The sequence below is a fragment of the Mus musculus genome, chromosome Y, assembly GCF_000001635.26.
Source record: "Mus musculus strain C57BL/6J chromosome Y, GRCm38.p6 C57BL/6J".
Taxonomy (NCBI): Eukaryota; Metazoa; Chordata; class Mammalia; order Rodentia; family Muridae; genus Mus; species Mus musculus.
The window spans coordinates 27,479,534-27,551,622 of NC_000087.7; the positions used below are offsets into that span (position 1 = coordinate 27,479,534).

Below are 72,089 nucleotides of genomic sequence, written 5' to 3' on the forward strand. Positions count from 1 at the left end.
TGTTCAAATAAAATGACTTTTATTCATTGTAAATGTAATAATGAAAATAACTGAATAGGTTTGTAGCATTTAACACAGTAATTAATATTCTTTAATAAAGCTTTTAAAATCTATTCCTTTTCTTAAGTTTATTCTCTTACATGAACAAACAACTGAATGACCAGGAAAGACATAAGACCAAGTCTTTTTGTAAACTAAATTAATATCTTTTGACATTTGGCATGTTAAAAGCTTGACACTGAAAGTCAGTCAAACAAAATGTTGGTTTGGATATTTAATAGGGCCTTGGTGTACTTTCTTTTTCATGACTGGAGCTGTATTGATGACACCATTGTGCTTTTATGCTATTTCTCCTATCAGAGTTTTGTGGGAACAGTAAGACACTCTTGTTTGTCCTGTCTTAATGTTTTCTTACAATTTATCTTCTTATGACTCCTCCTCATCCCTTCTCTCTTTCTCTCAGTCTCTGTCTTTCTGTTTTTCTGTGTCTCTGTCTATCTTTCTCTGTCTCTCTGTCTCTGTCTCTGTCTCTCTCTCTCTCTTTCTCTCTCTCTCTCTGTGTGTGTGTGTGTGTGTGTGTGTGTGAGTGTTTGTGTGTGTGTAGAGTGGATGAGGGAGAATGGAGGTGGATCTTAATGGCATGTATATATAATGTTTTTTCATGTATGAAGCTGTACATATATGTAAGTGTATATGTTCATGTGTGTGCATGTGCATGTACAGACCACATGTTAAAGCTGTGTAATTTGATGACTTTCACTCTGTTTACTGAGCAGGGTTTGGGTTGTCTAGCAAGGCAGCTTGACCCAGGATTTCCAGTCTTCCTCTGCTCAGAGTATAGGTGAGCAGACACACTCACTCACCACTGGGTACTGGGTTATCTGAACTCTTTTCCTCACATTTGTGTGGCAAGCACAATATCCCCTTAACTATTTCCCAGCTCCTATTATTTTTAAAAAAATGTTATTAGGAATTGGCTTTTACTTCCTTTATTTCTTTCTCAGCAAGTTCATTGATGGCATATATAAATATGTTGATTTTTTAATGTGACTTTGTATCACTCCAATTTGCTGAAACTGTTTGTATATAAGTTTTCTGTTGAAACTATTAAGGACAGGATTGCATTTTCTACAAATGGGGATCAATTGACTACTTCCTCTCCCATATGTATCCATGGTGGTATGTAAACATGGGCAGCACTGTGTAAATTAGTACACTGGTTTTCAAAACTAGACTTATGAGATAGTCTAGCTGTCACACACCAAGACAAATACTTAAAGATCCCACGTCCTACATCTGATATATGTTCAATGCATGTTTATTGCAATATTCACAATAGCTAGGAAATGGAACCGTTTCTTTTCCATTATGAACTTAATAGATGAAATGTGGTATATAGGGCCGGTGAGATGGCTCAGTGGTTGAGCGCTCTGACTGCTTTTCTGAAGGTCCAGATTTCAAATCCCAGTAACTACTAGGTGGCTCACAACCATCCATAATGAGATCTAATGCCTTCTCCTGGGGTACCTGAATAGAGCTGGAGTGTATATATATATATATATATATATATATATATATATATATATATATATATATATATATATATATATATATCATATATATATATATGATATAATTTTAGTCAACTGAAAGGTAGCTTGCCACAGACAAACCTCACTTGGGTCCTTGCTCCATGGGCATATCTTGGATTCTGAGTAAAGGTGGGCAAGGATTTAACAAGAAGAGAGGCTGAGAAACAGACAAGACACAAAGGAGTGTGGATCTGAATGTAATTTGTCTCAAAGGGAGCAATAGTCTTATAAGTGACTTTTACACAAAATAGAGGAATGCCTACAAAGGACTGGCAGGGACCAATTGGGATAAAATTCAATGTTAAAAACTGGGATCAAAAGTAGCCTTCCCTAAGGTTTGCTTAATCTTAGAAGTCATAGGCAATGGTTTTGTGCCCTTGCAATAGTTCCTCTTCTAGTCTATCATATAATACCTCGGGCCCCTAGGTCATTGCAAATTCCTGTGTATGTTTGAAGCTCAAATATCTATAGTTCTAATTATCTATTCTGGTTTCTTCTTATAACACAACCTTTCTTATTCCTAGATAATAGTAAATTCTTGCATATGGTAGTAGTTTGCCCTGAGAATTCTAACTCTGTGGAACAGATAGTAATGCCTGATTTCTTTCATTATCTCTCTTACAGTACTAGAGGTAAATCTGAATGTCACTGAATAGGCAGCATCCTTGGTGAATTCAAAGACCATAGTTTGCTCAAGGAATGCCTAGGACAGGAATTCCTAGGTGAGGTATCTAACTTAGCAATATGTCAAAATCAATCCTTAGAGGCACTTACAAAAAAGCAATATTAAGGGAAAGCACACAGATCCATTTACCGACTAAAGCAAGGACATTGGAACATTCATTATACAGGTTACCATGAATACAGGAGACTAAGTTTCCGTGAAGTTTTCGCCTCGGGACCATGTCTAGGCTTTTCGGCCTGTCAGGTGGGTCACTACTGGTGTGTTTGTAGCAGTAGCTGAAATCAAGGCATTTGGAGGAAAATGGATGGAAGGAGAGTGTTTTGTTAGGTGAGTTAACACAGATTTGGAATAAGGTAATTAACATAGTTTTGCTCTCATACGGGTTTGAGGCCATTTTTATATAATTTCGTGCATGTGTGAGGTTGAGTGATAGTATTCTCTTGCAGAAAGATAGAAAACCTAATATATTACTTATCATAATGAACATAAAGGGGAGTTAGCAATTGCTGTATTATTGCTGTGATCAACCACTATTACCAAGGCAACTAGTAGAAGGAAAGCTTTTTTTGTCTTATCATTCCAGAGGGATAAGACTTTATCATGATGCCACAACTCTTCCCTGCAGCAGAGCTGGTGCTCCAGAACTCCTCCCACATACAGAGATATCTTGACTACTAGGAGGTCTGTCATAGCCAAGCTCACAGATGAGATACCGCTTGCCACAATACTGTGCCTACCTGGGACCTCAAGGGGCCCAGTGAAAGCAAACCATATCTGTCTTGCCCTGGTAGAGATACATTTTCCTTCTGGCCGAAAACTCGGCCTGGGCCAGAGCCACTGCTCCAGATCCAGTCCCACAACCATCGACAACTTTGATTCCCGGAAGCTCCACCACAACCAGTTCACAATCAGCTCGTTGGAGGAACAGGATCCAGTCAGAAACAATAAGGCCAGTAAAAATCTGAGATAAACAAATGGTGAGAGGCAAATATAAAAATTGCAAAAGACCCAAAAAACACTGAAAGTTTAAAAAAATCAGGAAAACCAAAAAAAGAAAAATATATATATATATATATATGACCCTAAAGCCCTAACAAAATATACCAAATTTCTAAAAAATAAAATAAAATAAACAATGACAAACAAACAAACAAAACAAAAGCCTTAAAAAAATAGAAATTAAAAAAAAATCCTAAAATCCTTTAAAAGCCCTAAAAGACCCTAATACCCTAAAATACTTTAAAATTCAAAAGAAATCAAGAAACATCCATCCCTCTCCAAATATAGACCTCAAGAAAACCCTAAAATCCCAAAAAATCCAGAAATATTTTTAAATCATAAAAAACTAAAACCCTACATAAAATCCTTGTCATTCAAGCCCCCCATCCTAAAAACTCTAAAATACTTAAAACTCCCTAAAAGACTCCTAAAATCTTAAAAAAGAAAACCCTAAAACACTTTAGAATCTTTAACCAAACACTAAAAGAGACCTAAAAAGCTTTTAAAATAACCTAAAATACTTTATATTTATCTATCTACCTATCTACCTTTCTAACTATCATCTACCTACCTACCTACCTAACTACCTACCTACCTACCTATCTTATCTATGTATCTTATCTTATCTATCTATATCTATCTATCTATCTGTCTATCTATCTATCTATCTATCTATCTATCTATCTATCTATCTATCTATCTACCTATCTACCTACCTACCTATCTATCTATCTATATACTTTTTACGGTTTTTCAAGACAGTGTTTCTCTGTGTAATTCTGCCTGTCCTGGAAATCACTTTTTAGACAAGGCTGGCCTTGAAATCAGAAATCTGCCTGCCTCTGCCTGCCATATGCTGGGATTAAAGCCATTGGACATCACAGAAAGGAGACCCGAAAATACTTAAACAAACAAACAAAACAAAAAATAAAACAAAAATACAAAAAAAACAAAACAAAACAAACAAACAAACAAAAAAACAGGAACTCTAAAAAGACCATTAAAAATTCTAAAAACACTTTAAAAATGCCCTAAAATTCCCCAAAATCTCAAGAACCCTAAAAAGACCTTAAAAATTTTAAAAGCAAAAAAAAAAAAAACAAAAAACAAAACAGAAGAACAAAACAAACAACAACAACAACAACAACAACAACAACAACATGTCTTTAAAAAGTTGCCTGAAACACTGAGGAAACCCTAAAATTATTTTTTATATGAAAGAACTTTAAAAAAAATCCTAAAAGACATAATTAAAACTTTACAAACCCTAAAGAAAAATCTAAAATTCTAAAGAGAACTCAAGAAGTCTTACTAAAAAAACAAATGAAACAAAGAAACAAAATATAAAACAAACTAATGAAAAAAAAAAAACCCTAAAACTCTAAAATAACCTTAAAAAAATAGAACCCCAAAAAAGACACTAAAAACCGCAATGCCCAAAAACCCTGTGTACTGTGGCATGAGAATAGGCACACACGAATATATTAAATGAACAAATGAATTTGAATAAATAAATACAAATATTTTGACTTTAGGCCATGTTTCTGCTATAAGCATTAAAGTTGGCAAAGTCAGAGCTGGCAAGAAGGCTCAGCAAGTCAAATTTCTTTTTTTGCTCCCTGGCATCTGGATTTCAAGGACTGAATCCATATGGGAGAAAGGTAGAATTTCACTGAGTTATTCTTAAACACAATAAACAAGCAAAAATAATCAATCTGTAATAATTAAGGCCAAATGTTAGCTATTGCATTAACTGTGGTGGAATTAGAACTGGTTATGCTATACATGTTGCTGAATTCCAAATTGGTTGATGAATGAGTTTTACTGGGATTCCTTACAGGAATAAGTGTGAGGGGTTACTTACAGGAGCAGAAATGACTCAGGGACAGCTGCACCACCAAACCCACCCCACTGTGGTCCACAAAAACGGGAACCTGGAGAATAGAGCAGACAGCTCAACAGGTTGGAGAGAATCCTTTCAATGTAGCTCAGTGGATCTAAACCTCTTCCAGGCAAGGTAGCTCCAGCTCCCTCTTGTTTCTGCTTCTTTCAGACAACTAGTCTCAACTTCACCAAGACTCTGTAAGACCCCCAAAGCTGGGCCTCCACTCAAGTCCCAGGATGAGCTGCCCAGCACCCCAAAGACTCAAGAGAAAACCACACCTAATGCAAACTGCAAGAGGTTTTATTATCAGGTAGCTGAGGAGGAACTCCTTCTGCCATGCAGGGCAGGGGAGTTTGACCCTGAGCAGTAACATTACAGGACTTTAACAGCTAGCTGAGGAATTGGAAGAAGTTGGAAGGAGAGTTGGCTATAGGTGGGGGTATAGTGGGGGAGTAGTCTGCACCTCCTCTCTATATCCATATCTTTGTAGGTCTTCCTACAATTATCGCATCTCTGGCTGTAAGGCACAGAAACAAAAAGCCTTTTGCTGGCAATAGAATACAAAGAGCTTCTTTCTGATGTTTATTTAGAGATCAAGGGAAAAAAAAAGGTTGGGAAATGTCCAGGGGCTCTTCCTTCCAGGGATAAATGCTATAAGACAGGGTCTCACATACCCTACTCCTTCTAGTAAATAGTTCTAATATTAGAACTAGGAAAATTAAACCTCTGGCCCAGCTGTCAAATAAAGCCAACATGAGGTCACATCTTCAGAATTTGTTACATTGAGAGCCCCAGAAGCGCTTTAATGAGACTAAAGAGTTTCTCACCAGAGGTGGGATGGAGGGAGGAGGTTCAGTTCCTGAGCCAAGGCCAGTTAGTGCAAGCAGGGCTGGGTCAGTGGGCCTCGGTGGGGCCAATAGGAGGAGCCAGACACAGGCTGGAGGAGCAGCAGCAGAGCTTGTCACAAGCACCAGTTAGGGTCCTTTTCGTCTGGGTTTATGGTTGTTAGAAAGGTGGTGTCAGGCCAGGATAGGATGCTCTATTTGAAATTGATGTGGTCCCATTGTGGTTCCTGGTACCTATGTATTGTTTGTTTGTTTGTTTGTGTGTGTGTGTCTGTGTGTGTGTCTGTGTGTCTGTGTGTCTTTGTTTGATTTTTTTTCAGCAATTCCCAGGAATCATTTTTGATCAGTTATAGGGCCTTCAAGTGAGCTGGCAGGGGTTGGGAAAAAGGAACACCAGGTCAAACATTCTCCCTGCTTCATTAGGTCTCCCATGGAGGAGTTCAAAGGGTGTAAGTATAAATTTCCCTGGGAACAAGGCGAAGGTTAGGAGTGTTGTCCAAACTTTTCTGCTGGTCTCTAAAGCCAATCTAGTTAAGGTTTACTTTAATGTTCTCTTTATCTGCTCTACCTGTCCTGAAATCTGGGGTCTATAAGCAATTGTCTTATCTGAGCAACGAAGGAGGGGATGTTGTCTGATGAAATTACCTTAGGGATGTCAAATATTGGGAAAATTTCCTCTAATATCTTCTTTACCATGACATTGGTGGTCTCCTTCTTAGTGTGGAAGGCTTCCATTCACCCTGAAAAAGTGTCTAAAAAAACTAATAAATATTTATTACTGTACTTGGCTGGATTAACGTCAGTAAAATTTATTGCCCAGTATGCCCCTAGCGGGTCACCTCTTAGCTGCTTTCCCGGGGCGAAGCCTGAATTTTAACTGCTAGCAACAGAGTATTCCCAGAAGACTGACAAGGGAATAAAACACCCAGTTCTAAGAGCCTTTTGAGGTGAGGTCTGATGCCCTTGAAGGCCTCTTTGTTCATGGGGTATTATCATACCCCAATAGGAGTCGCACCAGCTTTGAGCATCACAACGATGGGGGCACCCTTTTTGTCATTTTTATACCTGCAGTCTCTGGCCAGGCTTGAGGATATCTCTCTAACCAGTTCCCTTCTAGAACTTTTCTCTAACAGGTTTGAGGCTCACTTTATCTATATTAGTTTTCTGATTTTCAAGCTAAAATTATAGAGATGGTGGAATCCAAGAGACTGAAGTTCCTTCTGAAAAGAAACTTATGTGGGCTTTTATTTTGATAGTAAGTCTCTCCCCAACAATGGGGTGGAGCATTCAGGAATGATGAGAAAGTAATGAGTTACTTGGCTTCTTCTTAAATCAACTTTATTATCAGTGGTCCAAGAGTATGGATTCTGACAAGTAGCCACTATTACTACAGTTTTCTTGTTCTTCAATTTCCCCAGTGGCTCTTTCAGGACTAAAAATTCTGCTCTGGTATCAACAAGGAAATATGTTGTGGTCGCCTCCACAGTTAGGATTACCCTAGGCTCGGGGAGGGGGGCCTGAGGCCCATCTGCCCTAGGCATTGTCATCTGGGTTAAGGACCTTGGGAGGACTGATATCTATTTTTTTTTTGGGGGGGGCAGTCTTTTGCCCAGTGTCCATTTTTTTTTTTATTGGTCCTTATCTAGAGGTGGTTGCAAAGGTCCTCTGGAGTTTTGACATCTTCTTGGTGCTGTGTTACCCAGGTACACTGTCTGCCTACATCCTCCTCCCTTTCTATAATATTCCTTATCACCTGGAATTATGTCTAAAACCCTAGTTAAATTTCTTACAGCCTTCTATCTCGTATAATTTATCTTTTTTCAGACTCTCTCTTTACTCTTTCTCTTTTTTCTTCTCCAGTCTCTCTCTTATAGTACACTTTCTCTGTCTCCTTAACCAGATCTTTCAAAGATAATATTTGCAGACTCTATAGACACTGTAACCTTTTAATGTCAGAAGCAGACTGGCCAATGAAAGCCATGGCCATCGCTGCCTGCTGGCCCTCTGATGTAGGGTCAAAGTGAGTGTAAGGCCTGTATGGTTCTAAGAGGTGCTCAAAAAAAACACTGCTGGGTGCTACTTTTCCTCTTGTAGGATCCCTCTTACCTTGGCCAAATTAGTGGGGCACCTGCCAGCTCCTTTCAGCCCTGTTACTAGAGCCCAGAGGAAAACTGTCAACTGCCCCCTACTGTGAGGACTTTCAGGGTCCCAGTCAGGACTTGTCAGAGGCAAGCCTGCATCTATTTCATTCAGAAGATGTGACAGCCATTCATTGACCCCTAGCATGTTCTTTCTGGCCTCCAGCAGTATCTTTTTTTTTCTCCTCTGTGGTGAAAAGAATGCTCAAATTCTGTTGACAGTTATCCCTAGTGGGCTGATGAGAGAACATGAGAGATTACATTAGATGAGTATGGCTAGAGGGATTTCCAGAAAAGGGGGCATGATATGCCTTCAAATTATAGGATCAGTAGAGGAAAATGGCCAGTACTAAAGGGACTGCAGTTGTCTGGGTTCTGATGGAGGAGGGCCGTAAGTATATAAAGGCAGCACTGTGCAGTCTGTTTCCTCTAGGTTCCGAGCTCAACAGCCTCAGGTTCCAGCTGCTGGTCCCACCCCCACATCTCCAGCGGCACCTCAGACATGTTGAGAGGTCTGGGAGGGGACGAGTTGGGGATATGGTGGTAGGGTGTTATGCCATTGTGGAGGTTCTTCTAACTCTGGATATATCTTTGTGGGAGCCAGGGTTGCAGTTCAGACTCCACTATTTTTATCTCAGTTTTTTTTTTCTCTGAGTGGCAGAGTTAGGTCTCAGGAGTCTGGCTTTTTCCACTGAACTCAAGGTTTCAACAAGGATGGGGGGGATCCTTGGCTAAATTTTTTTAGATGAGATTCTATGGCACTTGATTTGGTTGAGACCCTGGTCCCCTCTGCCTAAACAACATTTTTAAGGGCAGAAATCACAATCAAATCAAGAGTGTCCTCTGGTGTTAAACCAACACCAAAAGCGTGCCATTCCCTAGAGCAGAAAGTTCTTCAAAATCTCTTTCTGACATCTACAGACGGGTTGTGAATCCTAGTCTTAATTTCAGTCCAAATCACAAGACTCATACGAGGGGAGTGCTAAGAGTCTGTCTCATTGTCAGAGTCACATTCAGGGAGACAAACAAGATATACACACAATAAATTACGATAACTGCAACCAGTACCCAATCAGACAGCCGAGTAAGCACACTCTTAACTTTGCACCCAGTAACAGAAACAGATGACTGAGTGAGCACACTCTCACTTGGCACCCAGTAACAGAAATGGATTGCTGAGTGAGCACCTTTCAATTGGCACACAGTAACAGAAACAGATGGTTGAGTGAGCACCACTCAATTAGCACCTAGTAACAGAAACAGACGGGTGAGTGAGCACAGTCTCAATTGGCTCCCCGATGGGAAATACCCAGGCATCCCTGGAGCTCCCTCAGACCTTCTGGGATGTCTCCCAGGTTGGCAGACAGTTACTCCTGACACGTCTGTCAGTAACACTCCCCTCCATCCCAGACAGGGAATTTGTTGCTCTCATGTGCACAGGCTACTGTAAACTAAGAATACAAAATTCAAAAAAAGCCTGCAGACAAAGACATAGACAAAGACATAGACAAAGGCAGGATCTTACCTCTCAGCGGGGATTTCTGAGAACTGGGGTAGGCCACAAATCTCAGCAAATGAGCACCCACATGTAAGACCACCAAAAGCTGGGCCTCCACTCAAGTCCTAGGATGAGCTGGCCAGCACCCCAAAGACTCAAGAGAAAACCCCCCCTGATGCCAAATTCAAGAGTTTTTACTAAATCTAGCTGAGGACAAACTCCTTCTGCCTTGCAAGGCAGGGGAGTTTGACCCTGAGCAGTAAGAACAGGGGGTTTTAACAGCTAGATGAAGAATTGGGAGGAGTTGGGAGGAGAGTTCGGAGGAGATGGGGAGAGTTGGGAGGAGTTGGGAGTAAACTTGGCTATGGGTGGGGAGTAGTCTGCATATCCTCTCTATCTCCATATCCCTATAGGTCTTCCTACAATTATCAAATCTCTGGCTGTAAGGCACAGAAACAAAAAGGCTTTTTGCTGCCTATAGAGAACAAAGAGCTTCTTTCTGAATGTATTTTAGAGATTAGGGAAAACAAGGTTGGGGATTGTCCAGGGTTTTACCTTCCAGGGAGAAATGCTCTAAGCCTTGGCCTCATATTTCTCTTTTGTACCTCATCTTTCTGCATATGAGAGGGACTCTCAGCTTTTATTCCTTTCTCTGGCAGGGAGAAGCCTACTGACTTTTGTCAGTTTGAGGGACTCCTTGAAGCTCTTTGAAGGTGTTTGCCTTCCTGCTTAAAGAGCTTCCTGGATTTCTTTTGAGTTGTTTATCTCTCTGCTTAAGGAGCTTCCTGTAGGGTGGAAGGTTTCAATCCTCTGAGGATACTATTATACAAATGTATATTAAGGGCTTTTGGAGTTATAGTAGTAATAAATTCAATGTTTCTTGTATTGTACAGTTAATAATTTTATGTCACAAAATAATATTATACTAATAATTATTTAAACTGTGTCTTATACTGCTAATATGGTTTCACATATACATGGGAGTTTGGTAGCCTCAGGACTCTGTCCAGGTAGCTGGATCATGTTAATGAATTTTACACTCAGATTGCCATTCATTTTATTTTTAGTTGCCAATTTCAAGGGCACACCATTTACTTTGCGACTACCAGTACTTTAGATTTTTTTTTTTATTTTCATGACAGGGTTTCTGTGTATACCCCCAGCTGTCCTGAAACACACTTTGAACAGCAGCCTGGCCTTGAACTCAAAAATCTGCCTGCCTCTGCCTCCAAAGTGCTGGGATTAAAGTCGAGTGCCACCACCACCTGGCTAGTACTTTAGATTTCTAAATGGTCCCCTCTGGTAAGTTGGAACAGGAAGAAAATTGTACAGCTAGTCCCCAAAACACACAATCCTGACTAGGTGAGAAAAAGTATAATCGAGGCTGTGTACCCAACATATCCAGTATAGCCCACAAAGGGCATGGTACCTGATACCTGCATTGACATTTTTTTTCGGTCCTGTCAGAGATTAGAGAAACTAGACAAGGAATAGATGTTTTGTTCAAAGTGGTTTGGGAATCCACACCATTGAATTTCCCAAGTGACTGCATTAAAGAATGTTTGGCCCAGGCATGTGGGGCTTCCAGCTGAAGTTTAAATCACCCTTCCATTAGGTAGGTCAGTTTTCCCCAACAACTTAAGTATTAGTTCAATTTTGGTTTTGGTTTTGTCCAGGATCTCATTATGTAGGTCAGAGTAATCTGGAACACACTGTGTAAACCAGGCTAGCCTCAAAATCACAGAGGATTCTGACTCTGGAGTGCTTAGGTTTAAACACATGTGCTATTACCACTCCTAGTCCCAATAATTGAAGTTTTAGTGAGTCAAGATTTGTAGCAGGACCGGGGAACCTTGTCTCATACAAAGGATTACAGGAATCCAGTTCTTTTTTTTTTTTTTTTTTTATCTATCCAGGCCATAGTTCTTCCATGTTAGTTTTTTCACATGCATGGCCAAAATACACCCTTAGCTACTGGACTCTAGTGTCTACCAGGATGCCGCACATGCACACTGTAGTGAAGTCTGCTTGGCAGTCCAAGAGCCCTGGAAGCACTCATGAGTCAAAGAGTTTCAAAATGAACTCAACTCCTGGAGCTTTGGCATTCTCATAACCCACATATTCATACCCTATCCCCTTGTTAGTCTGGTGTACAGATCCATGTGCTCTCTTTTAGTAATATCTTATTATAAGTGCCTTTTAAGATTGATTTCTGACATAGCTAAGCCTTTGCCAGTGTTCCAATGTCCTAGAAAGTCCTTGAGCTGACCATGGGTTTGGAATTCAATGTTGCCTATTCAGTGACATTCAGAATTGCCTTTGGTATTACACTATCACTTAGAATAAAAGCCAAATCACTCCCACATACAGGAATTTACAATGGTTTAGGCAGTAGATCTGGCTGTGGTTTTAGGGTAATGAGATGGTTAGCTAGAGCCAAACTCCCTAATTAGAAATATGTCTTGGTTGTGAAAGCCATTGCCCTAGGAGTGTAAGACCTCACACCTGGCTTCTAAGACTTTAGGTGACCTTAGATAGGGCTGACTTTGTCTCAGTTGTTTTATTGACCAGTTCCTGCCTGTCTTTGTGTTTACATTCCTCTGTTTTGTGTAAGAGCCATTAAGCACCCAGTAACCTCATTTGTACTTTGCCAATGTGTCACCTAACTTCCCTATTTTCTTGTGTATAAAAAGTTTGATGCTCAATTTGACAAATGACATTCAGATAGTACACAATCTCACGTGTTCATCTTTCTGTCATTCGCAGGCTCTTTGCCCATCTCGGACTAGTGACTCTTTCCATGCAGAAAGAGGGACCCAGAGGGTCTGTGGCAACAGGACCAAAAACAGATTTCTTGCTATGGGAGCAATGAGAAATGGGCTAATTTTTATTTCCTCATGAAAAGAATGGAAGATCTGGATGTCACTTAATGCATGATAGAAACTCTCTTGACATTTAACACAGATCCTGTGATCGTGCCCTTTCCAATCTGCCAGCCAGTATTCTGTCAGGGGTTTCTTAAGTTAGTGATATTGAAATTAGAATGTTTCAAGGTCCCTAGTTGACAGTCTGATGCAGAAGGCTCCTTTTGAAGGAGCACCATTTTTGCACTTGTAGTGCCAGGTTGTTCATAAGATGTGCTTCCAGTAGGAAATGTAAAAATGGGCTTTAGGGGTACATCTGGCCAGAGTTGAAGGATGTTCACATATATAGTTATCATTTAGCCTGTATGCCCACTCTGAGTGCTACCACTGACTCAATGAAGTTGATCAGCCATAATCTAGGTTTGCAGAGACATATAAAATTATTGACACTGGTTGTCCTAGGTTAGAGAATAGTAACTTTTGGATCATTTGTCCCTGTCCTAAGGGATGGCTCTGGTCGTCTTGTCATTCCACTGTTGGGGAAAACTACATATCAAAAAATAATGTCTCCCATGTTGGTAGATGGAGTATGTGATTTTTTTTATACTTGAAAAGTGGATGTGACAAATGAAGCTGGGTCCAAGTAAATCCTTATCCCAAATGAGTCAGACAAATACAGTAGATAACAGAATTAGCAGGCTGGGCCCACAAAGCAGGGGAAGATCAGTCCAAGCAAGTAGTTAAAAAAAAAAATCTGTTCATGCTGTAGGCAGCCAGCACCTAAAAGATGGTGCTGGTCTCCGGTACACCATCGCAGTAAACAACACCACTGAGCAGGTGCTAGACCAAATCTGGCACCAACCCCTCCTGAGTGGGTGCATGCAAATTAACATGTCTGCAGACTGACCAACCCTAGCAGGACGCATAGCCCTCCCCAGTGCTGGGGTGTATTTAAGCAGTCCTCCCTGGGTTCCTGGGGTTCCTGTAGCATTGAGGCATTCCTGCTCTTAAGCTGTTGAAAAGAATTCAACTGTGTTGAATTCTCTTTACCAGGAAGAGGTAGGCGAAACATCACCCCAGCAATTGTGTTCCTCTTTTCTTGCCTTTGGGAGGGCCTCAGCAAACCTAGCCCTTTCTGAGCTTCCTAAAACTTGGAAGTTTTATTTGCTTCTGAGTTGTAGGATCCTCCATCCTCCTTATAGGAAAAAATGTATGAGAATTTTGCTTCCTATAAAAACCCAGCAATGTTATATGTGTAGTTTTTTTTTATTTTGTTTTGTTTTAATCTCATGTCTGTCCCCAGCTGCAGATAGTTTTTGTTTGAAATTCTAGTGATTCTTGAGAGTGAATAAAAGAAAGAGCTCCTGAGAGGACCTAGGGCAGATGCTGCTCCTGCTGCACCTGCTTTTGTTATCACAGGATTAAATGAGCAATGCTCTTGTCAATGGAGCAAGTTTGTGGATTTATTTGTGTCAAAGGGCACTGATGGACATACATTGTTGCAAGGAGAAAAACAAGTGCATAATTTAGCATTCTTAGTGATTAGGTAAGGTTAGGTTATCTGAATTTATCTGAAGGCCAAGCCAAATGAAATGTTGTTTTGATTCCTTTTTGGGAATACAAAAATCCATGTCTCAAACTAATATTTATAGATTTTGTCAGTTGCTTTTAATGTGTTAGTGTTATGAAATATTACATGGCAAGGGAATACATTTGCTGGACCCATGCATGTTGTGACCTTCAGAAATTACACCACGGAACAGACCTGGTATAAAGGGAATGATTGGGAGAGGGTAGAGGAGTGAGGAAATGGGGGAGGTATAGAGGCATAGAGGCAGAAACAAAACCATTAGGTCAGAAAAATGTGGGGCAAAGAACAGATAGAGGGCTAGCTGAAAACAAAGAGAGAGACAGAGCTATAGAAACAAGAACAATGGGAACAGAGAGGTTGGGCCTAGAACAGAGAGAGGGGGCTAATCAGTCCTTTTATCCTGCCTTGAAGTTAGCAGTTTAGTTTCTTTCAAGAAAGAAATATATTTTCTATGAATTTTGTAAGTTAACAGGAAATATTTTCATCTCTGAGAGCAATGTTAATTTTAAAGTGTTTATAGGAAATTTTTGTGGGACTACTTTCTTAAGAACAATATAAGCCAGGTATGTTGTCACATACCTGTAATAATACCTACATGGAATGCTGAGATCACCTGGAACCTAAACATTCTAGAACTTCTTGGACAATACACAACATACTATGTGCCTATTTCAAAAATGAAATGAAGTGAAATAAAATCAACCCAATGTACCTTCTTTATTTGTATCTCTTACCTTTGGAAACTAATAAGATAATGAATCAAAAAATAAATAAATTTCAATTATCTGTATGAATGAAAACAATTTTAAATGTTAAGAAGGTTAAAAAAATCACTAAAGTGATGGGGAGGAAAGAGCCTGGGTGGGAAATGGGACAAGAAGGTGAACATGATCAGGTATTATGTGTGTGGGGAACATAACTGAAGTGCTGAGGAAAAGCAAAAAGAATGGAAACAGGCAACTTTTTGAGGTAGGAGGTGAGAAAACCCTCGGTTATATCAGAGACCTGGGAGGTGAGAGACCCTAAGGACTCAAAGGGAGGGACCTTAGAAGAAATGCCCTACAGTGGGGAGAGGGAACTTGTAGAGTCCTCCTCCAGTGGAGGGACAGGACATCAAGTGGAAAGATTGAGTTACTATCCCACAGTAAAAAGCTCTAACCCAGAATTGTTCCTGTCTGAAAGAACTGCAAGGAAAAATCATGGAGAAAAGCCTAAAGAAAAGGAGATCCAGTGACAAGACCAAATTGTGATAAAGCTCAAGGAGAGGCATCAAGGCCTGACACTATTACTGATGTTATTCTGTGCTCACCAAAAATGGGCTTATCGTGACTGCTTTCTGAAAGACCAAACCAGCAGGTGAAAGAGTCAGATGCTCAAATTTATATGCAACAAATAGACAGAAGCTGGGAACCCCTGTGGATGAATTGGGGAAAAGCTGGAAGAAGCTGAGGAAGAGGTCTACCCGGTAGGAGGACCAACAATCTCAAATAACCTGGACCTCCCAGGATGTCTCAGACACTGAGCCAGCAACCAGGCTTCATACACCAGATGATATAAAGCCACCAACACATATACAGAAAAGGACTGCCAGGTCTGGACTCAGTCAGATGAGGTCCATCTAATCCTCAAGGGACTTCAGGCCCCAGGGAGCAGGGAGGTCTGGTGGAGAGGGGACAGGATGGTGGGGACATACTCTTGGAGATGGGGATTGTGGGCTTGGGGCCCTGGGAGCATGGGGGCATATAGGCAGGAGATATGGGGTGTGGAACAGTAAGAGGGGGAACTAGGAGAAGAATAAAATCTCGACTTTAAAAAAAGTATAAGAATAAATTTTAAATAATTCAACTATATTAGTGTGTGGAATTTCAGTCCACGGGACTATATACCATTCACATATTCATTTAGATTTCCTTTGGAAGTTAATATAAAGATGCACTTACACTTAAACAAGAAAATGATTAAAGATATTTAAAAATAAAGAAGTTCTATTTTAACTCTAAAGGTATAACTGCTAGTTAACTTTGTAATCACATCACTGGGATTAACTTCCTTCTCAGAATCATCAGAATAACAAGGATTAAAGAAACTTTAAAACTCTGTTTCATAGGAAACAAAAAAGTTAGAGATTTTTTTTATTTGTTTTATATATATACCAGCAAGTGAAAATTTTTCATGCTTCATTTTTCTGAAGATGGGAAAGTAGAAGAGTACTTCAGATTATTCTCCATGATGGCTCTTTCAAACATAGACATTTTTTTTCTCAGTTCACCATCTACACCAAAAAGCATATCTTAGTTCTTGGTCCCCAAGTTCATCAAAACCTAAAACAGAAAAGTACCTCTTATTAAATAAATTCCCAAGGATACAAATATGAAAGATTCTGTGCAGATGATGTATAGGGTAAAGGTTAAGGTCAGGATTAGGATTAGGGTTAGTGTTAGGGTTATGTTTAATAAAGCAGGATAATTATAGTGTTATTAAAGTATGAGGTACATCTGAGGTCAAATTCCCATTTTATCATTTTATATCTTTAATAATTCATACAAAGCCATTAGGATTTTATGGATAATAGCAGTCATTTCAGTAAGAAATAATTCAAAATAATAAGTAGTTAAAACTTTATGATTATTAAAACATATTTAGATTCCTAAGGTCATTTTATGGACCATGTGCAACATACCTCCATGGACTTCTCATGCATTTCTTTAACTGCTTCCAGGGTCTGGTTCTGACTACATTTGGACAGTTTCAATGCTTGTTGTTCTTTTTGACAACTATTCTACAAATGTAAAAGGAAAACATTAGTATAACAATTCTGTTTATTTTTGTTGTTACTGCCATGCAACATGCATGGCAGTCTAACAATAAAACACTAAATGTATATCTAATACTAAAACATTTATGTGAGCAAAAATAATTCTATATGAAAGTTAAAAGGAATAGTTTTCCAACTGATTTAAAATTTTAACAACTATTTTGACTAAATATATATATATATATTTACAATAATATGAAATAACATTATGCTACCAATTGTGGGGTAGGAATTTTTTTTAATGTGAAAGAGTTTTTCATAATGCACAGACTGGCCTTAGCCTCCCAAGTTCTTATGTTTATAGGCATGCACCATGTATACATGAACTCGGTAAAATCCTAGTCTTGGAAGCTTAGATTGGTTTTCTCTAGATTCCAATCTCAAGCAACATATAGAAGTAGTAACATAAAGTTCTCATTGAATTCTTTAGGGTTGCGCACAACCTTGATAATTTGCATTTAAAAAAATTAAGACAAGCCCTTTACACCTTTTCACCTTGGGCTACTACAATCCTGTTTTGCCCTTTATTCACTGTGATCAATTTTTTACCTCACATTTGCACTCAAATCATCATAATTAAGTAAAATTACCTCTAATTTGCAATGCTTATCTTTAAAAAAAGTGCACCTGCATACATTTGTAGACAAAGGGTTAATATTGGGTGTCATCTTTGATTTCACAGTACTGTTTCAGAGACAGAATCTCACTAAACCTAGAGCTCATCATTTATGCTACACCTGGTGGCTACAAAGATCTGGAGATCTTCTTTTCTCTGAACTAAATCTGAGATTGGTTGTTTTAAAATGCTCACAACCACACCAACTTTTTTTTGTTGTGGTGGTGGTGGTTTGTTTTTAGTGTTGCTAGTTTGTTGTTGTTTATTTTGTTGTTGTTGGTGGTGGTGTGGGCATTCATCCCAATGCAGGGAATATAAGCTGGGGTCTCCATGCCTACACGGGAGAAAGATTACCAATTAAACCATCTTCCAGCCCTGTAAATCAATCTTATTGGGCCCACATGCAGCATATGACACATTTAGGGATCTTTTCTTCTTTAAAACTTTCCTTCACTCATGGTAGTTTTCTTTCTACCAGTGGTTCTCTTCCTTTACTGGCTCCCTCTCACCAGCTGCCATATGCAGAATTACAAATTTTGAAGTACCCTGCTGTTCTGTCTTTAGACTCCTTATTTACAGGGATGATCACTTTCCCTTGAAATGTCATCCAGAGTCCAATGTTTAAAAACTGTCTTCAATTGGAGTATTTATTATTTATCTTTAGTTCCTATCTCTTTCCAGAACTGACTCATAATGGCAGGTTCCTCAATGCCTTCTGAGGCAAGAATGAATTTGCTGTTCCTTTCAAATTGAATACTTTCCAAACTATTAACCAGTAAATAAAATAAAATAGTTAATATGATTATCGTTGTCTCAGATCTTACTTGGAAACCAGGTGATGACTCTACAGGTAGAGTAATGGAGACGTGATCTAAAATTGTTTGCTGATATTCTTCCACAGGAAAATTCTTCCAGGGCTGTTGAGATTGTTTGTTTCCATCCTCTGTTGTTACTAAATCTTTACTAAATTTAGGACTGTAAGAACTGATTTACCAAATTGAGTTGGTTTTTTAATATAAACAACAGAGTCCAGGTGAAACCAATAAATAAGCTTTCTCTCTTCTTTGAACTCTGATATATTGTGGTTTTTTTGTTTTTTTGTTTTTTTGTTTTTTTTTTTTTTTGTAGTCACTGGTAATCATCTCTTGATCTTTCTGCAAATGTCTGCCTCTTGAAAATTTATGATCTGGTATACCATAAAATGCCTAGTCGTTTTCATTGATATAGTATGCAATCAATAGTTTATATCTCAGTAAGACTAGAACAGAAGCAAGGATAGATAGATAATGGAACTTAATTTAGTTTCATATGCTCAACTCAAGGCTAGTTGTTCCATTCCTACTTAGTAATACTAGGTTAAATATTAAGTTTTTTTTATGGTACCAACCACTGATTTTTCTTTTTCTTCATTGAATTTCTGTACATCCATATCAGACTTCTGAAATGTAGTTATATACTGCTCACAAAATTTGTTGTTGATGTTCTTCCTGTAAAGCACAGTAACAAAAGCAGGCACATTTCATACCAATATGAAAATGAACACTCAGAACAAATTCAATTGAACATTTCATACTATAAAAAGAAAAATAGCAGTATAAAATATCTAATGGGAAATCATTATAGATTTTTCCGCTAACATATTATCAGAGAGGTTTTCATTTACGTTTTAGCTTTTCAAAATTAAAGAAATATAAACACACACAACACACACGTAACACACACACATACACACACACACACACACACACACACACATATATATATATATATACATGTACAAAATTTAATTATATTTCAATGTGTTTTTTTTTCATTATTTTCTACCAAATATAAGTTCTAATTTATTTTTCATACATTGCCTTAGTAAAGACAGTGCAAAACATGTCAACTAAAATATACAAATTGTCTGCATATGTAATTGTAGTTGTTCCTTTTGAATATTGTTAAACATAATAATCCATAAATTACATTCCTAAGACTATGTGCAAGACTTCTGTATTTCCACAATGAATGTAAATTAAAATTTAAATCTCATTAACATTGACTTAAAGCAGAAAATAAAATTTTCATAGATTTCTATGAATTAGATTTAGTTTGCTTGAAGGCATCATGTTATAGGGTTAACTGTTTAGACAAAATCAAAGCCACACATTTTTACTAAAGAATCAGACATGATATAATTTTTTTTAAACTTCAGCCACATATAATTTTTAAAATGATACACATTTGACCCTACAAATATAACAACTCTACCTCTCTCGTTCGTTCGTTTTGCAAAATCTTTCTAATTTCTGGTTGCTGCCTTTGAAAGATTCTTTGACATAAGTTTCCATCCATTTTCTCTTTATGTGAAGCGTCTTATAAATGTCATCTATATTAAAAATAAAGAGTCATTTTGAAGAAAAATTAGATGATTCCATGTATTCAAGTAAAAATAGATATAGATAAATTTCATTCAATAATGCTATGGAAACTTAAAATTAAATGATAGATATCACAAACATGCTTCATACTTTAGAATACTTAGGGTTTGGTATGTTCAGATGAAGGATGTTCAACCTGTAAAGTCTACAGAAATGTTCCACAACATAGAAAAAAACAGTCCATGTATTTTGGATAAGAAATATCTAATCTTATCTGAATTTTAATTTCTGTAAGGAAAATAATTTTGAGCTTCAAGAACAGTTTTCAAAAGAACAAATGCACAAAACAAAGGATCAAAAGTATACTTAATTCTTCATAAGGAAACACTTTTAATAAAGGCTAATTCTTTTCCAAATCTAAAAAAGATGATGCAACTGAAAGAACAAACTTGACTGTGGAACTGTTAGACCCATTGTTTAAAATATTCAATTAAAATAAGAGGGCAACCGGTCATATTGGTTCCCATGTTAATCCTAGTATTCTGGAGGAAAAGGCAGAGAGATATTTGTGTGTTCCAGGTTAACCTGGTCAACATACTGAGTTCCAGGACAGACAGAGCTACAAATGAGACCCTGTCAGAATCAAACCTGCGTTTGATTCCTAGCACCTACATAATGTGCACAAATATCTCCAACTCCAGTTCCAGGGGATGTGATGCCCTGTTCTAAATTCTGCATGCACCAGGTACATATGTATATGACTCACAGACATACTTATAGGCAAAATACCTATATAAATAAAAATAGATAAAAATGTTAAAATCTATGTTTAAAACAATGATCTCCAAGTTTTTTTTTAATCAAAATAAAATTATTTCTAAAGTGAATTGGTAATTATATTTCAGAACATATCCTTTAAAAAAACACTTGAAGAAAATTATGGTAGGAACTTTTGATCAGTAACTGCTGCAGTTCATGAAAATTGTAATGCTTCAGAAAATGTTTAGTACCTTTCTAGCATGCACAGTTAGCTTTCAGTAACTAGGATGAAGCTATATTTCGGTGTACATGTTTAATATTCTCACCATACATAGTACTAGACAAAATCAGATTATTAAATGATTATTCTGCCTCCTCTAAATAGAGCAAATCCTTCAGTTGAAAAAAATAATTTGGTAAAATGGGTAACTTGAAAGAAGCAAAATATTATTTTTTAAAAATATAATATTGTTTCATGGGGGTAGAGATATGGCTCAGCAGTTAAGAGTACTTCCTGTTCTTTGCAAAGGACATAGGTTTGGTGTCTAGCACTCATATGGTGGCTCACAACTATCTGACTCCAGTTCCAGGTATCTGAAATAATCAACTGATATCTGAACAACAGGTACACATGTGGTGCACATATATAACTGTAAGCAAAACACTAATACACATAAATAAGTCCAAAAATAGGTATTAGGAGCATTGTTTAGTAAGCCATGTAAGATGTTTTTTTTTGTGTGTATGATCCTAGTATTGGAAGCTTAAGCAGGAGATTTCCAGTGTAAAGACTGCATAGGTTAAATAGGAAAATGCAGGCCAGCCTGAACTACATAATGACACCATATCTCAAAGACAAGTTACTGTCTTCTGAGAAAGCTCACTTAGCATTCAGTTACATATAATTTAAAACAGATACTTTAGAATCTGAGTATCATTCTCTCATTGTTTAGTAAGTTGTCTTCCACTTACAGTTACATAATTCATTTCATAAAAAGAAAAAAAAAAAAACAATGAAGGGATTGGAGAGATGATTCAGCAGTTAAGAGCACTGGTTCCCTTCCAGCTTTCTGAGATTGGAGTACCAAAACCCACAAGGTGGCTCACTACCTATAACTTCAGTTTCAGGGGATTCAAGGCCTTCATCTGGCTTCCTCAGGTACAAGACACACTAGTTGTGCACATACACACGTGAAAGAAAAAAAAAACAATAACCATAACATAATATTTAAAAATAAGTTATAAGGGTTACATTAAAGAATTCAGTTTTGCATTGTGCCATATAAAGAAGGAAGCACAGAAGACTCCTAGAAAAGAAACTGACTTAATATAAAATTAGCACTGGATCAATGAAAATATGTTTCATGTACAGAATTTTGTATACATATCACTTAGCTATGAGTACATGGAACTGTGAAATTGTTTACATCTATTTTTTTTCCTTTTAAAATTCCTTCAAAGCTGTTACAAAAAAGCCTCAGTAGTCAAGAGGGCCTACTGTGAAAAGAGGAGTTTCACAAAGTACTTTTTTTTTGTTTTTTAAGGTAAGTAATGTTACTTCATGCTTATCAAAGGATAATTCATCAAAGATGAACTCACAATTCTGAATATCTATGCTCCAAATACAAGGGCAACCAAATTCATAAAGAAATTTTACTAGAACTCAAAGTACATATTGTACCCCATATAATAATAGTGAGAAACTTCAACACCCCACTCTGAGCAACGCAGAGGTCCTGGAAAAAAGAAATGAAAAAGAGACACTGTGAAACTAATGAGAAGTTATGAAACAATCGGATTCATCAGATACATATATATGTATCTGTCACACACACACAGACACACACATCCAAACATGCACACATATATTGAAGCAAATTCACACACAGTTCTCACTAGATGAAGAGAAATTATTTGAAAAAAAATCAACAAACCTTCATGATAATAGTCTTGGATAGATTAAGAATTTTAAGCACATACCTAAATATAGAAGCAAACCAGAAGCCAACATCAAATTAAATGGAAAGAAACTTGATGCAATCCCACTAAAATAAGACAAGACAGGACTAGACAAGGCTTCTTACTCTTTCCCTACCAATTCACTATAGTACTACAAGTTCTAGACAGAGCAACTAGAAAACAAAAATTGGTCAAAGGAATAAAAATTGGAAAGGAATAAATCAAAATATCACTATTAGCAGATAATAAAATAGTATACTTAAGTGACCACAAAAATTCCATCAGAGAACCCATAAACCTGAAAAACAACTTCAGCAACGTGGCTAGATATACAATTAACTCAAACAAAACAGTACCTTTCTTCTACTCAAAAGATAAACAGGATTAAAGGCAATTATGGAAACAACACCTTTCAAAAGTCACAAATTATAGTTCCTTGATGTGACTCAAACCAAGCAGGTGAAAGATTTCTATGACAAGAACTTCAAGTCTCTGAAGAAAGAAACTGAAAAATCTCAGAAGATGGAAAGGTCTCCCATGGTCATAGATTAAGTTAGTAAAAATGGCTGTCTTCCCAAAAGCAATCTACAGATTCCATGCACTCTCCATCAAAATTTAAACTCAATTCTTCGTAGAGACAGAAAGAGCAATATGCAAAACCATTCGGAATATCAAAACTCCAGAATATCCCAAAACTATTCTCAACAATAAAAGAACTTCAGGGGGAATCATCCCTGACCATAAGCTGTATTATGCAGAAATAGTGATACAAAAATGTATGGTAATGGTACAGAGACAATGCCTTCATGAAATGGAGAGATCTAAAATATATCATCCTGTGTGATCTCAAAGGAAAAAAAGCATGGTATGCACTCACTGATAAGTGGATATTATCCTAAAAGCTCAGAATACCCAAAATGTAATTCACAGACCACATGAAGCTGAAGAAGAATGAAGACAAAAGTGTAGGTGTTTCAGTCCTTCTTAGAATGGGGAACATAATATTCCTGATAGGAAATGTGGAGATCAGGGCAGAGACTTAAGGAATGACCATCCAGATTCTGTCCAACCTTTGGATCCATCCCATATACAGAAACCAGGCACAGTCACTATTGTGGATACCAACAAGTGCTTGCTGATAGGAGCATAATATGACTGTCTCCTGAGAGGCTCTGCCAGGGCTTGGCAAGAACAGAGGCTGATGCTCACAGCCAACAATCAGACTGATCATGGGGTCCCCAGGGGAGCAGTTAGAGGAAGAACTGAAGGAGCTGAAGGGGTTTGCAACCTTACAGGAAGAACAACAATATGAACCGAGCAGACAGACCAGAGCACTCAGGGACTAAGCCACCAAACAAAGAGGGGCACCCATGACTCTAGCGGCATATAGAGCAGAGGATGGTATTGTCAGACATCAGTGGGAGGAGAGGTCCTTGGTCCTGTGAAAGCTCCATGCCCCAGTGTAGGCAAATGCCAGGGTAGGGAGGTGGAGTATGTGGGTGAGGGAACAGGCTCATAGAAACAAAGCAAGTGTCAAATGGAATAGGGATTTCCTGGGATTAAACCAGGAAATGGCTGATATTTGAAATGTAAATAAATACACACACACTCACACACACACACACACACACACACACACACACACACACACACACACAGATGGCTTTAACTGTGTCTTCAGGTGGGTTTACATCTAATCACAGGATGATCTAAATTTTTCCCATTCCTGCTAGTTTTTTGATAAATTAGAGTAAATGTGTCTGCATCTCAATCTCCAAATAAAATCATAGTTGCTCTTATCACAACCAAGCTCCTCAACCTTTTTCATCACAATACAAATCTAAGACAAATCTTAAATATAAAATTCTTCCTGGCTGGACAAATATTTTACTGCTACAGCAAGAAGCTCTGGTTTCAATCTTCAGGAATGAAAAATAAAAACCCCCAAAATTTAGATATAAAAAATAAAGAAGGCATGATTCCTCGGGCCCCATTACATTTCTGAGGCTGAGGACTTCAGGTACAAGGCCAGTCCAGGCTGCAATTGAGGTTTCTGACAATCCTGAGATATAGAGCTAGAGGTTACTTTCCTAAACCAAAACAACAAATAAATAAAGACAGCCTGGTCTGAATTATGTCTGAATTCCCAGCACTTCTGAGGCTGAGAGAAGCCTCTAGTATTTGAGGCAGTTTGGAACCTATATATAGAAATTTCGGCAATGTGGCATTTTCACAACACGTTAAAATGTAGACTGGTCTTCAGTTTCTTTTTAATAAATTCCTGGTGGGAAGCAGTTGCACAGAAGAGGGTTTTGTCTGTTTCATCCACTAAGTGAAGTCCAGTTTACTCACACCTCACATCCCCAGTCCCCAAGAATACTTTCAGGGTCTCCATTTCCTTGGCCTTCCTGATTTCGCTAGGAGCTAGTCTGTTCAAACTCTTGCACTTACAGTGAAGTTCTCAGTTTTTCTCAGCAGAGGCCTAAGTGGGAAAGGTCGATTGTGAACCTGGAAGTAGCAACTTCCTGAGTCCAGTGAGGGTCACCTAATCTCATTACTCCTGAAGAAACACCTCCAAAACTCCACCTTCATCCCCACCCAGACCCCTAGCTGAACCAGGATTAACCAACAGACAATTGACTACCTCCACTGAGACTTCATCCTACCATGATTCCTCAAGAATTTTGCTTCCTCAAGAACTCTTTGTAGCCACCATACTGGGTAACAGGGTTTGAACAGCAGGAAAATAATCTCAGCCAAGCCCATTGCTGATTGGCTGTGTTTGCACATGAGTACTAAGTGTAAGAGAGGCTCTTTCAGTCATCTGTGATTAAAGCTTCAAAAAGCGGGTAGTATTTTAACTTCCACTACTACCCAGAGGCTTTCCATTTTCTAAGTTTGCAATACTAACTTGAAAGTTAAAATAAAATGAACTCCAAAGACGACTCTCCTACTTTGTTTCAGATGAAGGGACTGTTCTGTGTAACTCTAAATTGTTTTTTTTTTGTTTGTTTGTTTGTTTGTTTTGTTTTTTTGTTTCTTTTTTTTTTTTGGTTTTTTTTTTAAAACTAAAGTGTTTTTGCATGTTTGTATTTATATAACATGTATGACTAGTTCCCCTAGAAACTAGAATAGGATGCCAAAATCCCTGGATCTAGAATTAAAAATGATTTTGAGAATTATGTGGGTTCTAGGAACTAAACCTTGGTTCTGTACAAAAGCAACAAGTGTTCTTAATTTCTAAGCCATCTTTCCATTCCTATCCTGTGTGTGTTTTAAGGTGTGCTGGACCATTTCTCACGATAGATGTTTAATTTTACTATATAATGGAGAGTATAAAAAATGACTTTGTTAATGTTGTCTATTTCCAGAAACAGAAAAACAAACAAACAAACAAAACAGCAACAAAAAAACCATAATTTTAATGGATTGTGTAAATCATAAATAGTTTCAGGATAAAAATGGAGTGTATACATTTCAGTATATGGGTGCATAAGGAGGCCAGATATAGACATCTGTTTTATTCTCAATTATATTCCAAATTTCTTTTTCATTTTCAGTTTTTTTTTTCAAGTCAGGGTTTATCTGTATAGCTCTGGTTAACCAGGAACTCACCCTGTATACCAGGGTGGCATCAAAATCAAAAATCTCCCTGCCTCTGCCTCCCAACGTCTGGGATTAAGGCATGTGCCACCACTGACTGACCCAACTTAAAACTTGAGATAGGTTCTCTCTGAATATGCAGCTAACCAATGCCACTACCTCGGCTAGCCAGCAAGCTGTCTCCACCTACTCAGCACTGGTTGGCAGCCTGCATTTTAGAAGTGGATTCTAGGCCCCCACTTTTATTTTCAAGAAAAACATTTTACTAAAACAGCCATCTCTCTAGCCACTCTTCAAGGTTTGTTCTATTGCTATAGACACTGCAATTTTTTGTTTGTTTGTTTTTTTGTTTGTTTGGTTTCTTTTTCTATTTCTCTAATCATGCCTAAGTTTAGGCTCCTAAAATGCTTAGTGGTGGTTTTGCTTGTTTCCTTACAACAGCAAATTGGTTTTCTTGCTCACTTTACAATTTGCAGCTAATTTGGCACACTGGACGAACTGACATTTCATTTACTAGTCTTATTGCTGTGTTTTGTTTCTTTGGTGCTTTTTTTTTTTTTTTTTTTTTTTTTTAATTTGCTGGGTTTGTTTTTTTTTTGCTGGTTTTTTGTTTTTGTTTTTGTTTTCACCACTGAAGAAGAAATTTATAACTTTTAATGGTGCTTTACCACTGAGCTACATCTTTAGTTAATCTTTAGTTTTGAATGTTGGATGAGAAGTTATCTGTGTGTATTTTTTAACGAAAACTATAATTTCTGTGAAGCCTACAATTATCCCCCTATGCTATAGGTTCTATAGAGATCTGTTTCCCTCGTTTGGCCTCTTCAAGAAGCAGGGAAATATTTCTAAAACACATACCTCCAGATTTATCCAACATACTGCCTACTTCATGTCTGTGAAGACAGAACAATAAAAAATTAAAGCAAGAAATATAGTAGACTGGTAGGCCATTTTTTTTTACCACACACAAAACTTTACACAGAACATTCTTTAATTTTTTATAATAAATATATAATGTTTGGTTTGGAACAAAAGTCATATGCATATAAAATATATGGTGGACTACCAACTTGAACTTGAATTATTTACTTTTAACAATTCATAAGTTTACACCCCACAAGGAGTTTATTCATAACTCTCCCACAATTGCCAAGACCCTTTTTTCCCCCAGATAGTCCCCTACTTATTTTTATGATGTTTCTCCTTTTCTTTGAGTGTGTCAAAGATCACATGCAGGTGGTCCTATTGTATGAGTTCCTATGTGTTTGTGATCACAAAGTCTAAAGGATCCCAAGCTGGGCTTGAACTTAACATATATCAGCATCTGACATTGAAATGCTGATCTTCCTGAATCTAGTTTTCCAGTGAAGGTAACACAAACACTACTTTTGAAGTACTCTATTGAACTGGCAAAAAAAAAAAAGAAAGAAAAAAAAAGAGAAAAAAAGAAAAAGAATTGAAAATATTACCCCATGTCTTCATCTCCTTTTACTTGAGGCGATATATTTTCATCTTTACCAATTGCTGGATTATTTACTGTATTGACAATAGAAAATGTAAACATTTGAAAGTATGCAATATTAGTAATAGTTAATAAAGTACTATCAATTTGAATTTCTTTGGAAAAACTGCCCATTTTGAGTTTTTGAAACAGATTTTAAAAATTAAGTAAAATTAAGTACATCCAGGAAATCTAGGACACAAGGAGAAGAAAAAAATAAGGATAACAGGTATAGATGAGAAGTAAGATTTCCAAATTATAGGGCCAGTGAATATCTTCAACAAAACTATAAAAGAAACCTTTCCTAACCTAATGAAAGAGATGTCCATGAACATACAAGAAGCATGCAGAACTCCAAATAGTTTGGACCAGAAAAACAACAACAAAAACAAAAATCCCTGCCATCATATATTAATCAAAGCACCAAATGAACAAAAGAAAGAAAGAATATTACAAGCAGTAAGGTAAAATGGTCAAGTAACATATACAGGAATTCCTATCAGAATTACACCTAACTTCTCCCCAGAGACTATGAAAGCCATAAGATCCACGGTAGATATCATACAGACACTAAGAGAGCAGAAATAAGAGCCAAAGCTATAATATGCAGTAAAACTATTTTACCATAGATTGAGAAAACAAGGTATTCCGTGAAAAAACAATATTTACACAATATCTTTGAACAAACCAAACCCTTCAAGGGATAATAAAGGGAAAACTCCAATATAAGGAGGGAAATCACATGCTAGCAAAAGCAAGATATTAATCTTGAAGTAAACCTAAAAGAAGATAGCTACATGAACAAAATTCCAACAAAAATAACAGGAAGAAACAAAGACTTTGTCTTAGTATCTCTTAATATCACCATATTCTATTCACCAATTAGAAAGAAATAGACAAACAGACTGGATGTGTAAGCAAGACCCAGCATACCAGAAACAAACCTCAGGGACAAAGACAGACATTTCCTCACAGTAAAAGGCTGGAAAACAATTTTCTAAGCAAATGTTCCAAAGAAACAAATTTGGAGTAGCCATTCTAATATCAAATAAATTTGACTTTCAACCCAATGTTATCAAAAAAGACAAGGAGTGGCACTTCATATTCATCAAAGTTAAAATTTACCAAGATGAATTTTCAATTCTAAACATTTATAGTCCAAATGCAATGGCATCCATATTCATATAAGAAACTTTAGTACAGCTCAAAATGCACATTGCACCACACACAATAATAGCAGAAGACTTCAACAACCCTCCTCATCAATGGAAAGATCCTGGAAAGAAAAATTAAAAAAAGACACAGTTAAACTAACAGAAGTTATGAAACAAATACATTAGTTGATATCTATAGAACATTTTATTCTAGAACAAAAATTGTCCATTCTGCTCAGCACCTCATGACGCCTTCTCCAAAATTAACAATATAATCAGTCACAAAACATGCCTCAACAGATATAAAAATATCCAAATAATCTCATACATCCTATCTAATCACCAAGGACTAAGGCTGATCTGAAATAATAATATAAATAATTGAAAACCCATGTACACGTAGAAGGTGAACAAAAATCCAGTCAGTGATAAATCAGGTAGGGAAGAAATAAAAAAAAAATAAATGTAAGACTTTTTAGAGTTTAAAAAAAAATGAAGTTACTACATACCGAAAGTTGTGGAACACAACTAAAGCAGTGTTAAAGGGAATCTCATAGCTCTGAATGCCTCTAAATAGAAACTGGAGAGAAGATACAGTAGTAGGTTGACAGCACACCTAAAACCCCTTGAATAACAGGAAGGAAATTCACCCAAGAGGAGTTGAAGGCAGGAACTAATCACACTCAGGGCTGAAATCAAACAAGTGGAAACAAAGGAACTATAACATAAAATCAAACAAACTAGGAGCTGGACCTTTGAGAAAGTCAAAAAGATAGATAAAACATAAGCCAGACTAATTACAGGGCACAGGGAAAATATCAACATTAACAAAACCAGTAATGAAAAGGGAGACATAACAACAGATACTTAGTAAATCCAAAAAAATCATCAGATCCTACTATATAAGCCTGTAACTTAGCAAAAGTGGAAAATCTGGATGAATTGGACAATTATCTAGACAGATGTCAGGTACTAAATTTCAATCAGGTTGAGATAAACCCTGTAAACTCTCCCATAATCCACAAAGAAATAGAAGCAGTCATTAAGAGCTCCCCCCTCAAAAAAAAAAAAAAAAAAAAAAAAAGCCCCGTATCTGATGGGTTTAGTACAGATTTCTATCAGGCTTTCAATGAAACACCAATACCAACAATCTTCAATCTATTATGCAAAAACAAAAGAAAATGAACACTACTTAATTTGTTCTATGAAGCCACATTTACTCTTATACCCAAACCATACAAAAACCCAATGAAGACAGGATACTTCAGACCAATTTAACTTATAAATATTGATGCAAAAGTACTCAATAACATCCTGTTAAACACAATCCAAGAACACATCAAAATGATCATCCTTCATGATCAAGCGGCTTCATCCCAGGGATACAGGAATGGTTCAATATATGGGAATCCATCAATGTAATCCAATATGTAAAGAATCTCAAGGAAAAAAACACAGTATTATCTCATTAGACGCTGAGGAATCATTTAAAAAAAATCAACACACCTTCATGATGAAGTCTTGGATAGATTCAGAAAGCAAGGCCCATAACTAAACATAGTAGCAAACCAGGATCCAACATCAAAATAAATGGAGAGAAACTCGATGCAATCCCACTAATATATGACAAGGCTTCCCACTCTCTCCCTACCTATTCACTATAGTACTAGAAGTTCTAGCCAGATTAAATAGACAACAAAAAGAGGTCAAAAAGTTAAAAATTGGAAAAGAACAAATGAAAATATCACTATTAATAGGTAATAAGATAGTATATTTAGTGACCCCAAAAAAATCCTCTAAAGAACCCTTAAGCCTGAGAAACAACTTTAGCAAAGTGATTGGATATACAATTAACTCAAATAGATCAGTAGCCTTCCTCTACTCAAAGGATAAACAGGCTGAAAAGGAAGTTATGGAAGCAACACTCTTCACAATAGTCTCATATTTTAATAACTTGGTGTGACACGAAAAAAGCAAGTCAAAGTTCTGTAGGACAAGAACTTCATGTCTCTGAAGATAGAATTGAAATTCTCAGAAGATGGAAAGATCTCCCATGGCCATAGATTGGTGTCCCAAATAATTTAGTAAAAATGTCTATCTTGCCATAAGTAAGCTCTGATTCCATGCCCTCTCCATCAATATTCAAACTTAATTCTTTATAAAGATAGAAAGAGCAATATGCAAAATCATTTAGAATAACGAAAATCCAGGATATTGTAAAACTATTCACAACAATAAAAGAACTTCAGGGGGAATCATCCCTGACCTCAAGCTGTATTATAGAGAAATAGTGATAAAAATGTATAGTGACCATAAAGAAAAAATGACTTCAGGAAGTTCACACGCAAACGGATAGGTCTAAAGTATATCATCCTGTATGAGGTAACACAATCCCAAAGGAAAAAATATGGTATGCACTCACTGATAAGTGGATATTATCCTAAAAGTTCAGAATACCCAAAATGTAATTCACAGACCACATAAACCTTAAGAAGGAAGAAAAAAGTGTGCATGTTTCCGTCCTTCTCAGAATGGGGAACAAAATACTACTGGGAGGAAATATGGAGACAAAGTGCAGGCCAGAGACTGAAGGAACGACCATTCAGAATCTGCCCCACCTGTGGATCCATCCCGTATATAAACACCAGACCCTGTCACTATTGTGGATACCAACAAATGATTGCTGAAAGGAGCCTAATAAGGCTGTGCCCTTAGGGGCTCTGCCAGAGGTTGGCAAAAACAGAGGCTCATGCTCACAGCCAACAATCAGACTGATTATGGGGTCCACAGTGGAGGAGTTAGAGGAAGGACTGAAGGAGCTGAAGGGGTTTGTAATCTTACAGGAAGAACAATAATATGAACCAAGCAGACCGCCCCCCTCCCCCTAGAGCACTCAGGGACGAAGCCAGCAAACAAAGAGGGGGACCATGGCTCCAGCTAAATACATAGCAGAGGATGTCCTTGTCAAACATCAGTGAGAGGAGAGGTCCTTGGTCATGTGAAGTTTGGTGTCCCAGTGTAGGCAAATACCAGAGCAGGGACATGGGTGTTGGTGGGTGGGGGAACATGCTCATAGAAGCAGAGGGAGGGTGGAATGGTAAAGGGAATTTCTGGGGTGAAACCAGGAAATGACTAATATTTGAAATGTAAATAAACACACACACACACACACACACACACACACACACACACACACACCTAATATGATGGCTTTAACTGTGACTTCAAGTGGGTTTATATGCAATCACAGGATGATCTAAATTTTGGTCCCATTGTTGCTAGGGTTTTGATAAATTAGAGTAAATGTGTTTGCATCTCAATCTCCAAATGAAATCATGGTTGCTTTTATCATAACCAAGCTCCTCAATTTTTTTCATCATAATACAAATCTAAAGCAGATCTAAAATATAAAGTTTTTCTGGCTGGACAAATATTTTACTGCTACAGCAAGAAGCTCTGGTTTCAATCTTCAACAAGGAAAAAAGGAATAAAAAACAAACAAACAAACAAACAAACAAACAAAAATTTAAATATAAAAAATAAAGAACACATATTTCCTCAGGCCCAGGTACATTTGTAAGGCTGGGGACTTCAGTTTCAAGGCCAGTCAAAGCTGCAGGTGAGGTTTCAGACAATCCTGAGATATAGAGTTAGAGCTTACTGTCCTAAACCAAAACAACAAATAAATAACAACAACCTGGCCTGAATTATGTCTGAAGTCCCAGCACTTCTGAGGCTGAGAGGAGCCTCTGTATTTTGAGGCAATTGGAGCCTATACATAGAAATTTCGGGAATCTGCCATTTTAACAACAGGTAGAGGTAAATGAAGACTGGTTTTCAGTTCGTTTTTAATGAATTCCTGGCAGGCAGCAGCAGCTAAAAGAAGGTTTTAGTCTGTTGGCTCCACTAACTGACTTCCAATTTACTCACTCCTCACCTCCCCAAGCCCCAAGAAGACTTCCAGGGTCTCCAATTCCCTGGCCTTCCTGCTTTCTGTTAGAAGATAATTCTGTTCAAACCCCTGCCCTTAGCGAAGTTCTCTGTTTTTCTCAGCAGAGAACTAAGTGGGAAAAGTTGATTGTGAGCCTGGAAGCAGTACCTTCCTGAGTCCAGTGAGGGTCACCTCCTCTCCTTACTCCTAAAGTAACACCTCCACCCCTCCACCTTCTTCCCCACACAGGCCCCCAGCTCAAACAGTATTAATCATCTTTCAACAGACAATTGACTACCTCTACTGAGACTTCTCCCTACCATGCTTCCACAAGAACTCGGCTTGATGACTACCACAAAGCATACTGGGTAACAGGGTTTGGATAGCGGGAAAACAATCTCAGCCAAGGCCCTTGCTGATTGGCAGTGTTTGCACATGTGTACTAAGGGTGAGAAAGGCTCAATCAGTCGTCTGTCATTGAAGAGCAAAAAGGAGGTAGTATTTTAGCTGCCACTACTACCCAGAGGCTTTCCATTTTCCAAGTTTACAATACTAACTTGAAAGCTAAAATAAAACGGACCCCAAACAAGACTCTCCTACTTTGTTTCAGATGAAGGTGCTGTTGTTTGTAATTTTCAATTGTTTTATTTATTTAAGTAATTTGTTTTTGCATGTTTGTGTTTATAAACATGCATGTGTGGTGCACATAGAAACTAGAAGAGAATTCCAAAACCCATGGATATAGAATTAAAAATGGTTTTGAGCCATTGTGTGGGTCCTAGGAACTAAAACTTGGTTCTGTCCAAGAACAACAAGTGCTCTTAATTTCTAAGCCATCTTTCCATCCCTGTCCTTTGTGTCTTTTAAGGTGTGCTGATCATTTTTCTTGAAAGATGTTTATTTGTACTATACAGTGGAGATTACAAAATTATAACACTTTCTTAATATTGACAATTTGCTCATAGAGAAAAAACAAAAAGACAAAAACCATCATTTTAATGGATTGTGTAAATCAGATAAAGAGTATTGTAAAAAACTGATGTATATACATTCCAGTATAAGTATGCATAAGAGGGCGACAAATAGACATTTGCTGCATTCTCAATCACATTCCAACTTCCTTTTTTTTTTTTTTCAAGGCAGGGTTGTAGTCCTGGACCTCACCCTGGTTACCAACTGCTGGGATTATGGCATGAACCACCTCTGACTGCCCAAATTTAAAACATGAGACAGGTTCTCTCTGAATCTGCAGCTCACCAATGCCACTAGCCTGGCTAGCCAGCAAGCTGTCTCCAACTACTTTTCACTGGGTCGCAGCCTGCATTTTTAAAGCCGATTTAAGACCCCCTCCTTAATTTATATACTTTCAAATAAAGCACATTACCAAAACAGCCATCTCTCTAGCCCCTCTGAGAGGTTTGTTCTCTTGTGGTAGCCACTGTATATTTTTTTTTTATTCTCTAATCATGCCTAAGTTTAGGCTCCTAAAATGCTTATTGCTGGTTTTGCTTGTTTCCTTACAAGAGCAAACTGGGTTTCTTGCTCATTTTACAATTTGCAGTTAATTTGGCAAACTGGACAACCTAACATTTCATTTGCAAGACTTATAACTGTGTTTTGCTTGTTTGGTAGGATTTTTGTTAATTTGGTGCAATTGTTGGTTTGTTTGGGGTTTTTATTGTTATTGTTTTGTTTTGTTTCTTTGTTTGTTTTTGTTTGTTTATTTTTGCCACTGAAGATGAAACTCATCACTTTTAAATGGTGATTTACCACTGAGCTACATCTTCAGCTAATCTTGCATTCTGAATGTTTGCTGAGAAGTTATCTCATATGTGTTTTAAAGGAAACTACAATTACTGTGAACCCAAAATTATCCCCTTTTGCTATACAGTCTAGAAATCTGATGCCCTCTTCTGACCTCTTTAAAAAACAGGCAAATACCTCCAAAAACACATACCTTCAGATATATCCAACATACTGTCTACTTCATCTCTGTGAAGAAAGGAAAATAAAAACATTAATGCAAGAAATATAGTGGACTGGTAGGCATTTTTCTTACCCACACAAAACTTTAAAAAGAACTTTCTTAAAATTATTTATAATAAATATATAATGTTTGGTTAAGAACAAATGTCATATATATATATACATATATATATACATATGTATATGTATGTGTATATATATATATGTATATATATACATATGTATATGTATGTGTATATATATATATGTATGTATGTATGTATGTATATATATATGTATATATTACATGGTGGAGTATCAAAGTGATCTTGTATCCTTTACTTTTACCAATTCATACATTTACACCCACAGTAGTTTATTCATTACTCTCCCACTCTTGCTGAGACCCTTCTTCTTGCCAGATGGTCCCCCTCTTATTTTCATGATTTTTCTCCTTTTCTTTGTGTGTATATCTTGGAAGATCTCAGGCAGGTGGTCATATTATACTAGTTGCTATGTGTTTGTTATCACAAGGTCTGAAGGACCTCAAGCTGGGCTTGAACTCAACATATAGCAGTGTCTGATTTGTATTGCTATCTTCCTGAATCTACTTCTCCAGTGAAGGTAATACAAACACTACTTATGAAGTAATCTATTGAGCTGGCAAAAAATATTGAAAATGTTACCCCATATCTTCATCTGCTTCTGCTTGAGGCGATATATTCTCATTTTTATCAAATGCTGGGCTCTTTACTGTATTAACAATAGAAAACAGAAACATTTGAAAGGATTCTATATAAGTAATAGTTAATAAAGTACTATCGATTTGAATTTATCTGGAAAAACTCTCCATGTAAATTTTTGGAAGAGATTTTAGAAAGGAAATATTTACACCGAGAAAATCCAGGACACAAGGAGATGACAAAACTTAAGGATAATAGGTATCAATGACAAGTAAGTTTTTCAAATTTAGGGACAGTGAATACATTCAACAAAATTATAGAAGAAAACTTCCCTAACCTAAAGAAAGAGTTGCCTATGAATATACAAGTAGCCTACAAAACTCCAAATAGTTTGGACCACAAGAGAAATTTCTTCCATCATATAGAAATCAAAACTCCAAATGCATAATAAAAAAAAAAGAAAAGAAAAAGAAGAATATTAAAAGCACTAAGGGAAAATGGTCAAGTGACTTATAAAGGAAATCCTATCAAAACTATACCTAACTTATCCCCAGAGATTATGAAAGCCATAATATCCAGGGCAGATGTCATACAGACCCTAAGGGAAAAGAAATGCCAGACAAGGCTACTAGATGCATCAAAAAATTTTACAATAGATTGAGAAAACAAGGTATTCTGTGAAAAAAAATGATATCTACACAATATGCTCGAACAAATCCAGCCCATCAAGTGGGTAATAATGGGAAAACTCCAACATAAGGAGGGAAATTACACTCTAGAAAAACCAAGAAATTGATCTTGAAGCAAACCTAAAAGAAGAAAGCTACATGAATCACATTCCAACTCTAACAACAAAAATAACAGGAAGCAACAACTACTTTTCCTTAATATCTTATAATATCAGCGGACACAGTTCACCAATAAAAATACATAGAATAACAGACAGGATGTTTAAGCAAGACCAAGCATACTAGATACAAATCTCAGGGACAAATACAGATATTACCTTAGAGTAAAAGGCTGGAAAACAATTATCCAAGGAAATGTTACAAAGAAACAAGTTGGAGTAGCCATTCTAATATCAAATAAATTCGACTTTCAACCCAAAGTTATCAAAAAAAAAAAAGAGGAGGGACACTTCATATTCATCAATGTTAAAATTTGCCAAAATGAATTCCCAATTCTGAACATTTATACGCCAAATGCAATGTCATCCACACTCATAAAAGAAACTTTAGTAAAGCTCAAAAACACACATGAATAGAGCATTAAAAGAAACCTTGACTAAATTGGTTTTAGAGACCTGCAGAAAAGATTATGCAGCTCTTTTTCCCTTCACCTTGTTCTGAGTATGGAACACCACAGGGAAATTTAAACTTACACCATTCGAACTCCTCAACTGGGGACCCCCCCCCCTTTAACAGAAGCAGGTGGAATGTTTGACCCTCATGTTTCTTTTTCAGAACTCCCACTAGCTCACTTGAAGGACCTACAACTGGTCAGAAAAGATGCCTTGGAAATGTTGAAACACTATAAAAAACTTAAACAAAAACAAAAAAACAAAAAACATACGAACCAGAAACCATCTTGGTGCCACATAAATTTCAAACAGGAGTACCTGTCCTGGTCTGGTGCCACCATTCTGGCAAACTTGAACTCAGATCAAAAGGACTTTCCCTGATGATTCTCACAAGCCCTGCTGCCACACCTCCAGCATGTACCCAGTTCTGGCATCCAGCCTGCCATGGCCCACTGGCCTGGCACTGCTCACACACAGTGGGCACTGCACAGGAACCTCCCTCCCTCCCTCCTCCCAATGGCAAGAGGCTCTTTTGTCTCATTCAATGGGCTTCTGAGGTTCTCAATCTTACATATCCTAAAGCTGTGACCTCATGTTGGCTTTGTTTGGCAGCTGGGCCAGAGGTTTAATTTTCTAACTTATAAGATCAGAACTATGTACTAGAAGGAGTGGGAAATGTGAGACCACAACTTAGAGCGTTTCTCCCTGGAAGGTAAAGCACCTGGACATTCTCCAAGATTGTTTTCCCTGATTTATAAAAATACAGCCAGAAAGAGACTCTATGTTCTCTACAGCCACCAAAAATCCTTTTGGTTTCTGAGCCTTACAGCTAGAGATTCAAAATTGGAGTTTTGACAAGGACATCTGGGCAGAGAAGAACACTCCTCCCATCTCTTCCCAACTCCTCCAAACTCTCCTCCCAACTCATCCCAATTCCTCAGCTAGCTAATAAAAACCTTCTTCTGTCACATCTCAGAGTCATACGCCCCTGCCCTGCACAGTGGAAGGAGTTTGTCCTTAGCTAGCTGATAATAAAAACTCTTGCAGTTTGCATCAGGTGTGGATTTCTCTCAAGTCATTGGGGTGCTGGCCAGCTCATCCCGGGACTTTACTGGACTTGAGAGGAGGTCCATCTTCGGGGTCTTACACATGGAGACCTAAGACCAAAATTCTTCAAACTAATATGCAAAATCAAAAGAGAAGGAACACTATTGAATTTGTTCTATGAAGCCAGATTACAATTATATTCAAACCATACAAAAACACAATGAAGAAAGGAAACTTCAGACCATTTTCCCTTATGAATTTCGAAGCAAAAATACTCAATAAAATCACTGCAAACCAAATAAAAGAATACATCAACACGATCATCCATCATGGTCAAGTAGACTTCATCCCTGTAATGCAGGGATGGTTTAATATATGGAAATTTGTCAACTTAATCCACTATAGAAACAAACTCAAAGACGAAAACAACATGATCACCTCATTAGATGCTGAGAAAGCATTTGACAAAACACAACACCCATTCATAATAAAAGTCCAGGAAAGGTCAGGAATTCAAGGCCCATATCTAAACATAAAAAAAAATACAATAGACAGCAAACGAGTAGGAAACATTAAACTAAATGAAACATTCTCATTAAAATCAGGGACTATACAAGGCTGCCCACTTTCTTCATACCTATTGAATATAGTAGTTGAAGTCCTAACCAGAGCAATTAGACAACAAAAGGAAAACAAATGAATACAAATTGGAAAGGAAGAAGTCAAAATATCACTATTTCCAGAATATATGATAGCATGTATCAGTGACCCAAAAATGCACCAGAGAAATCGTAACCATATATATGACTTCAGTGCAGTAGGTGAATATAAAATTAACTCAAACATATCAGTGGCCTTTCTCTACTCAAAGGAAAAAGAGGATGAGAAAGAAATTTGGGAAAACTCACCCTTCACAATACTCACAAATAATATAAAATAGCTTGGTGTGACTCTAACTTAGAAAGTGAAAGATATATATGATAAAAACTTCATGTCTCTGAAGAAAGAAATGAAACAAGATCTCAGAACATGGAAAGAACTCCCATGCTCATGGATTGGAAGGATTAATATAGTAAAAATGGCTGTTCTGCCAAAAGTAGTTTATAGATTCAATATAATCCCCATCAAAATTCCAACTCAATTCTTTACTGAGTTAGAAAGGGCAATTTACAAATTCTCCTGGAATTTGAAAAAAACAAACAAGCAACAACAACAACAACAACAAAAAACCAACAACAACAACAACAACAAAAAACAAAAACCTGGTATAGGAAAAACTATTCCCAACAATAAAAGAACCTCTTGTGGAATCACCATGCCTGACCTCAAAGTGCACTACAAAGCAATTGTGATAAACACTACATGGTACAGGTATAGTGGTAGACAGGTAGATAAATGAAATAGAACTGAAGTCAGAGAAATAAACCTTTAGTCACTTGATCTTTGACAAAGGAGCTAAAACCATCTAGTGGAAAGGAGACAGCATTTTCAACAAATGGTGTTGGCTCAATTGGCAGTTAGCATGTAGGAGAATGTAAATTGATCTATTCTCATCCCCTGTGCAATGCTCAAGTCTAAGTCGATCAAGGGACTGCACATAAAACCAGAGACACTGAAACTTATAGAGGAGAAAGTGGGGAATAGCCTGGAATACATGGGCAAAGGGGGGATATTCTTGAAAAAAAAATACTACCAATGTCTTGTGCTATAAGATTAAAAATGGACAAATGGGACCTCATAAAACTGATAAGGTTATACCCAGAAGTTCAAACTTGTAATAAGGAAACATGCTTCACTTTGTCCATAGCAGCCTTTTGTATAATAACAAGAAGCTGAAATGAACCCAGATGACTCTCTTTAGAGGAATGTATATAGAAATTATGGCACATTTACTTAATGAATTACTACACAGCTATTAAAAACAATGAATTCATGAAATTTTTATACAAATGGATGGATCTGGATGATATCTTCCTAAGAGAGTTAACGCAATCACAAAAAACACACATGATATTCACACATTGATGAGTGGATATTATCCCTGAAGCTCAGAATAACCAAGGTAAAATGTGCAAAACCCATGAAACTGAAGAAGGAAGACCAAAGTGTGGATATGCCGTTCCTTCTTAGAATGGGGAACCAAATAATCATGGAGGGAGTTACAGAGACAAAGATTGGAGCTGAGAATAAAAGAATACAGAGACTGCCTCACTTGGGGATCCATCCCATATACAACCACCAAATCTACTGAAGATGCCAACAAGGGATTGGGTGCAGGAGAATGATATAGTTGTCTCCTGAGAGGATCTGCTAATGCCTGACAAATAAAAAAGTGGATGTTCACAGACATCCTTTGGACTTAGCACAGGGTCCCCAATTATGGAGCTGGAGAAAATACCTAAGGAGCTTAAGGAGTTTGCAGGCCCCTAGAAGAAAAAACAACATGAACTAACAAGTACCCCACAATTCCATGGGATTAAACCACCAATCAATGAAAACAAATAATGGGATATATGATTCCAGCTTCTTATGTAGCAGAGGATGGACTAGTCAGGCATCAATGGGAGGAGAGACACTTGTTCCTGTAAAGATCCTATGCCCCAGTATGGGGGAATACCTGGGTTAGGAATTGGTAGATGATGTGTTGGGGAGATGGGGGAGAGGGGAGAGGACAGGAGATTTTTTGGAGTGGAAACTAGAAACGGGGATAATATTTGAAATGTAAATAAGGAAAAGTTATAATAGAAAAAGAAAGGAAATAATTTATTTGCAAGTTTTATGAAATAAATTCATGTTTGGCAAACATATTATATGAACAATGTTCATGTCTTTTCTTGAGGTGAAATCAAGAAAGTTCTTCTCTCTCAACATATGCTGATATAGTTCCAAGAGTAGGTTTATGTGCTGCAAAACCTTGTATATAGGAATAGAGAGATATAGGTAAAATTAGAAATGAAGTATATGTAAACTCTTAACAAAGACTTCTTCCATTTCAGGTGACTAGGTAAAGTCTAATGAACTGCAGGACACAATTAATACTGGAAATGCGATACCTTCCGAAAGAGCCTCCTCTGAAACTTTTATGTCATCGTCCTCATCATCAAAGTCCAAAAGTAATAAGTAACCTTCCTTTGGTATCACCTTCAATTTCTTAAGAGCCATTCTTCTCATAAGAACTCAGTAGTCTTCTTAGTTTAAAAAAAAAAAACAATAAAAATAAAAAGGAAAAAAAAGAACTTAGTTACCTGATTAAAAATTATCATTTAAATAATTAAAAATAACAAAAAATCAAATAATTATTTTAGCTCAATGAAAGATCATTTCTTTTTTTACTTAACATGTATATTTTTAATCAATTGCCTTTATCAGAGAGTTCTGTGTACATATTCAATATGGTGATGCATATATATATACACTTACCCGTACCATTTCCTCCGTGTATCCCATTTATCATGTCCCTCTCCCTCACAACTTGTTTTAAAAACTTCTTTAACTCACTTCTTTAAAAACCTCCTTTAGAACCTAAATTATTAGTCTGCCATTTCTCAGTTTAAAAAGAGACAAAAACTGGCCAACCTTCAACATATGAGTCCTCCCCTCCTCCCAAAAAACGATGAGCAACATCCTTTAACCTTTGAGGTATCTGAATTTTGGTCCTATCTCCCACAGAATATTTTTAAACAAAACATCAGCAATTCTGTTTACCAGTTTATCTCAGTCTAAAGTAAACTCACAGTTCTATCCAGAAAGATAAAGAACATGGTAACTGTATATTCATATCAAAAAGATCCACCACTAAGTCTACAAAAAAACATGAACTACCACCACCACCCACACAGAAAGACCTTATATTGGAGAAATTAGGGATTTGGGGAAGCCGAGGATTTCAAACATCTGAAGATTGTAAGTTCAAGGCCAGGCCAAGCCGGGCCAGCTGAAACTACAAAGATAGATCCCATCCTACAGAAACTAAACTGAGAGAAAAAGCTGAACTTGGTGGTGCAAGTCTTTAATCCCAATACATGGGAGACTGAGACAGAAAGATCTGTGGTCAGAATCCATCCCCAATGACTTATGAATCTCTTACAATTATCTCCTCTTCTTCTTTTCATTCATCTTCCTATGCCATTCTACTGTCTGCAATGTTCATACAGTCTATACTAAAGGAACACACCATAGAGAAGACAATGAGGAGGGAGGAATCCTCAGTGTGTTTCTAAGGGATCCTGAATATCACACAGGACAATCGCCAAGGCATCTCACCAATGGCTCCCTGTTCCCTGACCCACAGTCCTGCAGCTGGTTCTCTGATCCTATCCCCAGGCCCCAAGCTTTTCTCTTCCAAGGGTTCCCAATTCTCTATGGCCCTGACCTGTTCGATCCTCTTCCATGAATATGGTCCTCCACCTTCCATTCACCCTCAGATTCCACAGAAAATGGCGATCAGGAGGCTTTTCCTCACATAGTGGGCTCCTGGGCCTGAGATTCCCCACCCTGTCACACCTCGATTAACTGTCCAACAACCCTGATCAGGGCAGACTATCACTTACAGCTCATCTAAGAGGAGAACACCTTCCAAACCGCACCCTTCTGTGCTTAGCTCCTCAATGGCAAAAAAAAAAAAAAAAAAAAAAAAAAAAAACATTGTCAGGGGCCACACCCAGACAGAAGACTCAGAGGATCCTTTGTGATGCCAGCTGGAGCAAATAGGTCTCACCAAAGGACTGTGCTGATTGGCTGAATACACCCTGCGCATGCGTTCACGGAATACCAAGTACTTTGAAGGGAGATTTTAGAAGGTGGGAGTAATCTACTGGCTTTAAGACAAATGATTTCCAGTTTGTTGGTTGACAAGTGCTTACAAACTTGAAAATCCAGAACAAATATGTAACATATGAAATACAGCAAATGGCTCTACTTAATTTCAGCTGTAGAGGCTCTTGTAAGCATTTTTGGTTTTTTATTTATTTATGTGCATAAACATTTAATAATGTGGACTTCTGCATGTACACACGCACACCAGAAGAGTCTATGCTGTCCTAAGAGTTCAGAAGGGAACATGCAGATTTCCTACAACCCCTGGTACTCTCCTTTCTCTACTTTCCTAATCCTCAGCTTGATAGAAGAGTGTGCTAGGCAGTGCAGGCCCTCTCTCTCTCACTTATGTGCTTGGCCACTCAGGCCCACTCTCTCACTTAGGAGTTAGGCTGGGCAGGTCCTCTCTCTCTCTCTCTCTCTCTCTCTCTCTCTCTCTCTCTCTCTCTCTCTCTCTCTCTCTCTCTCTCTCTCTTAGGTGCTAGGCTTCACATGTCCTCTCTCTCTCTTATGTGCTAGACTGCCCAGGGCCCTTCTCTCTCTTATGTGCTAGGCTTCCCAGGACCTCCCTCTCACTTAGATGTTAGTCCTTGCAGGCCCTCTTTTTCACTTATGTGCTAGGCTGGGCAGGGCCTCTCTCTCACTTATATGCTGGGCTGCCCAGGTCCCCTCTCTCACTTATGTGCTAGGCTGAGCAGCCCCTCTCTCTCACTTATGCCTCTGTTGCCTACAGACGCTGCAAGAGAGCACTGTTTCTCTGAAACTGTGATTGTGCATATGTTATGAGCCACAATGTGGGTGCTTTGTGCCTGGTCCTCTGCATAGAATAGGTGCTTTTATTATTATTATTATTATTATTATTATTATTATTATTATTATTATTATTATTATTATTATTATTAAATTTCAAGACAGGGTTTTTCAGTGTAGCACTGTCTGTCCTGGAACTTACACCAGGCTGATTTTGAACTCAAAAATCCTTGTCCTCTGCCTCCCAAGTGCTGTGATTGAAGGCATGAACCACCACTGCCTAACCAAAAGTTGCCCTTAACAGCTAGTTTTTCCATTTTTTCAACTAGTCTAGTGTGTATTTCATGTACCCAAGAGCATTCCGCCCATTAACTTGCAGTGTTTTCCTACTTGTGCATTAGATTTCCAAGGCTGGTTTGGTGGAAAGAAATGAAAGGAAGTAGTTAGACACTATAATTAATAATAATAATAATAATAATAATAATAATAATAATAATAGAAACATTTTAATGTGTTTAAGTCTATCATTTTTAAAATGTATGAGTCCTCTTTTTATGGGTTCACCTTCATGAAAGAAGGGGTCATCAGATCACTTTATATATGGTAGTAAGCCACCATGTTGTTGCTGGGAATTGAACTCAGGAACTGTAAAATAATAGCCGGTTCTCATAACTGCTGAGCAATCCCACCAGTTCTAGAAATATATTTTGATTTAATTTTTATTGCATTATGATAAGAAAATATACATAATTTCAATTTATCTGAATTTGTTAACATCTAAAAACATATTTTGAGTAAACAGACTTACATCACATTCTTCTTTTTATTTTGTACCCCAACTCTTCCAGCTGATGCCCACTCAAAACCTATCAACCTTCCATTTTTTATCATGTTCCTTAATATTTATAAAATATTGTAACAATAAAAATGAATATTAAAAATGTTGTTTGATAGAAACAACAATCAATTTATATATTTGTCTGCAGCAATACTGAAAATTCTTTTTTCTCATAAATTTTAAATAACTGCAAATATATTAACTGTATGATATATTAAAATAATATATCACTATTAGTTTTTTTGGTGAACATAAATAGTCTTTTGGTTTGTTTGTTGTTTGTTTGTTTGTTTGTTTGTTGTGTTTTTAGGAGATCTTAAAATTCTTGACTTACAGATTATGCTAACAGGACCCTGAAGTTGTCTTGTGTGAGGATAGTCCAGTGACTGGCAAATACAGAAGTGGATGCTCACAATCATCTATTGGATGGAACACAGGACTCCCAATGGAGGAGCTAGAGAAAGTACCCAAGGAACTGAGATGGTTTGAAACCCTAAATAAGAACAACAATATTAACTAACCAGTACCTCCAGAGCTCATGTCTCTAGTTGAATGTGTAGCAGGAGATGGCCTGGTAGGCCATCTGTGCGGAGAGAGGCCTATGGTTTTGTGAAGGTTATATGCCTCAGCTCAGGGTACTGCTAGGGAATGTAGGTGGGAGTAGGTATGTTGGGGATCAAGGAGAGGTAAGGGGGGAGGCGGGAGGGGACTTTTGGAATGTAAACGAAGAAAGTATATAATAATTGTAAAATTAAAAAAAAAAATCTTGGCTTACTGTGATACAAAAAAAAAAAAAAGAAAAGAAAAAAAGAAGAACAATTTATGGACACTGGATTTCATTGTAATAAGGCTGTACTTGAATGTCCCTCACATCACCAAAGTATTTTACCTCCATAGTACTAAGGGTAGAGTTGATATATCTGCTGTGGCAAGGAATGAACTGTAGGCATGATTTTTGGATACTAATTTCCTGCTATGTTCAAAGCTATTTGATTTGAGTGATTGTTGTCATTCTCAGGCCACATGTAACAGGGTACATTCACTTATGGAATGGGTGTTTATTAAGATGGTCTATCCATGAAGTCATTGATCAACTGTTTCAATGAAGAATTGTTCTGCTTGGAGAGTGTCACAGAAGTTAGTTGATGATAGAATTCAGTTTTATTGGATGTGATGTTTTTTCAAAAGCATTCACCTTAGAATAATAGTAACTTATAAAGTCCTCTTCAGAATTTATACAATAATAATAAATATCAAGCAAAGCCTTTAGTCTCACTCTTTGCTGTTCTCTTATAAGCCACCTCCCAAATTAATTGTCTACATTTATTTTGGTTTATAAAGAGTTTTGAAAAATTTAAGCTGTTCTGAAAACCATAGTATAGTGTAAAAATATCTAATAAACAATCCTACTAATACAGAGGCTGAGATAGGGGAACCATGTTTTCAAGACCATTATGTGGCACACAGCAATACAGTGTTATGTATAAACAAGAAGAAAGAATATATGGAATATACAATATTGGACTTATTAATCCTATTTACCAAATTAGGAACAACATAATGAAAAACGGACAATTTCTAATTCCTCATATTTTTGAATTTCATTCAATTAGGTTATGATGGTAATATTAATTTTCATATTAATAGATATTAAGGTAAAGTGATTGTTACTTTCTATTAGTTTTATTCTTAGAGGTGGAAGCATGTTTTTGTGGATTTGTTGTAAGATTACTTTCTTGTTTCTTCTATGGTGTAGTTTCACTCCTTGTGTTGTTGTATTCCACCTATTATTCTTTGTAGGGCTGGATTTAAGGAAAGATTATGTGTAAAATTGGCTTTGTCGTTGTATATATTGTTTTCTCCGTCTATGGTGATTGAGAGTTTTGTTAGGTATAGGAGCCTAGGCTGGCATTCATGTTCTCTAGAGGTGGAATAGATGCTGGGATTAATATCTTTTTTATGAAAATACATCCATGAGTTGAGAGAGGAGGACTTCCACTGGCCTTTGTACCCTAGTGCCATGTTCTAGGTGCTGCTAGTGAATGGGGAAATAAGTGACACCCCAGTGACAACAGAAACCACCTCTTTCAGAATCCAACCTAAGAATGTCAGGCAGAGTTTATTTTGGCTGACTCATGGTAACCAGATCTTATATAGAGAGGGTGGGACTCATGTATCGCTTCAGAAAATGCTTTTAAGTTAAGTCTTATATATTTTACAGAGAAGGAAAAGAGAGAAATAACTTCATGAAGGATAACACCCAAGAAAGCAAATGATCAAGGCAGCTTTATAGCAACACACAAATCTGCCCAACAGTAGTGTTTACTAGTGGTTTGTTGGTGTTAAAAAGCCATGGAGGCTACTGGACCATAGAGGGGCTGGAGAAAGTCAGATTGCTTTTTGTTATTGTTTTATTTTATTTTAACATTTCCCTTTTGAATTCAGGCAGTCTCATTTTAGATTTTTCCTGCTGCTAAGACCACTAGTGTTCTCTGGTATATTCAACCTTACTGATCTCCAGGCGACTAGACTTGTCAGGATCAGAGTGGAAACTGGATATTTTACAACCAATTATCTGGTCCACTTGCCTACCTCTGGTTATCCCAGTTTCTCCACCTAAATTCGTTACTGATAATTTCCTCAGTATGCAGCCTGCCATGATTCACAGACAGGTACAACAACTGCTTCTGACTCAGTATTAAATTCAAGTCCTTTCTCTTCTTCAGGAATGTTAATATTTGACGATATACAAATTTATTTATCTGAGGTAGAATGGGCTATGCTAACCCATGGAAGAAGACACTCTACAGTGTTGTAATGCTGGCCATCTACAAGCTAACCACCTGACTAGTTTAACTGGTTAACTATAACTCCTTTCCTTTGTGTATACATTGTGTAACCTGGACTGTAACAGTGAAAAATATACTCTGGGCGATATTGCCTTTTGGATTATAATTGATTTAGATTGCTTCTTCACTGTTGAATCAGGAACTGCTACAGAAAAATAAAATATTTTCTATGTTATTTTTTGTTTTGGGGTTGTTTGTTTTCTTTGTTTTTTTAACATACAATTTCTCTGCATAACCCTGGCTGTCCTCAAGATCAATCTGTACAGCAGGTTTACCACAAACTCACCTGCCTTTGTGTCCCAAGTTCTGGGTTTAAAACACACACCACCACCATCCAGCTCAGCGTGAAAGTTCTTAATTTTAGTGAGGATCAATTATTTCTCTTAGAATGAATATTTCTTCCATGAAATCTAGCACTCTTAACTCTCTTAATCATACATATACTCCAATTTTCCTAAATTTTTTTTGTTCTTACCTGCCCTTGTGAATTATTTTACATACAGTATGAAGTTGAGATTGAGTGTGAGGCTGACTCTTTTACCTATTATGTGTCACTGCTCTCGGGTGAAACAAAACATACAGCACAAATTATATATATGCATAATTTTATAAAACTATGGTGTATATGTTATATATAATTTATTTTATATGTAATATATTTTATCATTTATAATATTTTGTTATATAATATACTGTAAATGTAGTTTAAATATACTTTAAAGTGAATTACAGGGTGTGATCCAACAATAGCTGTCTACCAACTGATATTCTAAGAACCTCATAGTTATTCAGTCAATGAGGTGGATTGTCTCAGGTAGTCTCCAGTGTATTATGGAATACTGAAAATGGCCTGTATTGACAGTGAAGAAATGGGTTTCCCAATGAGGGCAAACAGGCAAAGAAAACAAACTTTCTTCTTCCATGTCTTTCATATAGGTTGCAGAACATTTATATAAGTGTGTGCCAGGTTTAAAGTGACTTTTCCCACTTGAAAGATTCAGATTCAAAATGGATCTTGCCATCTCAAATTACTAAGAAAAAATCCATTAATGTCTTGCCCAGTCATTTGGATTTTAGTTAATTTTTGATGCAGTAAAGTTCAAACCCAAGAACACTCATCACATTGTCCAATTTGCTCCCCATCATTTATTGACATTTATAGCCTTCCTTCATTGAATTGCTTGTGTGTTTTGTTAAAAGTTACTTGGCAATTTGTATACATATGTCCAGACTGAGCTGATTGACTTTTTGTTGTTATTATTTAACTCTTAAACAATTATAGATAAGCCCTCATATCTATTATACAATATTTTTCTATTTTATTCATTCTTGTTATTCTTTGCATTGTGAAGAAAGAGATGGCTCAATTCTTAAACAGTACATGTTAAACTTCCCGTTCTGTTTATAGCACCAAATATAGTTTAACAAAAAAACTGTCTAATGTCAGGCAGTGTGGGAACAGGTCTTCAATCCCAGCGTTTGGGGGGTGGGGGCATAGGCAGGCGAATTTCTGAGTTTGAGGCCACCTTGGTCTACAGAGTGAGTTTTTGGAAAGCCAGGGGTAAACAAACAAACTTTGTCTAGAAAACAAAACAAAACAAAACAAAACAAAAGAACAAAAAAAAAACAAGAATAAAAACCTACTTGTGTCTCTAAGTCTTCTGGTCTCTTTGGATTCTGAATACATATCACACACACACACACACACACACACATGCACCCTCACACACAGAAAAACAACGTTCAGATTTTAAAATACATTATCTGACTCACTAAGAAATAAAACTACATCTGTGTTCCTGTTGCCAGAAAACCTTTAATCATAATACAAATTTAGTTGAACATGAATGATTTTATACAGGAGAGAATCCTGTTTAACTGTATTGAATGTGGGAGACCATTCCTTCAAAAATGTCACCTCATTAAGCACCAGCTGACCCACATTGCTGACCATCCCTATACATGTAACCTGTGTGAGAAAATGTTTAACAGATGATCAAGGCTTCTCAGACACCAGAATGTACTTAGTCAGAAAACTCAGACAGAATGGCCAAGCTAAGGAAAATTAGCATATTGCAGGGACAGAATGTAAAGAAGGTTTAAAATCTAGAAAATTTGGGAGAGTTATGTTTCATATCATAAAAAAAGATACAATAGAATTCTACGTTGTTTCCCACTGTCTTTCATTATCTGTGTTATCCACACATTTTTTTTGTATTAGTAATAAAAGAAATGAGTATTTGTTTGACATTTGTATCCATACCTATGTTTTTGTTAGACATCTGTGTCCATAGCAATGTTTTCTTAGACACTATCCTCTGGTTTCAGGTACCATGGACTATGATTTAATTCTTCACTTTTCTCAGAAGAGATGTAAAATGCTATTATGGCCCTTGAAGTCAGAAAGAATTAATATTCATGGCATAGTTTCAGTGGCTATAATGTTGACCGTCATAGAATACCAAAACAAAGATTCAGGTAAATTTATGAACAAGATGATAAGACTGTGTCTTCCTTCAGTGTAAGCATGGTAGTTGTCACCTCAGTTTCTCCCTTGACATTGTCTATTTTCAAGGAAGCTTGGGGAACACAAGAAGACCTGAAAGCCAGCACAAACCTAAGAAAGTTGTAAGCATTTGAAGTCCACTTACAGATCTCACTGTCCATACTAGTTATCCATCTCTGTGGAAGTAAAAGAGAGCAGTAAAGTGACTTTGATTATTTTGGCTTTTATTACACACATTGGAATTTTTAAATGATTGCATACCACTCCTGTTCCTAAAGGGATGTACAATTTGTGATTTCTTAATTTTAAATGAGTATAGCAGTTTTCTCTATAGAAAAGTTTGAGCATTAATTTATTGATAAGGTCAGTGCATGGGAGCTTATGTACCCTCTCCAACATGGTATGCATCTGATACTCGAGGGTCTCATCCACTAGTAGTCTGGCAGAGAAACACATGTGGCTTATACATTTGGTCCCAATTAGAAGCAGGGTAGGTTGAATCCCAGGTTTATGTTGAAATAACAACTGCTTGGTCAGGAGGATACTTCTTAAGATGGCCGTGTAGTCAGAGAAGTGAATCCTGGCTTGTGAGTTCATGAAAGACAAATTATATTTTGCTAGCTACTTTAAGCAACATAGTAGGTTCACACACCAAGACACACAGACACAGACACAAACACCAATACGAATTCACTGTAGGATCTCAGATAATAAAATTCTCCTTAATAATAATTGTTGAGATGAGTTTTCTCTAACACCAGAAAATAATCTGTCCTGGAGCTGATTTTTTAAATTAGTTAATCAATCAACATCCCAAACCTAGTATTCCTTCTCTTCTCTGCTCCCTGACTTCTCCTCCACTCCTGCTACCCCAATCCACTCTTCCTCAATTTTTCTTCAGAAAAGAGATCTTCCATGATAACTTCTAGTTTTGGCTATTGTAGTTGATGATAGACAAGGCCTGGCAGAATTTCATTCCATTGGCTATGGAAATAGAGCTAAGTGGAAGACAGGCTATGTGAACAAATCTTAACAAAAATTTACTCTCATTAACCATAAAGTCTTTTTTATTTCTCTTTTTATTAATTAGGTATTTTCCTCGTTTACATTTCCAATGCTATCCCAAAAGTTGCCCATACCATCCCCCCACTCCCCTACCCACCCACTCCCCCTTTTTGGCCCTGGCGTCCCCCTGTACTGGAGCATATAAAGTTTGCAAGTCCAAAGGGCCTCTCTTTCCTGTGATGGCTCACTAGGCCATCTTTTGATACATATGCAGCTAGAGACAAGAGCTCTGGGGTACTGATTAGTTCATATTGTTGTTCCACCTATAGGGTTGCAGTTCCCTTTAGCCCCTTGGGTACTTTCTCTAGCTCCTGCATTGGGGGCCGTTTGACCCATTCCAATAGGTAACTGTGAGCATCCACTTCTGTGTTTGCTAGGCCTCGGCATAGTCTCACAAGAGACAGCTATATCTGGATCCTTTCAGCAAAATCTTGCTAGTGTATGCAATGGTGTCAGCGTTTGGAAGCTAATTATGGGATGTATCCCTGGATATGGCAATCACTAGATGCTCCATCTTTTCGTCACAGCTCCAAATTTTGTCTCTGTAACTCCTTCCATGGGTGTTTTGTTAACTATATTACAAGTACAGCTTTACATTTTTCTCTTTAATATTTTTACATTTTCTACATCTTCCAAGCCTGGTGGACAAAGTGCTCTTTTAGTCAAATTGTATTAATTCATACCAATATTGTCCAGGGAAGTTTCTTGGTAAGCCCTTTAGAGCATCAGTTTCTTGCTTTCAGCTGTTCCTTCATCATGAGGAATAAAGTATAAACACAGTACATAGCCACAGTTTCTGTCATCAATGAGGACTTGGTCTGTGAAAGATACTATGCAGATTCTTAGCCTCTGAACTTGGCAATGGTTTACAGATGCTGATGTGAGCAAAATGAGGAACTAAAGGACAACTTTGTTAGGTCTCAGGTCTTCTTGTGCACACTGTTAACAGATAATAATATGGGGAATGAGATCTAGTTTTTTAGTGCAGAGTCATTTGCCCCTGGTCAATATTAAAAGTTTTAAACATTTCTTGAATATCATTTACTGAAATTGAATAAATTTTAAATTTAAATTATGTAATTATAACAAAAAGAAAAACAACAGCAATTAATAATAATAATAATAATAACAATAATAATAATAATAATAATAATAATAAACAATAATACAGTGAGACTGATGAGCCTTCAGTGACAGGACTTGAGTGTCTATGATAGAATTTGAGTCAGGCATTGTGTACTCACACATTAATTATGAGGATCTTGCTTAATTTTGTGTACATAGAACTGGATTATCACATGGATCTTTTCCCCCTCTTATATTCTGAGCATGTGAAGAAAAGTGATGTTTCTCTTTCTTATACAATTAAACAGATTCCATAAAAGCTTATCTTCTCCCACTTCTAAATAAGCATTTTCGTTTAATTTATTGCCATGTTGTATGCTTTAACTGTTTGGTAGTTGTCTGTTAATTTTTGGTTTATCTTACATATAAAGCAAGTTTGATAAAAATTTGGTACGGAATTTTATGCATTTTATAATTGTAAAAATATTATTTTCACTCAACTCAAAGTGCTCTGTGGTTATAAATTGGCCTCTCAGTTAGTAATACACAACACAAATTCAATTCCACTTAACCCTTCTGAAAATGAACTTGCATGGTATTGTCTGATTTGAAGCTAATAAATCTATTTAACTAAACCAGAGACATTTGTGTTAGGAAGGAAACTACTACTGTCTGTTGTTTAGAAAATGGAAAAGTTACTTCTACAGTAAAAGAAAGAAAGGAGGGCCTGCCTTCAGCAATTGTGGGAAGTCTGTGTTGCATGTGCATTTTTCAGTTCAGCAGCATCTAGGGCACTCAAAATACACAGAGATTTCTTCATATGTGGTGAGAAAAACCAAATCTACAGGAATCCCAGGCAAGTGCTTCAAGCGAAGTCTTAGTCGTGCGAAAGTAGATGTAAAACCTCCCTTCTGCATGGGAGGTTTGTAGGAAACAAACAAGCTCCAAATCCTATAAATGTAGTCTCTCTGAAACTTCCAGTAGGAGGTCTGCTTGTTTTTATATGATTTTATACATTTTAATGTACTTACACTATGGGTACATGTGTTTGATTAAGTACATATGTGTGTAACTGTGCACAAACCACTGCACATGTGTAGAGATTGCAGGACAGTGTGGAAGAGACAATCCTCTTCTTCTACCATGTATATTATTTCAGAGATGAAGTTCAGGTACGCGGTCTTGAGTGGCTAGTAACCTTACTTGAACCTTACTTGAGTGGCTAGTGGGCCACCTCATACATTCCTTGAGCTTTAATTCTTTACATCCTCTGAAGATTGCCTGTTCATTCATCATGTCAAAACCCACAGAGACTATGAAGGTGGTCATGCTGCAAACCAGCATGAGTATAGAAAATGAAGCAACCAAAGTTTAAATGAGCCATTGATATTTCTTATCATTCTATCACTCCCATAGGTCGAAGTGGTTAAAACTCTCACCCAAGGCCTTCTAATATCAGTTGCATTGAACTAAAAGTGTCTGTAGCAGTATCTGTATGCACAGCGCCTGCAAGGTCTGAGATAGAAAGAGCCCAAGCAATGAGAGGGAAGGGCGTGCATGCCACTATCTTTATCTCAGAAGTTATTTCTAGTTTGTAGCTTGGAAAGGAAAACATTCAAATTTCCACTAGGGTATCACTGGGTATGCAAACCATGCTTAAATCTAAGTCTCTAGTTCAGCATTGCCTGGCAAATGAAAATCAAACTGGATAATAATCTTGGAGGTCCTTTATATAATAAGGTATTGGCAGGGTTCTTTAAAGAATACCTTAAGGGTCCTTTGTTTATATATTATGGTTTGCAGTTTTTTTTTGTTTTTATGGGATTTCTGAGTGTTTGTGAACATATATGTCTCTGTGTCTACATGTATATTTCTTGTGCTTTTTCTTTGCCTCTTTTTTATTATGTTTGCTTTGTTCTGTTCTGGTTCATTTGTTTATTTTGTATCTTAATCTTCATTATTATTGTTATTAGTATCATTAATAGTATCATTATTATTTAGATGCCTGTTTGTATTTTAATAAAGGGAGAAAGAAAAAGTGTGAATTTGGGTGGGTCGAGAAGTGGAGAGGTTGTAGAAGGATTTGGGGGGACAGTAATCTGAATCTATTGAATGAAAAACTGTATTTTCAATGAAAAGTGTCTTCCCAGAAATTTTGATCTTACTATTAGTACAAAGGAATCAAAAACTTATTTTTTAAAGAATCATATTGTATACAGAGGAAAAAAATGAGAGCTTTTCCAACTGAGAAATGTTTCATTTTGCAAGTATGGTAAGGACCCTAGAGGTAATAATCAAGAACACAGAGCACAACACAAAGCAGAAAAAAGTACAAAGCACACACAAATATACAGGCAGGAATCAAATTAGTCAATTTATTGACCTTTTTAATGGAGCACAAATCCTCATCCATTCTCCATTCGGACAAAACAGATTTGCTCTTGTCTCCAATGACTTTGAGTAGGAATTCATCCAGTAACCTTTCTCATCTATTTCATTAGAGCTGACTCATCCCTGCCAAGATTCCAGGACAGGAAAAATAGACTCCATCATCCACTTGGGTATGTGTGTTTCCAAGTTCCTTCATATATATTCTTCCTTATGCTTGGTGAACCCCTACATTAAATTATTTTTTCCTACCTCATAACTATAATTTCCTACTGTTATAAATCCTAACATACATACCTGACATAAAGATAGTCTTAGACAACTCCAGATGATCACATGATTAGACAACTAAAATAGATCACATCTATCCTAGTACAGTTCTGGAAGGCAGAAAGTGTAAAAATCAAGGAGCTGGCTAGTCTTACTAGTATTTCCTGGCACTGTGAATGGCAACCTATAAGTTCTAAGTCCTTGTGACACTTTCATGGGAGTTGTCTAGGACTATCTTTATGTCAGGTATTTATGTTAGGATTTATAACAGTAGGAAATTATAGTTATGAAGTAGGAAAAAAATAATTCTATGTAAGGGCTCACCAAACATGAGGAAGAATATATATGAAGGAACTGTAGAATTAGAAAGGTTGAGAACCACTCTCTGGATGCTTGAAAACAGAAAGCATAATGGAGTCATAGGCTGGTCTTGGCATCAGTCTGATATCTGCTTCAGACTAATATCTTGCTTCCTTTTGTTTCTTGTCACCATGAGGGGAATAACCTAGATAGTATAGTCAAAGGACAAATCTGAGGACATGTTCAGAATCCATTTTGTGAAAACATGTGCTGTTGTATCATTTGGAAAGGGCTGTCTTTGGAACCAGTGCATGCACATGAGTTCTTTGGTGCTTTGCTCTTTCTTTCTTTCTTTCTTTCTTTCTTTCTTTCTTTCTTTCTTTCTTTCTTTCTTTCTTTCTTTCTTTCTTTCTTTCTTTCTTTCTTTCTTTCTTTCTTTCTTACTATCTTTCTTTCTTATTTTATTTTATTTTTTTTGAGGCAGGTTTTCTCTGTGTAGGCCTGGCTGTTGTAGAACTCATTCTGAAAACCTGGTTGGCCTTGAACTCATAAATTTGCCTGCCTCTGCCTACCAAGTCCAGGGAATAAAGGCTTGCAACACCACACCCAGCTTCTTTGATTTTTTTTTATTCTGCTATTAACTTATTGTTCCCAAGGTTTTTTATTTTATTATTTTATTTTATTAGATATTTTCTATATTTACATTTTAAATGTTATCCCATTTCAAGTTTTCCCCTCTAAAAACCCAATAACATGTCCCTCCTCCCCCTACTGACCAACCTAAGCACTCCTGCTTCCCTGTCCTGCCATTCCCTTACACTGAGGTATAGAGTCTCTCAGGACCAGGATCCCCTCCTCTCACTGTGTCCAACTAGGCCATCATTTGCTACATATTCGGTGGCAGCGATGGGCCCCTCACTTTGCATTATTTGGTTGGTCTTTTTTTTTTTAGTTACATATATTTTAACTTATATTTCAAATGTTGTATTCTTTCCCAGTTTCCCACTCCTCCAGAAACCCCCTATCACATCCCCTGTCCCCCTGCTTCAATGAGGGTGTTCCTTCACCTGTGCACCCTCTCCCACCTCACAGTGTGGTGGCTAACAAGTTTATATCTCTGTATCCTTATCATTCAACACCATATTGGGGATCCTGCAGCTTATAGGGAAAAGATGTCCAGATTCTGAGAACTGCAGGGTACCATCCAATACATCAATCTCAAGCCACATGTGGGTACATCTTCCTAAAAAACGTGTCGTCCTGTTAATAGCTTTCAGTTGGATCTTTAAGTACCTCAGCCAAGATTGAGGTGACTGTTCCCTGCATAATCACTGCCCACTTCATTTTGGGGAGCATCTGTGCCAGGAAGTCAGGGTAGATATCCACATAGTTGATGCGGATTTCAGTGGCCTGCAGGCACAGATGGAAGTCATGCATGTCCAAGCCTTACACATTTGAGCTTAGGAGATAGTATGTGAGCAGTTTCATGTTGTCATTTTAGATTTCTGCATAGGACATATTGTCTTTCATTAATTTTGGGATTTATTTACATTTTAAATGATAGCTCCTTTCCCATTTTCCATTCAACAAATCCCCAACCCATCCACCATCTCCTCCCTTCCCTTTGAAAAAAGGCTTAGTTTGTATTATATTTCTATATTGCACTCCATCACTGAGTGAAATCAAGACAGGACACATGTAGGAGTATAGGCAGGGTACATGGAGAAAGGCTGCTTATTGGATTGCTTTCTCAGCACAGTTTTCTCAGCTTTTTTTCTTACAAAATTTGAAAGCTTTTTTTAACTTTTATTTTAATAACATACCCACAAACACACACACACACACACACACACACACACACACACACACACAAGACATAAGATCACTAAAGAACAAGCGAAATGATTGTAAAGCAATGTCCTAAATGTATTTCATTATCTCCAGTGCCACATTTATAAGTCAATTCTAGAGGCCTTATGTCTAATCATATTTGGCAAATGGATATAACCCATTATGCAGAATTTGGAAAACTAAAATATGAACATGTTTGTATCGATACTTGTTCAGGATTTCTTTTTGCTTTTTTCTGCTTCTCTCCATAAAGGAAAGGTTTCTAAAAACGTAATTGATCATTGCCCACAAGCATTTAATGCAATAGGATTGCCTAAACATATCAAAACAGATAATGGGCCATCCTATTCTAGTAAAAATTTTATTTCATTCTGTAAGGAATTTGGAATCAAACATAAAACTTGAATTCCTTATAAGCCCATGGCAAACGGAATAGTTCAATGTGCTCATCAGACCTTAAAGAATTGGCCTTTTATGACAAAACAGTGGCAGTTATATCCCCCAAGGTCACCAAAGGCGCATCTTGCCTTTACTTTATTTGATCTAAATTTTTTGCAAACTGATATTAAAGGTCAGTCTGCAGCAGATCACCACTGGCATCCAGTTACTTCTAATTCTTATGCATTGATAAAATGAAAGGACACACTAACTAAGGAATGTAAGGGTCCAGATCCGATTCGAATCTGGGGAAGGAGCTCGGTTTGCGTTTTTTCATGTGAAGATGGAGCACAGAGGCTGCCCAAGAGATTAATTTGTTAGCTGAACACAGATCCTGAATCTTCTTATAATTATCACTCTGAGAACTAAAATTCCTCTTTTGCATAGAATTTAGTTGGGGACTCAGCCTCCCAGAAAAGCTGTTTTCTTGCTACTCTCAGAGCTTTGCAATTTGCAACTGAATAAAGTATCTGGACTTCCCCAAAAGAAGCTTTGCATTGCTACTTTCTCATTGTCTGGGTCTCTTTTTCTTAAGCAGGTCAATCAACATCCTCCAATCAGACTGCAGGGGGAGTGCATCCCTGCAAACAAAGGCTTAAGGTGGCAACTGCTATTTTCATTCTAAGGACATTCTACCATGCATTTTGGCTTTAGGTCTGATTTGAAAAATAGGTTTATTAGAAGGGCTAGGAAGGCAGATATTTCAAATATTAGAAGAGATTGGTTTTTATTCTGATAGATGGTCTTAGTCCCTTTGCTGGTCTCTGGTTCTCCATCCTTGCTGTTATTGCAAGCTCCCCTAATTTCCTCAGGCTGTGGGAATAACAGAGATGAGGAGGATGACCTCCAGCTCCTAATATAGCCTAAAAGCCACAAATTGTGATGTTACCAGTGGTATAATTCTTGTTGAGGCCTTGCTAAATCTGCTGTTGGCAATACTCCTTTAGGAGATTCACAGTACTGAGAACTGTGCATACTGATTCGTGATGATATGAATACAGTATGGGTACAGCTTCGGTGCAGATATTTACTGTATAATATCATGGGTATTCCGTGTTCTTTGTCTAATATCCACGTAGCAGTGAGTGCATACCATGTGTGTTCTTGTCTTAGGGAGAGATGTTCCACATGTATCTGTTAAATCCATTTGGTCCATGACTTCTATAAGTTTCACAGTGTCTCTGAGTTGAGTGGTAGGGATATAAAGTAGGGAAAGAATTTGTTCAACCCATATTACATGAAAAAAATTAAATTAATATATACTTTTTTTAATCCAAAAAGCATGCCTATAGACCCATCTAATGTAGGGAGATCCTATTTGATGTTTCCTCTTCGTAGGTGACTCTAGATTTTCACAAGTTGGCATAAGATTACTAGCACACTCAGATTAACATAAACGCATTTTCAGTCATGTCTAAAACCATCACACCAATCGACCGAGATATTCTCTGTACATTCCATGGGCTAAATGTCAGAAACATGTGTGTTTTACAGTGTGTCTCAGCTTTAAAGTGTAAATCCTGAAAGGAGGGCCATGGTCAACCTTCCTACTTCCTGCTTCTAGGCCACTATTTGCTGCTCTGTGGCACTACAAAGGCTTCTTTGTTAATCAGGTACCACTGTGCCATAGATATCTTGAAGTGACAGAGTGTACAAGCATCCATGGGACCTAGATGCTGATGAGAACACTCTTACACCATCTCCTGCCTTCACAACATACTTATTAAGATGGTGAAATATTGGGAAAGTCATGGTAGAACAAATTCTTTAAAGCCCAGGGCTGTTCTCAACAGTCATCTCCTGATTTTCTATATGGACCTCATATGTTACACTTTGAAGTCAACCCACAATCTCATGTTTCTTGTGCAAGTCATTAGAGTGTCAATTAAATCTAGACTTTGGGAATATATCAATAAGTCTGCATTATCTTCATATTCCCTGCCCTTAATTATGGTAACCTTGCCAAGAATAGATGTCTCACCATTCTCACTGACAGTTTACCTGGTAAATAGATAGTTGAGAAAAAGACATTCTTCTAAGGCCCAAATAGCCTAGTTAATCAGTATATGAGAAGCAGGGCTGACATCACTCAGCACAAAAGCTAAAGAGAGTCTCTTGTTTTGTGGAGAACTGAGAGAACAGCAGGGACAGGGGCCTTAATGATAGTCAGTCCAGACCTGGAGGCTGGGTCTAACAGCATCCAAAGGAATACAGGCCAATTTCCTCCAGCTTCCTGGAGGAGCACTCTTTCTCTTCAAAATGTGACAGGGATGGCACCCACAAGGGGGAAGAATGCAGTGTGTTCTAGACTTATTTTGAGCCATCAGGGTAATGATCCTCCCACATTTCCCTTGCTATTACAAATGATCAACCTCAATAGGGGTCATGTAAGCTCTGCTGACACCAGAATCTCTAATTGCAAAACCCTTACAGGAAAGACCAGTTTTCCTCCACTCTAAGGATAAAAAGCAAGGATTGGGCTCATATGGCTAAGCATTTTCTGACTAGATTTGAGAGAACAGCGTGGTCCAAGGCCCAGATTTCAGATTTGGTGATTACTGACAGTTTAAAAATAAGTACCTGTAACGTTTGCTCTGTGGTACTGAAAAATATTGTCCCCAAATGTATGAACACAAAACGGTGAGCATGTAGCCTAAGGAGCAACATTTCCCTGATTTAACACCAGGCACTTGGCATTCATTCTATACACAGAAATACCCCCCGAGTCTCCAGACCACCCTCCTCAACTGTACATTACAAGCATTACAAGTTTTTGTTATAGCCCATAAGATACAAGTCTTCAAGAAAACACAATCAGACACAAGGCAGAAACAAGAACTCATGTATTGATCAAATTGCATTATCAATAAAAAATTGTCAGCAATGGGTTGACATTGCTTAGTGTCTGCATAAAATTGGTATAAATGGACCTAAAAGTTCTGTAACAGTTCAGGAGTACAAGAAAAACAAGATTATAATTTCTTAGTAATAAAGAGAGAAACACTTTCTGTTAAAGTATTCAAAACCCTGTCTAAGGTAGATTTGTCACTCAATGGTAGTATTTGATTTGTAACTTCAAAAGCTGACCCGTCCAGCAGGTCCAGTTATTCGAGGGTCTCGAGAGGACTTTCTCCTAAGAAATAAATGGGGTGTAGAGAGAGATGAGGATATTGTGCGAACAAAGATATGGAAATGTTCTGAATTACATCAGGACCCCAATGTATTAGCCATGACCAAGGTTTAAATGCACAAGCAAAAGGGGAAGTGCCTTTCAGCAGGAGAAATGGGGCAGAAGCAATGCACCTCAGCAGGAGGGATGGGGCAGCAGGGTGGGGGGGGGAGAGGAAGTACTTCTCAGCAGAAAGGAAGGGGCAGCGGAAATTTTTCTTTTGGCGACTATTGGTGGAAGCAGGAACTTGGTGTTATCAGGGTACATCTTTAGGTCAGGACATCCAGCACTGACTTAGGGTTGGAACAATCTGTAGTTGTTCTCGGAGCAGTGAGTCTGTGGCCTGCTTTTAACCCTCTTTTCTTATCGGGGGGGGGAGAGACCCAATTCAGAGATCAGGACAATAGCGTTGCAGTAATAGCTCCCAACAAAAAGCATAGATGCACTCCCCACCACCAGAAAATTAAAAAAACAAAACAATACAAAACAAAACAAAAGCAAACAAACAAACAAACAAGCAAAAAAAGCAAAAGATACTCCAATGCACTGTATCTGCTTTGTTGTGAGTAAATCCACAAACTTGAATGGATAGCAACACAGGAAGGAATTATGCACAGCAAGGCACACACACACACACACACACACACACACACACACACACACACACACACACACACACACACAAAAGTAAAAAGAAACAGTCCAGTCAAGAAGCTATTGAAGAGAGTCCTTTAAAATTTATGATAAAGAAGATGAAGTGTATTTCTTCACAATTGATGATTTCTGGTGGAGGGCAAGGAAGATTCATTTTTATAGCTTGTGTTTGATATTTTCTAGGTTCTTCTTTTTATACTCCAAAACACTAGATAGGACAGAAATAAAGGTAGAGAGAGGAATTAGAAAATCTCTGAATCTAATTTTTTTCGTAGTGCTTCTTCTTTAACTATGGATATGAAAAAACCACAACCAACTTGCGTAACCAACCACCAAACACCAGACAAAATGTACTAGCTTTGACACTCAATCTTGTGCAAAGTTAATGCAGCAGGAGTTTTTGACTAATGTATGTTGTATGTAAATATAGTATTCCACCAAACTTAGTAACTCTGTATTCCATACTTCCTGCATTCAGCTGTTCACTATTTTAATATTAGTCATACCTATTCCATGCTGTGCCATGTGTTTTGATGCAATTAAGTTTCATCTGGGGACCTCATATGAAATGCAAATATTGTGTGTAAATCTCCCTTAGTGTTACTTCATAAACATGTTTCATCTATGGAGTAACAGTATTAATGCTTTCTGTTTGAAGTACACTTTCAGTGTGCATAAGTAGATACTCCTCTTTAGTATTTTATGATACACTAAATATAACATATAGTGTATACTTAGAAGATGAATCCAGTAAAGGATTTTTAAAATGTTGTGTGAGGGCTTTGTGATTTAAAAAAAAGTGTTCTCAATAGTATTGGCTGAGATTCTGCAGTCTTGTGTGTGCTCTTTTCTAATGAATCATAATTAACGTTTATGCTGAGACTCGGGGAGGCAAGCTTATCAGTAGAAAGAAAGCCATTATCTTGGAATCTCTCCTTTTATAAGTACTCCTATAAGTATATAAATGTCTGGGTGGCCAATTAGACAGAATGATGTTACCCAGAGAGATGTAACCCAAATTCATAGGGCAACAATGTCTAGGTAACTGTCTGGCATTGAACAGTCACTCCACTGTTCTGAACAAACTGATTGTAACCAGTAGTTTAAGCACAGGCAGATAGCATAAGTGTAAGTATGCAAGCCTGTCTTGATTTCAATGTGATAAAGATCGGGACCCAAAACTACAAAAGGAGGTAATGGGTTCTTTCTGTTTACAAGTCTCAGCTTGTAAATTGCATGATCTAGGAAAGTCAGGACAGAACTTGATTCAGAGCTGGTAAGTAGAGGCAGAAACTGAAGCAGAGATTATGGAAGAACTCTGGATTACTTTCCTCCAAGTCATAGGTATGCGAGGTCCTAGGGGATGCAAAACAGAAAAGAAAGAAAAAATAAGTACCAAACATATCACAATGGTTGACCTACATGCATACTTTAAAGTCTGCTCTTGATAATATTTGTATTCATTTGGAAATCAAGTTCTACATGGCAATTGGTAAACAGCATACTTTTCATTATTTCTATTGGATGGACATTTTTACCTGAAGGAGTGTATTTGTTGGATGTGAACATTCCTGGACTACATGGAGGTCCTAAGTTAGCTTGTATCAGATCCCCTGGAACAGGACTTACATGTGGCTGTGACACACAGGATGATCACTGGGAATTGAATCCCAGACCCTCTGCAAGAGCAGCCAATGATCTTATACTCTGAGTCATGTAAAGATCTCCACATTTCTGGAGAGAGAAGGAAGGTGTAGGAAGAGAACATTACTCAAAATGTCCAAATTCATCTAAGAATAAATTAATGCTTGCAAGGGTCTGTCAAGATACACAACAAAAACAAGAAAAAATTAGAAGTTGTGTAAAAATTTAAAAGAATGTTTGTTTCTGCTCTGTTGTGTGTTCTGACCAGGACTAAATGAACACACTAAATGAAGCTGCACTGAGAAGCATAAAGAAGGGAGGTACCACACTCTGACAAGTGCTAAGGTTGTTTCAACTGTATTTGTGTAATCCTTCAGGGGCTTCTTGTCAAAAATAAACCCCCTTTATCAAATCCCCAACAGTAAATTCTGTGTGTCTCATTTGGAGACTGGGCAGAAGATATGTGAGATGCACCAGGAATGATTAAACTTTATGTTCTCTTGCTCAGAAACCATTTTCAGGGATCCTATGAAATCCAAATGTCAGCTCCAGACTGCAGAGTATCAGGTTTTTCTTGGCCAATTCAAAATTAGAGCCAATATCTAAAAAGATGACTTATCTGTTACACAAAGTTGCTGCTACCAAATAGGAGGTGGCTATGATTCCCAACACCAACACTGTGGATCTCTCTCTCTCTCTCTCTCTCTCTCTCTCTCTCTCTCTCTCTCTCTCTCTCTCTCTCTCTCTCTCTCTCTCTCTCTCTCTCTGTCTCACTCTCTGTTTCTGTCTGATTGTGTCTGTGTGTGTTTCTGTGTGTGTCTGTCTGTTTCTGTGAGTCTGAATGTGATTGAGTGTGTGTGTTATTATAATGTAGCCCATTCTTAAAATAAGAAAGGCACTTTCACTTTGTGTTTTTTTTTTCTTTCCATTTTGGCCAAATTGTATTGATTAGCACTGGCTGGCCTCAAATTGGCTATGTATGTATGGCTTTCTTAGAAGTCAAAAGAGATATGATATAAGACCCATAGTCATCTGGTTAAAAGCAGGAATCACTGTGATACGCTTCCATTTTGTAATATTATAAGGTTTGAACTATATGAAGGTATGTAAGTAGTCTTCAAAATTAATTCCTAGGTGCCAGGGAATGGGGGCAAACACACATTTAATCCCAGGACTTATTATGCTGAGGCACGAAAATCTCTAAATTCCTTGTCAGTCTCGTCTATAGAGCAAATTCCAGTTCAGCCAAAGATATTCCATGGAATGCAGCCTGGAAAAAAAAAACTTGAAATGAATAAACTTCATAGTTAAGTAATGAATAATTAAAAAAAAAACGCTGCGAAAGATGAGTGAAATATGCAATTATCTAGACATATACCAAATCCATAAGATAAACCATCTAAACAGCACCTTAACACCTTAAGAAATAGAACCAATCATGATAATCTCCCACCAAAACAACCCTGGGACTAGATGGCTGTAGTGCAGAATTCTATCAGACCATCAAAGAAGAACTAATACCAATTCTCATGAAAGTGTTCCACAAATTAGAAACAGAAGGAACAATACCGAATTCATTCTATGAAGCCACAGTTACACTGCATATTCTCCTGTGGAGATGGAATGGTCACTGCCTAATGAGGAACTGGTCACTTCTTCCTTTCATACAGGACTTTGTTTGAGATTATTTTTTGCTTCTACCATGGTTAATATTACAAATAGATTTTAAATACAGTTTTAACATATATGAATTTTTGCTTTAGAAAATATCATGTATATTTAACAGGCTTTTAACAATCATAACTTATATTCACAACATAAAAGCAAAAGAAGTTACAACCTATTTAATCAATGAGAGAAAATTAGAGACTATTCTAACCAAATTGAACCAGGAGGAAAATAAGAACTGTACTGAAAAACTGATTTTTAGTAATAAAAATAACAAAAATAATGATAATAATAATAATAATAATAATAATGAAATACATTAGAAATTAAAAAAATGAATACATATATTTTGCTAGTTTAAGTAAAAAATACTAATGATTAATAAGAAATATGTTCACCTAATTTCGAAATCCCAATCCTCTCATTCTATGAAAATTTTGGTTGGAATTTTAAAGATTAGCTTTGTGAATAGTTGTCCAGGAAATTGACAGATGCCCTTAGGTTATGTTGCTTTCAGTTGTTATGGAGACAATGCCTCAATTACACTCCTTTCTGTGGCTTGCAATTCTAGGTCCTCAGTCTGCCACTGCCTCCACCTCCACCTCCATTTCCGCCTCTGCTCTACCTCTGCCTCCTCCTTCTTCCCCCTTTCCTTGTCCATGTCCCTGTCCCTGTCCCAGTCCATCTCCATGTCCCTGTCTCTCTCCCTGTCCCTGTCCCTGTCCCTGTCCCTGTCCCTGTCCCTGTCCCTCTCCTTCTCCCTCTCCCTGTCCCTGTCCCTCTCCCTCTCCAGCTCCCTCTCCCTCTAGCCTCCCCACTAGCACACAGATAACCCTCAGATTAGTTCAGTTTTAGTACTGATCTACTCTAGAATTTTTTTTCCTTCATGTCTACTTCCTTCCTAGCTTGTTGTAAAGCTATTTAATTCAATTTGAATCTTCCACATAATAAGAAATTTATTCAAAATTCATAGGCCAACTATTGCTAAGTAAGTGTCTGGTGTTCATCAACCACTCCACTCTTCTAAAGGAAGTGTTTTGTAATCAGAATTTTAAGCACAGGCAGATATCTTTAGTGTTAGTGTAAAATTCTGTCTTGTGTTCAATGTGATAAAGATCAGGACCAAAACTGTTAGAAACCAGGCCTTACCTAACTTGAACTGTGTTTCACCTGGGAGGCAAACAGAGGCTGAAAAGAGAGGGGAACTATATAGGTGAGAGAAAAATGGAGCCAAGATAATTTTCTGATCTAGGCTCAAATATTTAATAAAAGTTTTCACTTATAAAGGGGGAAACCCATTCTCTGCCATGCCAAGTTTCTTGCTTTCCTGATACCAAGTTGTCAGCACAGCCTTTTAGCACTAAGTCACCAAATTCACAGATTGCAGTTAACTACAGAAAATCTTGGAGAACCAATTTGGCCTCATGGCAGATGGCAGGTAGTTTCACATCAAAGGAAACTAGCTGAGGAGCTGCACTGCAGGTGGCCCTGCCTCAATGGCATAAGGTCTGAACCTGCATAGGTTGGAGGAGGTTATACTCCCCCCCGTTAATAATATTTTAAAAAGTGCTAAACTGAGGCATAAAATGTATTTATGCTCTATAGTCTTGCCTGGGAGTTATGGTGACTGCAGTCCACACCTCCCTTAGGAAATCTTAGATCTTCCTGAAGCATCAAATTCCATTATGGATGCTATGTGCAACTAGTTTGTGTTATATATCACACAAAACATGGCTCTGTGTTGTGTTATCAACAGTCATGGATTTTGGCATGTACCTCTGTTTTAGATTGGTATGGTTCTGAGATCTGGATGTCTGTCATTGAATGTCCAGTCCTCATTATCACACCTTATTCCCAATTCAGACCAAAGTCATAATATGTACTAGAATGAAGATCAATAACTGCCACCTTCACTGTTGGAGGCAAGGCTGTACATCTGCTACAGTCAGGCTGAAGGACTTGGATGACCTGCTTGAGAAACAAAGTTGGGACAGTGATAAGCAAGAGTATGAAGGTTTCTTTGGAGAAGTCCAGGTACCCCATTCAGTTGCAAATTAGCAATGATCAAGCTTAGTCTTAGAGATTCTGGTGTGGGGAGGTGGCTTTGAGAATTGCAGAAAGGCTGCAGCCTCTCTGGGAGTGGAGGCTGTGCTCCAAATTAAATTTGCTAGCTAATTAAGATTTTAGCTATCTTCCCTAATTCTTCTAATACTGGAATTATTAATAGACCAGTCCAATATTGAATTAGGATACCTGGTCACAGTGAAGTTAGAAGATGAATCACTATAACTCTATCTTGAGACTAATCTTTCTAAATCAGATTACACAGTCTCTACTGTTCTATATCCCATAATTCTTAAAAACCTTGAAGTAAAGCATCTTAGCTTGTCCAAACTGGGAAAATGATAAACAAAGGTAGGTCAAAAACATATACCCAATTCAGCTTTCTTGTCACTACAGTCAGGGCACTAAGCAAACACACCTGTTAGTGTGTCACAAAAATTAGCCTTCATATATCTGCAGCATTCTGTGAAGAGAACCTATTCTTGTCCCTTTCCCAATAAAGTAGCTACTTAGGATCAAGCCATATACCAATAAGTAGATTTTTTTCATTTGACCTAGACATGATTATGTCTCCTATTTAAGATATTATCAGGCATTTTTAAGTTCTTTGACATCCAAATTTCAAAGTTCTTAAAGTGTGATTTAAATAATGTGCATGGGGATATAATTTATCTTGTCCTTTGTTTTTTTAAAAAGAAGAGTTTTTTAAAGTTCCACATTACCCTGTATTAGATAAATTAATAAATTGTTTACAAAACATTTCAAATGCTTTACTGTTATAGTCAGTATTAATATAACAAGGCCAGCGACTAATTACACTTTCAATTGTTTATCTTGAAGAGCGGATTTAACTAGAAAGCTTTAAAATGTATTAATAGTCCCCCTCTTCCTTTCTCTTTCTCACTTCCTCCATTTCCAGCAGCAGTCTTCTTGCCTCTGCAGGTATTTTACACATGAAGTGTCCAAGCAAAATGGCATGTACACAAACAACCATACCCAGCATCAAAGTTTATAAAATAAAAGAAATGATGTGTAGACTATGATAATAAATTTTCTGGGAAAGGTAGTATAGGAGAGAGGAATCACTGTGTGTGGACTCACAAAGACACAAAGAACCCCCCAAATAGATCCAATTTACCACTCCTTAGAAACACAAACACCACAGTCAGGAGGAGGGATTTTGAATGAGGAACACTTTCCTTGTCTTTCCAAGTGCTTTGGTGGATGAGCACAATTATAGGAAAAGGGTCTCACAGCAGGTAAACTCCCACCACCACCCCACACAAAGGCAAAGTCACCTTGGTCGAACCAGGAGCAAATCACCTGCCTCTGCAGGTTGTTTCTGTTTAGCTGCATTTGGAGAAAGCAGTTGGAGCAGTTGCTGCCTGCTCTTGAGAAGGGCTCTAAGGCTACAATGTATAGGTCTGTAGAATTGCAACAAGTTTGGACCCTAGAAAAGTAATGGGTTGCTGAAATGGTCCTGGACTGTGAATCTTAGGGTCTTGCTAGGGAATTTCTTAATCTACAGTGACATTTAGACATTGGAGCAAGCAGAGGTGCTTTGATCCTTATCTTAGGCACTCAAAGTTGTCCTGGAAGACAATCGTTGTGACTGTTTGTGAGGCTTTGCTGGAGGAGAGGGGATATTGACAGCCCTCTACAGGATCTGCATGGCACACAACTAGAGCTTTCTTTCTTATGAAGCATAGAAGTGACTGAGGGCAAAACACCACAGGAGACAACTATATCAGCGTCCCTTAAGTAAAATCTTGCTGGTGTATGAAATAGTGTGCCTTGCAAATACTGAAGTGAGTGCTCACAGTCATCTATAGGATGGAATACAGGGCCCCCAATATAGGAGCTAAAGAAAGTACCCAAAAACTGAAGGGGTCTGCAACCCTATAGGCTGAACAACAATATGAACTAACCAGTACCCACAGAACTTGTTCCTCTAGCTGCATATGTAGCAGAAGATTGCCTAGTCGGCTATCATTGGGAAGAGAGGCCCTTGGTCTAGCAAAATTTATATTCCACAGTTCAGGGGAATGCCAAGGCCAAGAAGTGGGAGTGAGTGGGTAGGTGAGCAGGGGGCAGGAGGTATAGGGGACTTTTGGGATAGCATTTGAAAGGTAAAAGAAGAACATATGTAATAAAAAATGTGTGGGAAAATAAAGAGACGAGGTCGTTTCTACAATTAGGAAAAGTCTCATTACTTTATCCCATTAAATGTGCACATTAAAAAAAAAGTGGCTAATGGCTTTGAACAGGATCCTTGCTGAGGACAGGATCTTATAAAGGGTTCCAGATAGACAACTCATTTACAGTTTTACTAGCTAGTACTTATAAACAATTGATCATTGGGAGCCTCAAGCTGAGACACCCGATCACTGGGCATAAGTGTTGAGATAATTTGAAGATATTTCCATTGTTTTGAATAATCTGTATGATATTGGATACATTTACTCTATGGAAGGAGTATGTGTGTGGAGTCCCTTGTGTCACTGAAGTAGGAGTTGTAAAACACCTGTGGCGATGATGCAAGTTCATATCTATGATGTGTTTGTGATGTCAGTATTTATAAAGGAGGAGGCATCTCTGAGATGCAATAACACATTTAAAAAATAAAACCACAAGACAAAACGGAAAGGGAATATTGCCTTATGTTGTTGTATTTCTGTTTTGTGTGTGTTGTGTGTGTGTTTTGTTTTTTGTTTTTGTTTGTTTGTTTGTTTGTTTTCTTATTTGTGTGTATGGTCTGATTTTTGGATTTTTTCGAGACAGGAATTCTCTATATGCCCCTGGCTGTCCTGGAACTCACTCTGTAGACCATGCTGGCCTTGTACTCAGAAATCTGCCTACGTCTGCCTCCCAAGTGCTGGGATTAAAGCTGTGCACCACCAACACCCTGCAAATATTGCCATTTTTAGTGAGATATTTTTAATGTTTTTTTTACTGATTTATGTAAGATATTTCAAATGGTGTGTCCATTTTTTTTCACGTTGTTGCATTATTCCTTTCAAAGTTTGTTGATTATTGCTAACGAATACAGGATTTAACATCAGGACACTGACATTCTTCTTTTTCATTTCATTCCTCTCCTTTTTTTCTGTTTAACTTATCTGGAAATGGATTTTTCTGTATAGTCCTAGCAATTCTGGGCCTTCTTGTGCAGTTCAGTCCTGAATTCAAATCTACTGGATTTTATCACCAAATCCTGAGATTAAACCCCTTTCTAAGCAGACATCAACATTTTTTTTAATTTTCTGTCTCACAATACTTCTTTAGAAGATGTCCTCATCACAGTTCCCAAGTAATGCCTTCAGACACTTCTAACTTTCTGTAGCAACCTTACCATATAGAGCCTATGTAAGGCATCCTGTTGGGTAGCATTCTGCCTTAAGCTGTCCACATCCAAAGTGTTTGTATTCTTCACAGTGGCCTGTGAGGTTAGTGTGATAAATCTGGGATGAGCTGTCAGGTGAGGAATTATTCACCACTGCAGCCACAAAGCTTGCAGTTTCCACTGCTCCTGATCATGATGCTGCAGAAGGTTTCTTTGATTATCATAGACACTGGCTTCTTATTCCCAAATCTTGGTAGTGGTACTGTATTCTGCCTGTCTGTGTAAACAATTAGACATGAACCATGTCTTAGTATACTGGTTGAATCTTGAGAAGTTTGTTGTTCTTTTCTGCTGGATAGCCTGTTACTGGGGAAATCAGGCCATCAAGATTATTCTTAGCCTGGAAGGTACAGAGTCAGGGTCAGAGGAAGTGTGAAGTCTGGGTAAGGACTAGTTCTTAATCCAGATATTCCCTATGTATAAGAACCGTAATTGTCAACATTTCTCATTAAAAAAAAAAAAAAACACTTGAGGTTTATATGTGTTATTCTCAAATGACAGCTGTAAGTTTTTTCCACTTAAACACACCCCTCAATATACAATATCAGATATCTACAGGGCCCTTTATAAACTATTCAGAGTTGTGCATCCCCATGGTCTCTGGTCTGTTTCCATTGTGAAAGGACATATGTTGAGAGAGATTTGTTTACCTTTGTTCTAATGATGTCCCTGGTCTTAATGTCTCAGTATTCATCCTGGTGTGAATACTGTGGAAATCGAAAATGTTAAAGGAACCGTGAAGAAAAATGTTAATTGGTGTGAAAGAGTTAATGGGAACAGCCGTTAGTTTCCACTGACTGAAACTAAAATATTCATTACCTGTTATATTTCACAAAAACATAATTATTGCTCATTTGTTCAAAGTGGACAGCCAGGTACAAATGAAATGATTTTATCCACTGGGCTGTTTTTTTTTCAAAGCCTGGGCATGCTTCAACAAAGGAGTGCCTGAGAGCACCTGAATGTTCAGATAAAGTTTACTGAGGTCTCCTTGGCCTGAGAGTGCCTGTCCAGCCGCACTTTTGAACAAGAGGAATGGGTGGGACATACTTTGATAGAAACAGCAGGAGCTTGGTTGTCAGTCAGAAAATTGTTGAAGAACAGCAGCAGGCTGTAGTGTTTGACATTGTCAGACACCCTGTGAAAATTGCAAAACCCAAAGTAACTTGGAGCTAAAAAGTTAGAGATCTGATTAAGAGGTAAAATCTTGGATGTTGTAGTGAAGAGCAAAAACTTATAATTTTGCGCCTCATAGCATTGTGGTATGTAAGTTCAAGAAATTCAGGGCTGAAGAATAGACCAAGGTGGGTCCAGGCACAGCCAAACCCACCCTGTAGCTAAGAATGTCCAGCCATAAAAGATAAAAAAGAGAATGCAGGAACTAGCCACTGCTATCAGGGCGGACCAAATGGCCATCTGGCAGGATGGCACCTCCCTATAGATCCCCATAAATCATACATTGACCAGGTGTCCTGCTGACCTCGAGAAGTCCCAAGCCCTTGTGCCTCCCTACACCTTAGCATGCACATATTACCCTGTTAATTTGTAATCATCCCGCCAACATTTAAATAAGCTTATCATGTGTAATGGCCCAAATTCTTTTGGCTTTCCTGTTTTTGGTTTGTGGTTTTTGCCTTTATATGCCTGTAAAAAGTTTGGGCCGGGGTTGAACTTTCCTGCCCCCTGCGCAGTGCATGAGATTCGACCCCAGCATGCTGGCTTGGGCGCTCCTTTTTTGTTTGTGTGTTTGTGTGAGATAAAAGCTTGTATAGTTACAGCGAGTTCCACCTCAGTGTCCTACTGGGTGCGCACCTCCCTGAAGAGGGACACACTGAAGGGTTCTTTCATGTGGTGGATCGGCTGGGAGATGTGTGACCACCCAGGGGTCCTAGACCCACTTGGACGTAAGGCCCTCTATCTTGTCTTGGTTTTGTCTCTATATTCTGTCTGAAATCTTGTGAGATCACAGTTTCAGTTTTGCAAACTCTCTTATGAGACAGTGCTTCGAAGGGAGAGCAAAGTGGATAAGGACAGATGTGTCTAGGTGTCCACCATTTGTTCGCCCTGGGAGACTTTCAGGGAAGTCAGGGGGAGGGCCAGGGATGCCTAGTGAACCTCCTCGGGAAAAGTCAGGGATAAATTTTCTCCTTGACGATCTGTTTCTGAGACCTGTTCCTAGGCCGTCTGATTCTTTTCAGGAACTCTGGTTGACACAGAGTAGGCGACTGGTTTTGCTTTTGAGTCTTGTAGCCTTTGTAATCGTTTTTAACATGTGTGTGACAGAGCTTAACATGGGAAAGACTGTGACGACCCCACTAACACTTACTCAGAACCATTGAACAGACGTTATGACTAGGGCCAACAATCTTTTCTTTGATGTCAAGAAGGGACCTTGGCAAACTTTTTGCTCCTCTAAATGGCCAGCTTTTTGTGTGGGCTGGCCTTCGCAGGGAAATTTTAGCCTGCCTGTTATTCTAGGTGTCAAGTTATTTTTCAGACTGCAGGAGGGCATCCTGATCCGGTACCTTATATAATTGTGTAGCAGGATCTGGTACAAAA

General features: G+C 37.6%; 1 protein-coding gene across 2 annotated transcripts; it reads right to left on the reverse strand.

Annotated features, from left to right (window-relative positions):
• Window positions 1-16,388: 16,388 nt before the first annotated feature.
• Gm21488 (predicted gene, 21488) lies at window positions 16,389-40,964 on the reverse strand. 2 transcript variants are annotated; one of them, XM_030251610.1, is made up of 9 exons: window positions 40,847-40,964; window positions 35,450-35,516; window positions 34,756-34,790; window positions 27,682-27,748; window positions 27,071-27,105; window positions 19,782-19,899; window positions 18,916-19,015; window positions 16,778-16,876; window positions 16,389-16,418 (listed from the first exon to the last, which is right to left on the reverse strand). In XM_030251610.1, exons 1-9 carry the CDS (start codon window positions 40,962-40,964, stop codon window positions 16,389-16,391), a joined length of 669 nt encoding a protein of 222 aa, XP_030107470.1. The 2 variants fall into 2 exon arrangements, with proteins under 2 accessions (XP_030107470.1, XP_030107471.1); XM_030251611.1 differs by lacking the exons at window positions 27,071-27,105; window positions 27,682-27,748.
• Window positions 40,965-72,089: the final 31,125 nt, after the last annotated feature.

Excerpts from the sequence above, each read along its gene's own strand:
- Gm21488 (XM_030251610.1), bottom strand. The coding sequence starts at position 40,964 with ATGAGAAGAATGGCTCTTAAGAAATTGAAGGTGATACCAAAGGAAGGT. Across the intron at positions 27,106-27,681 it reads AAAGGAGATGAAGACATGGG|ACATGAAGTAGGCAGTATGT; the intron begins GTAATATTTTCA and ends CTGTCTTCACAG. Across the intron at positions 19,016-19,781 it reads AAAACGAACGAACGAGAGAG|GAAGAACATCAACAACAAAT; the intron begins GTAGAGTTGTTA and ends TGTGCTTTACAG.